Consider the following 72,089-nt stretch of genomic DNA (forward strand, 5'->3'; position numbering starts at 1 on the left):
GAGGTGGGGCTTCATGGGATCACGGGTTTAGAGTTGCAACAGATCTTAGATGCTCTCTAGTACAATATTGTCATTTTTCAGTTGAAGAAACTGAGGCCATGGAGGAGTTAAGCAAGTGACTCTCTCAAGGTGACACCATAGTAAGTGATGGAGTTGGGATTTGAACCCACATCCTCTGATTCCAAATACAGTGTTCTTTCTGCTATACTACACTGCCTTATCCTCTGTTTCTGACTGTCAACATTCTCCCATTTAGTTTAAGGGCTGTCTGATAAAACAGGTCATTTTGGGTTGAAAAGATTTCCCTATACAAATGAGGTGCAAGAGGAAGAACCAACACAGAGGAATCAGACGGAGGGGAGGACTGTTAGTTCTGGGAACCTACTCTCATTGGGAATGGGTTTAAGAGGAGAAAATACACATACATTTCAAAGAGTGGAAAAGTCTTCTAAATTAAGAAAGAAATAAAACTCTAAGGAAATAGGGAGGGGGAGAGGATAAAGGAGGGATCTTTAGAGGGGAGGGTGTAGGAATAAGTTAAAAGGGGACATAGAAGGGGGTTTAGATTTAGGGGAATGAGAGGACAAGGGAGGGATTGCTGGAGTGGGGGTAGGTTAAGTGATAGGAGGATAAGGTAGCAGGTAGAAGTGAAGTAGAGGAGTTAGGAGAGAGAGGAAAAATAAAGAGATAAGCACAAACATAAAAACAAAGGTTAGGAGTAGAATCTCTTAGGTAAAGCACGTGTACACATATATGTATATAGGTGTATATATGTATAAGTATATGTATATATCAATACCTATATATAAATATATCCAATGTTCAACTGTAGCCTTGGGGTGGAGGGTAGGGGGGAGGGAAGGGGAAAAAAAACAAAATATAAAGTGTACAGCAGAGAACAAACAAAATCCTACAAGGAAGCAAAGAAAAGATAGACAGCTTTCAATATAATGAACAATATTTAATAAATAAGCTTTCTTGAAATGAAAAGTTATCACTATATAATTTGAATCCTCTCCTATGTTCTGCAGTACACATGACATTGTTTTGTTTTTTCTCATTTTATAATTAAGTTTACAATGTTTCTTTTTTCTTTTATTATTATGTATTTAGGTTTTAGCATTTGTCTAAAATTTTTTTAAAAATTAAAAAAAAACATTTTCCTACAAAAGTTCTTTCCCTCTTCCCCTCCCTCTGCCCCTCCTTCAGTAGGTTTTCTTCATGATTCAGCTAGGTAACTTTCCATAGATGTAGACCAGGGCTTCAAGGGAGATGTCTCCCCCAAAGACCACAGCCTCCCCCTTCCATTGCTCTCATCACGCCCTTAGGACAACTACACAATGGACATACCCACGTATCATCCAGGGATTTAAAGGAACTCTGTTAATACAATGTGAATGACTGGGATACTAATTGTATAGGTAAATGAGAAGTACACAGGGTCACATTACTCAGTTAGCTTTATCAATATGGTGGCATTACTCCGGGCTACTGAGGTGATTGCTTTTAGACTACATTGAGAGGAATGCCACCCAGAATTGGGGGCATGTTAGAGAGAACCCACCAGATGAGGGCTCTGAGCACAAGAATTAGAAGAATGACCCTCAGAGGGACTCCTGGAACCCTGAAGGGTGATGAGGCAGTAGCTGAGTCTCTGAGGAACCAACCTGCTAGCTTGAGGGATAGCTGGGGAATTATGCAGAGTGTGTGCTAAAGCTTGTTGAGTGACTGACTGATTGGAACACCCATCAGCACTTTCCTTGGTTGTTCCTTCTTCTGGAGTGTACCCGAGGTAGACTGTCACCAGGTTTATGGGGGATGGTCACCATCCTCCTAGATGGCACCTCTGCCTAGGTCTGCTCCCTCCCTCCACATCTGTGCTGTGTTGCTCAAGAGAGTCACTGCTGCTGCAAAGACCAAAGAATGTAACAAAACAATAACCCACTTGTACTTATTAGGCCTCAAAGGTTTACCAAGCTCACTATACACATTTTTGTTTGACCCTCACAATATCCCAGTGAGAGAGGTGCTCTTCTGTCCATTCTACATATAATGAAACTGAGGGTCAGAGAGGTTAAATCACTTTGCCAGGATCACACACCTAAGATATCTTGGGCAGGAGATGACTTCAGGTCTTCCTGGCTGCCAGCCTTGCCGTCCATCTGCTCCATCATGACGTCTCCATTCCCAGAACAGCGGATGCTCCCATTGACCCTGCCCACGTGGACAGTTGATCTCCCCCTAGATGGCCTCATGGCAGCCACATTCTCTGCCAAATCCTGTCATAGACAGATGAGGGCAAGATCGGCTTCACTGGCCATGGAAACATTTTGTCTATATTACTAAAAACTTTTGTAAGTGCATAGTATTATTAATCAAGGCCTGATGTTACTGACTGAGCTCAAGGGGAAATGAAACAGCCAGTTATTTACAAGGTCCTCCTTTAAATTACCATAAAGCCCCCTACTCACATGAAACACAAGCCATTCTCTTTAAATTGTCACAGGGAGCAGGATTCTACCCATAATTTACTTGATATGGAGGGAACTTTTACTAGAGGAAATTCCTTCCACATATGCAGGCTAGCACCTTCTCTGTAGCTGACCGTCTGAGCGAGTTGCCTGAACAGAGGCAAAATTTGAACCCAGGGCATCCTGACTTTGAGGCCACCTCTCTTAAATGCTAAAGAGTGTTTGTTAGTTGATGTCCCCAAGCACCACAGATCCAACTCATCCAAAAGAGAACTCTGTGTTTCTCCCCCCCCCCACCCAAATGCTCCCTCTGAAGCTTCCCTCTCTCTCTAGTACCTGCTCAGTGGCCAGACCTTCTTCCTCTTCTCATTGCCCCTCTGCCATTGACACATCTCTCAGAACCTTCCTTCCCTTCACTCCCACACGTGGCCTGGGGCTCAATCCTGCACCACCTCTCTCTGGGACTCAAATGGCAGCAGTCTTGTCTCTTCTCCCCCCACCCAGCCTCCACAGTAGTTGACTCATCCTTCACCTTCTCAGACTCCAGGGGCTCCCCAATACCTCAAATGCAAACTCTTCTGTCTGACTTGATTTAAAACTCTTCCCAAATGTCCCCTTCTTACATTTCTTCCTACCCTTCCAACATATCATTCTCCTGCACACCTGCTATGGGCATAGTCGCACTGGCTCACTTGCTAGAGGAACAAAGCTCCATCTCCCTCCTCCAGGTCTTTGCGTTGACTGTGCTCCATAACTGGAATGCATTCCCTTCTTGTCTCTACCTGGAAGTCCCACCTTAGACATGATGCCTTTCATGACCCCTACCACTGTTGGTCCTCTCCCCAAATCTCCTTGGATTTATCTTCTATATATTTGGGACCAAACAACAATATTTTGTATCTGTCGTTACTTAACTATGTTTCTATAAAAATGGAAAGGAAGAGTATAGCACCTACTATGTTCCACGCACAGGGCTAAGCAAGTGTTTTTTACAAATATTTTCTCATTTGAGCTTCACAACAACCCTAAGAAGCAGGTGCTGTTATCCCCATTTAACAATTGAGAAAATGGAGGCAAACAGAGGTGAAATGACTTACCCAGAGTCACACAGCTAGTGAGTATCTGAGGCTGGATTTGAACTCAGGTCTTCCAGACTCTAGGCTCAGAGCTCTGTGCACTTTGCTGTCACTTCATGAGTGCTATTAAATTAAATCCGTGCTTCCTGCTGTGCAAGGTGCTAAGGAGACAAGGACAGAAACAGAAACAATCTGGAACCCCCCTCCCCAAGGAACTTAGATTATATTTAGCAATTCTTCAGGCTCACATTTCAGGCACTCTGTAAACAGCCTCCAAAACAGGTTTCTACCCTTAGCCATTTTTTGGCTTTCATTCATCCCCCACCTCCATGAAGGAGGACATCTCCAGTGGAGAATATCACCCTCTTCCACTCCCTCTTTCAGAATTTGTCTCTTCTTTGAAGAACAAGTCCTGGAGCTTCCTCCTCCATGCAGTCTTCCTTGCTCCCCTAAGCTGACTATATCCTCTTCCTTTTCAGACATTCTTGGAAGCTTCTACATTAAGGGTCCGGAGGTCATGGAGTATGATATTCCAGAGGGCAAAGGAGATAGGACTACAACCTAAAATCACCTACTCAACAAAACTGAGCATAATCCTTCAGGGTAACAAATGGTCATTCAATGAAATAGGGGACTTTCAAGCATTCCTGTGGAAAAGACCAGAGCTGAATAGAAAATTTGACTTTCAAATACAAGACTCAAGTGACACATGGAAGAGGTAAACATGAAAGAGAAATCATAAGAGACTTATTAAGGTTGAACTGTTTACATTCCTGCAGGGAAAGATGATATTTGTAACTCATGAGTCCTTTGTCAGTATTAGGGTAGTGGGAGGGGAAAAAATTATATGCATGTATAGACAGATAGATAGAGGGCAGAAGGCGAATTAAAGATGCAGGGGTGATATCGGAAAAATAAAATTAAGGGGTGAGAAAGGATTATACTGGGAAAAGCAGAAAGGGAGAAGTAGAATGAGGTAAAATATCTCACATGAAACAGACAAGAAAAGTCTTTTATAGTGAAGGGGAAATGGGGGAAGGTGAGAGGGAATGAGTGAATCTTATTCTCATAGGATTTGGCTTAAGGAGGGAATAACTTACACAATGGGATATGGAAATCTATCTTACCTTACAGAAAAATAAGGGGTGAGGGGGACAGGAGAGCAGGGGGTTGATACAAGGGAGGGCAGATTGGGGGAGGGGATAACCAAAAGCAAATACTTCTGAGAAGGGACATGGGGGGTTGGATAAGATGAAGGGAAATATACTTAGTTTTTCACAACAGGACTACTATGGAAGTGTTTTGCATGACTACACATCTATAACCTGTATCGAGATGCTTGCCTTTTCAATGAGGGTGAGTGGGGAGGGAGGAAGGGAGAAAATTTGTGACCCAAACTTTTAAAAACACTTGTTAACAAGAAAAAGAAAAAGACATTCCTGGAGCCCCTCCTCTACCTGTCCCTCCCTATGCATGCATCCCCATTCCCACAGGAGAGAGGAAGATCAGGACAGGTCTTGTCTTGCATCTGTATCCACAGAACAGCAAAAGTTTGTGTGTTCTAGGTGCTTCATAAATGTCTGTTGTTTGATCTTCACAGATCTGAAATCACTGGCCTTGCCAAGAGTGAAGGCAAATCTGAGACCCTCTGATAAGAGGGTCTGACCGCCATTTTAAACACATGGAGTCAATGCTGAGATAATTGAACCTTCCTCTGAGCAGCCCTGAACTGACATTTGTAATTTACCATTACATGCCCCTGAGGTCATAGGGAAGAAATGCTGAGTTAAGTGTCCAGAGAGTGTGATCATAGGTCAGTCACATCCTCAGTAAGTCTCAGTTTTCTCATTTGTAAAATGGAGATGACAACTGTCTCTCCAGCAAGTCTGACATATGGAGGATCAGTTCCACAGAGCAGGGGTTGCACTTATCTTGGACAAGACTTAGAGTTGGTCTGTCCCAGGAGTACCCAGTTTAGCTTGGAATGATGCTGCTAGGGGGTAGAGGAAGAAGAGAGGGATTCTCCACAAGTTCTAGAGCATTCTATCTCTCTCTCCTGGCCTCAATTATGTCTGAAAAGAATTTTCATCCTCTGTGAAAAAAGGAAAAGGGGGCCAATTCAACTTGAAAAAAATATTAAATATTCTCCAGGTATCAAGGAGCATGGCATGGCTCACAGAAAGCATGAGATTCACATGCGGCTGACTGACATTTAATAGCTGTGCACTCAATGCAGCTTCGGAGGCCAAGATACAACCATGCAAGGATACTCTCAAGGTCTCCCTGAAGAACTTTGGAATTCATTGCATGATCTAGGAGACACTGGCACAGGACTGCCCAGCGTGGCATGCCCTCATCAGAGAAGGTGCTGTGCTCTATGAGCAAAGCAGAACCCAAGCACCTCAAAAGAAACAAGATGTGCAGATTTAGAGAATCCAACCCAAGTGTTCACATGGATATTTGTGCCTGACCTGTGTTAGAGCATTCCACGCTTGTATTTATCTAATCAGCCACAGCTAGATGCATTATAACTTGACTCTAACATAGTGATGTCATTTCTGTCCTCTTTGAGAATGGACAACAATCATAGGCAAGTCACTTAGCCTCTCTAAGCCTCAGTTTTCTCCTCTGTAAAATGGGTATACTACCCATCATAGGTACATGACAGGGTTACTGTGAAGGTCAGATGAGATCATATACGAAGTGCTTTAACATATAAATGTCATTATCATTATTATTACCCTTTGCTGAGGACTGCCATTTTAGAAAGAGACAACTGCCTTACCAAAGGGACCAAGTTTTAGTTCTTCCTTCTGTAGAAGTTTGTTTCTCCTCCTAAGGATCCTATCCTCACTGATAGCCCTGTTGTTCATGCCTTGGGAGTGATAGTAAGTCAGATTCCCAGGAATTCTAGATAAGTCAAGGTCCATCTCAGCATTGTTGGTAAATTCATTGCAGTCCCTTGTATGGACTGGATAAAACATGTCAGAGCCACGTTTCCATCTGGAAAATGAGACATTATTTTCAGTGGCCCTGGAAAGTCGATGCCTGATTACATATTGATTTACAATATCAAAGATGATAAAAGTTGGAGCCTTTTAGGCTTCCCTCCTTCCAAGAAGGAAAATGTCAGGTGGGCCCAGAGGTTCTGGAATTCCTCTAAAAAAAATCTAGACTGGAATTGCAACACACCCATGCTTGGCCCAAGAACTCCAAGGGATTCTGTGCCTGCCAAAGGGAAGAAGGAGTTGGAGACTGGGCCTCCATCCATAGATCCTTTGGCTGAGGGCTAGAGTCATTATCAAACCAAAGCAATTAAAACAATTAAATCATTTTGGGGGTGTAGACATTGCCTTATTTTGCAACAGCAAATAATATTTCCAAATCACTCCAAAATCTTTCCTGAGTATTTTGCTTTTCATTGTTATGTACATGTGTCCTATTTGCCAGTAGGTGGCCCCAGTGCTACACCTGGAGTCAGGAAGCTCTGAGTTTAAATCTGACCTTGGACACTTAGCAGCTGTGTGACCCTGGCAAAATCACTTAACCTCCATTTGCCTCAGGTCCTTCAACTTTAAAATTGGCATCATAAGAGCACTTTCTTTACAGGGTTGTTGTAAAGATCAAAAGAGATACTATTTGTAAATCACTTAGCACAGTGTTTGACACAGAGTAGGTACTTGATAAATGCTTGTTCCTTCCCACTCACCATTTTGTCCAGACCTGTAATTTCAGTCTTACAGCAAGCTCTCAGTATGGAAACTCCCTTCCGCTATACCGATCAGTCACTTGCCTATGTCTTACAGCCTTAGAGAACAATGAGAGAACTGCCGCTGTGAGATGTTAGGTGCCTGATGACCACACAGCACCCCTGTGGCAAACGTGGTCTTCCTGACTCCTGGGTCAGTTACAAGGAGGTCAAAGACAGAAAGACCATGGGATCATAGACCTGGCTCTGAAAGAGCCTTTGAAATTGTCTAGTCCAACTCCATTATTCTATATGCATCTGAGGCATACCAAATTTAATGATGAAAAGGATGAGGGGAAAAGCTTTTGTGTAAAGAGATTCATATTATCAAAAGATGTAAGATATTTCTAGCTACACGTAAACATTTTGATACCCAGTACTAGTAGAAAAAAGAACTGTGTTTTAATAAACACTGCTAAAATATGGGTATGAAGAAACCCAGCTTTCAGGTGAGATTTGGACAGTTGTGCAAAGAAGGTGATTGGAAGACCTTGATCTCTTTGTCAATAAGGTGGAATGATGGATAGCCTTGTATGAGCTGATGCAGAGTGAAGTGAGCAGGACCAGGAGGACAGTTTATACAATATCAACAATAGTGTAAAGACAACAGCTTTGAAAGACTTAAAAATTTTAATGAACACAGTTCCCAACCAGGCTTCCAGGAGACTCATGATGAAACATGCTACTTGCTTCCTGACAAAGAGGTGGTTAGCAGATGTGTGTAGACATATATACATATATGTATATGAAATTATATATGTACATATAGAAAAGCAAGGTGTTCCAAAAAGACTAAGATATTTTGGACCCCATATCTATATCTATAAATCATCTATCTCTCAGTCTGTATATAACTGTATCTATATAGCTATGCATAATGTGTATATATGTATATGTGCATAGGTATATATATATACACAAATATATTTATCTGTATGTATCACAAAATGCATCTCCCTATTTTATGGCTCAACCAATGTTTATTCTCAGAGAGTCATTGAATAGAGTTGCTTCTAATGTAACAACTTCCAAGGAATTTTAAATAATCTTGATATATGAATGGGACAAAACTTATTGTAAAATAACCTGCAAGGCAGTGTCAAATGCTTTTCTTTTTCTTACTCAATATACAACAAGCACAGTGAAATCTTATATTTTCTGCTTCTTTCTGTCAATTATAAAATAGTAAAAATGTGGTCCATTGTTGAATATCACTTGCAAAAGAATTCCAGCCCTCCTAATACTGTCATCAAAAATGCCCCAATTCATAGATAGATAACATTCCAACATATTCAGTAGAGAGGGCCATTTTTAGAAGCAATAAGGTCCAAGATTTTTTCTGTTCCTAACCCTAAACCTCACTCTGATACTTTATACACTGGTCCTTCAGCACCAGTGTTTTTTCCTCTGTCCCTACACTAGCTGCTCTTCCTGCCTTTGCTTTCTTAAATGTCATTTTTACTTCCTCTAAAAGCATCTCAGAGACTCGTATGTGAGGGTCCAATTATGGTATATCCACTCTCCCTGATGGAGAAAATAGTTCATTGTAATTTTTTTTTACAATTCTTTTCTATTTTTCTGCTTTTTCTACTCCTCTTTCCATTTTCATTCCTGAATGCCTTTGGAATGATTAGTTGACTATTTTGTCAAACTTTTTAAAGACCAGTTTTACCTTCCAATACCCTTTTCTGCTCTATGAGACTAGGTTGCTCATAATCATCTATCATCTTTCTTGGTGAAATTTCACAGAAATATTTATATCATAACCCAGTATTGCCTTTAGCAGCCATCCCTCCCTGTTCAGCATGTAAGTAAAAAGTTTGCTGACTCTTTTAATCTCCTTGTAGCAGCTTATTTACATTAGTTAGCTTTTGGATGAAATTATTGTAGTCAACTTCGATGTCATTTCTGTTTTCCATTTCCAATTTTTATTTTTAGTAGTTTGTTTAAATAATTTGGGGTTAAATCTTAATCAAATGCCATATCTTTTCACATATTACTCTTTTTTCTTGTTGTTTATTGTAAATTATGATGCTCTCTGTCTGATTCGATCCACACAACAACCCTGAAAGATAGGTGTATTGTTCTCCCCATTTTACAGTTGAGGAAATTGAGGCAGACAGAAGTTAAGTGATTTGTCACATAGCTAGCAAGTGACTGAGGCTTGATTTGAACTCAGGTCTTCCTGATTTCAGGCCCAGTGTTTCATACATTGCACCATCTACCTGCTGCTAAGGCTGGAAACATAAGTTGAAGCTAGATTGTGAAAGTCTTTAAATGCTAAATAGAGGAGTTTGTATTTAACCCTAGAAGCAATGTGGAATGACTGGGCTTTATGCAGGACAGTGCACAAAGAGTTGGAAAAAGAATGAGATTATCACTGGCAAAACTGGACAAATCCCTCTCATCAGGTGCTAATTCCTCCATGATTCCTTTCCTGAAGCCTCCAAGGAGTTAGCATTCTTGACCTTTTGAGACTACTTTGCATCATTTTACATTTGCTTCTCTGTCCAATGGAGGGGACTGGCCAGTGAGAACCCAATCCTTAGAACATTCCAATGTATGTCTGACACCAATGAAAATGGATGACTGGTGAGCCCCCTGCTGCATGGTGTACTGTTTGGGGGCCTTTTCCTCCCAATTTCAAGCACACATGTATGTCCTATGGCAGCTTCCCATCAGTTTTTAACTGGTTGCTGATCTGGCATTGAGTGTGTGATACAAAAGGCATAATCAGGCAAAATAACACTCTTCTTTGGTGACTTTCAAGGGGAAGAGAAAGAACAAATGTCAGGAATTTTCAGGTGTGGAAAGATGCAGTAGCAGAGGCATCATAAGACTACCGCTTCTCTTTACAACTGGGCTGCCATGTGGCCATAAACACATGGCACCATTGTTTCTGTCTCTGTTTTATTTATTCATTCTTGATCTTAGATGACAATATGGGAGACAGAGTGGACCAGGTCATGACCTGGTGAATGTCAAAAGGTAGAAAGAACCATCATAGCTCCAATAGGAGCTCTGCTAGGAATTCCTAGCAGAATTGAGATGACCTCCAATATTCCCTCCAATGATAACCCAGTCCTTATAACATGCCAAACTATGCCTAACACCAGTGAAAATAGATGGCTGGTGAGCCCACCACTGGATGGTGCAGATTGGTCCCTGATCCCTTGAGCTGGTGAAGGTTGGAACTGAATAGCCAAAATTCATTTCCTTTTCTCAATGGAAATGAAAATGTTCCCTGAGATAGTAAATGATCCTGTCTCCATTCAACTTATAAGACCAAGGGTACTGTCATTTTCATTCTGCCAGTGACTTAAATGACCAGATCAAAATGCAATAGCAATAAACACATAGGATTCTCTTTGACCTTGTGCTGAGCTGTTTTGAGATGAATGTAAGATCCTATGACCTCACCTTAATTTTCTAGCCCAGTATTGTTTCATGGCTCCCGAGCATGACTGAAGGCTAGTTCAGCCAGAAGTCCATGATTACGTTCAGCCCCTTTCAGAGCACCTCTTTGGGCAGACCATCTCACCACATGGTGTTGCAAACATGTAATCTTAGCCAAAGTTCCTTGCCTTTGTGTATCTTCCTGTTTACATTCTAGCCCTCGGGAATGACCCTACAATTTAAAAATAAGGGAGGGGTATGTTCCTAGGATCCTAGTGAATTTAAGGCTAGAAGTAATTTAGAGAGCATCTAACTCAACCACTTCATTTTACAGATGATGAAATACTTGCCAAGTCTAACCAGTGTATGAGCCACCATGGTCAGAACCAGACCACAAAGCAAGGCAGTGAGCACTCGTATCCACCACCCCCAAGAGGGAATAGAGGAAAGGGTGCAGCCAGAAGAGGCCAAATGGTCCCTGAGGAGCTGCTAGAGGATGAAAATTCCTTTGGGTCTAGATGTTGGAGTCTCCCTAAATTTCCCATTTTGATCCACAGAGTTCTTTGTAACCCAGACCTTTAGGCTTGAATAGAGTCTGACATATCATAATGGAATGGTGATGATGGTGATGATGATGATAATGATAAGAGGGCTTGGGATTGGACCTGTGATTTCTCTAAGAAGGAGAACTCCTGGATGATGGATGGAACTCCTGGATGGTGGATGGAACTCCACCAATTCAAGTCAGCACTTTCTTCATGGACCAAGGTCACCCAATCAGAATGTGTCCAGAGCTTGATACTAAGTCCCAGTTCCCCTCTGATGACCCACAGACCTTCTTCTCTGGTGTTCCAAAAGTGCCAGTCCCTACTTTGAAAATGCTGCTATGTTCAACGTGTGAAACAGACATTTTGTTTAAATTTTTACATTTAATGAAGCATTACATTCATTACAATACTGGTACATAGACTACAAGCAACCAAATATACACATCACTGTTGAACCTTTTCAACATGTCAGCCAGAACAGAGAACACAAAATACATTAATTCACACGATAAAGTCCAAGGCAGCACATGCATTTAGCACACCATTACAATGGCGGAGTGAGCAGATGGTCACTTTCAAGTGTCCCACATTGCTTGGCAGCTGTTACCTTGAACTGTGACACCCAAATGATGGATTAAGCAATGATATGCAGCATATTTACATCCTTCCCATCCAGTCCCCTAAGAGGAAGCAGAAATGATGTGGCAGACAAAGTCATCAACAGATTTTACCAAGAGCAATTCTGTCCTTACCAAAAGCAGGCCCTCCCTTGGGGTTCTAACCTAGGGAAGTCACACTTGAAAATACAGGCACCAGGCAAGACTGCTTACTACATTGCACAGAGAGGTAACATAAGCTTTAGGCATGTTCCATTTGCCATATTTACACTGACTATGAGAAGATGTAACTTTCTACCTACAATCAAGCTCATTTTTCAGGTTTTCTTCCACCCAAAAGTGGATAGTGGGGTCAACATGGTCTGCACTTGCCATCAGATTCGAGATTGAATATGTGGGGGGCTCAGGTTAGTCATGGAAATCTGCACAAGGTCTTTGTCCTCAACAAGTGCAAGATCCAACACTGAAAATGCCTCACAGCTGAGAAATTGCATGGACAATTTATGGGCCCCCAAAGCTCAGATTTCTAAGTCACTCCCTTAGCACAATTGGGATCAAATCCTTATCATCTGGTCTTCTTAGCCACAACCACCTAGATATCACCAGCTTCCACAGGGAGAAAGGAACCATCAGCAGCTCTGATGCCCACTCAGGTGATGCTTCTAAAGGAACTCAACATGACTCCACTAGATAATGTTGGGAAGGGGGAAAAATCTAGCCTGGGACTCATGGGACTCTTCTGAAGCTTTGCTTTGCTACTTAACACAGTCAGTCATTGAACCTCTCTAGCCCTGAGTTCCTCATCTGTAAAATGAGGGGGTTAAACTTGACAGGCTCTGAGGTCCCACATTTCCCTATGCTTTCAATGAAGTTAATTATTATTCAATTACATTGGTGAGCCCTGCATGGACAGGGCTGAAATTCTGAAGGGTGGCCATTAATGGGGCCGCTCCTTCAATTTTAGTTTCCCTGGATAAGACTGATGTCTCCAACATCATTCAGGTGAAAAGGTCCTCTTTGGTGATTCCCCTAGTGAAAGCCCACCAACTCTCATCTCCTGACTTGACCATTTCCAGGAACTGTGATGTCCTCCATGTGAATAGTCCATCCACTGATACAGATCACATTTAGGTGGTGGCCTTGGAGGGCTGCAACCAACCAGCTCTGGTGGTCTAGAGGCTTTGCCAAAGAAATCTAAATTGATGAGGGTTCAGAATAAAGGCTACCTCCTACAAGATATGCAAATTTCCCAATGCACCCCATTGTTCGTGCTACTCATAATGACTTTGTAGACGTTTTGGGTTCAGTCAGCTGTATACATGTTGTGCCCATGCCCATCCCCACCCCCACCACCTTGAAAGCAGGGACTGTTCTTGTTTTGTGTCTATCCTCAGTGCCCAGCACAGTATCTGGCACATAGTAGGTCCTCAATAAAGTTCTACAGAATGGATTTGAATTGGATACAACTTTGGTGCCTACTTCTTAGATTGATAATCTCCATAAGCCCCATCCAGGGCTTTATACATTGACCATTAAGAAATGTATAGACTGGCTACACACACACAAAGGTCATGAATCCTGAGTGTACCTCAGAATAGGAAATTAATGAGCTGGGCCAGAAGTGCCTTGGACTGCCTGGAGGTCTCCAAACCAAGGATCTCTGGCCACTTGCCAGCTAAGCTCTACTGGGGATTCTTTTCAGGTTTGGGTCAGACAAGATGGCCCCTTCCCACTTCCCATTCTATGGTTCTGTGATGTGGCCTAGGATGCCTCTAAAATCACTGAGAGATCAGACCAGAAACATACAGCAATATCAACCCACTGAGTGGGCCTCATGGGCCTCATGACAGAGCTGGGTACCAGCCAGTCAGAAACCAGAGCCATGTGGATTCCCCAGGCCACCTTTCACATTTACTTCGGTGTGGTCCTAGGTAAGTCAATAGGCTCCCTTGACCTCAGTTCCCTTATCTGTATAATGATGACATCTGAGCCCCCCTCCAGTTCAGCTCTAGATAGGGTGTCTAAGTGCTCATTTGGGGACTCCTTGGTCAACCTTGGAGAATGCACCTAGTCATCAATACAGTTGGCCACAAAGTTGACCTCAGTCTATGGCCCTCATGTCATTTTATCACACACTTTGCCTTGAGGCTGTGTCTACATAAAGCAAAGCAGAGATTTGCAATTATCCAGTTAATTCAATGACTATATACAACAACATCAGCTATGACAGCCCCAGCCCTCAAACCTGTAGGCTGTAATTATCGAGTTAACAGGATAATGGCCTCAGCCCCATCTCATCTTTACTGTGCCTCTACGGGTTCATTGCCCCACAGGGGTGGGTGGCTGTGAGCTTGTTTTCTCAGTAGTGGGACTCTCTGAAATGGCTGCAACCTTCAAGGAATTCTTAATGGAGCTGAGCTCCCAGGCATGCAAGCTGATGATGGTGCGCACTCCACAGCACCGCTGGGCAACCTTGTAGAGGTTCTTGAGGACAGCTCTCCTCAGCAAGATGTACACCCAGGGATCCAAAATCTGATTCCACGTGGCCATGCGGAGAGCAAAGAGGACCCTCTCACAGGTTTCCAGTGATTCTCCTCCATTGATTCCAGTGCTGGCCATGGTCACCTAGGAGAGAAGAGAACTTGGACGTGAGGGTGGGAGGAAAAGTGAGGTCTGGGCTGCAGATTTTGTGAACCCAGTGGAATGTTGGGCTTCTCAAGACACCTGGACATACAGAGGCAAGTCAGCAAGTATTCATTAAGTGCCTACTGTGTACCAGCTCTAGGCTAAGTGCTGGGGATACAGAGAGAAGCAGAAGACAGTCCCTGCCCTCAAGGAGCTCACACACAGGCAAAACAACATACAAACAATTCAGTACAACAAAAGATGAAATTGGAGGTGATCTCTGAGGGAAGGCATCAGCATTAAAGGAGATCAGGAACAACTTGTAGAGGATGGAATTTGAGCAGCTTGTAGCCCATTGTCCCTGGATGGGAGGTAAGTGAGAGGTAGGCACTCTGCTCTTGGAGACAGAAGGAATCTGGGTTCAGGACCTGACTCTGACTCTCACTTGTTGTGTGACCCTAGTAAAAATCCTCAGCCTCTCAAAATCTGTTTCCTCATCTTGAAGACAGGAAAAAATATCTCACTAATTACCTCTCAGGGTTGTTATGAGAAAATACTTTATAAGCCATCAAGTTCTCCATGTGCATGTATGTGTGTATATGTTTGCACACAGAGGTTCGTGTATCTGTATTTACACACTATATATATAATTATCTATGTATGCATGTGTGTGTATGACCTATGATTTCCTTGGCCCAGGGAGCCTAGTGAAGAACTTCCTCTCTCAAGGAAAATCTGCAATTTATAGTCTTGGAGACTTTGGGTGGGTTGGTGGGTGGGTGGGGGACTCTGAGGTTAAAGTGACTTTTCTATATCATACAGACATATGTGTCAAAGGGGGGACTTGAACCCAGGTCTTCCTGACCTGGGAACTGGCTTTCCATCTGCTCTCTCTGAGGTGCTGTACACATACATGTGTTATGGTTGGGGTCCAGGAATGAGTTTGTCCATGTAGGGAAATCTGCAGATAGAAACTCTCGCTGTTGATGTAAAACAGTGAGTCACCAGAAATCCTGAGCCTTAGAGCAGTCATTCTCAAACTTGCTGGTCTCAGGACCCTTTACACTCTTAAAAAATATTGAGGACCTCCCAAAGAGCTTTTGTTTATGTGGGTTATATCTATCCATGTTTGTTGTATTAGAGATTAAAATGTCTTAGTATAATTATGAAACTAGTTTTGACCTTGTGACTTACCCAGGGTCACACAGTCAAGCAATCAACAAGCTTTAATAAGCACCTATTATACACTAGGCACTGTGCTACGTACTGGGGACACATCAAAGAATGAAATAATCTCTACTCTCAAGAAATTTATATGTGTGTATAAAATGTAGAAGTGCACATGTGTACATATACATATATGTATATATACATGTATGTGTATACATGCATGTGTGTGTGTTTATATATCAGAGGCAGAATCTGAACCTAGGTCCCCTGATTCTACAGTTCGTTCTTTAAATGTCCTAAGTACAAGAGAGAGATAATTTACAAAAACATGAAGCAGCGTAACCAGGTATATTTTCAAAGCATGAACTGTGGGATGCCAGACCTCAGGACCAGTCACTTACTTCACTGAGACTTCAGAGCAGAACAAGTCCAATAGAGCACCTCCTGGCAAAGAGAATTTGGGTTTTTCACCGGGAGGATGGAAACCCAAAGCAGTAGAAGGATTCACACACAGCTAGCAACAGAATTCAAAGCAGAAACTGATGGGTGTGTGGTCTAGTCTTGTGTTCTGGCACCATCTTTTTGACAAATAAGTGTTTCTTAACTGAAATGATGCCAACCTATTCCTGACACTTTCCCTCTCATTCTCTCTCACCCTTCACCTTTAATCTGAGACTGAGATTCTAAGGAAGGAATGCAATGCATTTCTATGACTTTGGCCCAAACATGATTATTTTTTCAGCATTTGTTGGACTTTACCCAGCACACTAGACTTGTAAGATGCTGCCATTAGTAAGCAAAGAAAAGATCTGGTCCCAATGGCCATTTCATGTCCACTGTCATGAACAAAGAGATTGACCTTCAGAAACAGTGCCTGGGTGACCTTAGCATCAATGTGAAAGAAGGGACAAAAGTCTAATCAGTGAGAAATGGGTGAAGCTCAGATTTGGGAAAAGAAGCAGATGCACAGGAGGTAAACTAAGCATCTTCAGAAATAGATCGATGCAGAAAAGGGAAACCTTTCTCAGGTTCCTTCTAAAAATACACAATTTAAAGAACAAACAGCAGAAATGAAGGGAGAAACAGACCACCCAAACACCAGGCCAAGCCCACCCAGCACACAAACAGAACCTAGCCTAGAAGAAACAAGAGTAGAATGTTGCTTAACTTCACTAATGGCACATTTAGATGGTGATACTTTTGATATGAAGACAGAGAAATAAGATGTTCATTTTATTCGTTATGGATATTTCTAATGGAAAGCAGTATGATGTCCAGGTAGACCTGGGTTCATTTAACCTCTCTGATCCTCAGTTTCCCCATCTCTGAAATAAGAGTAATCATAATACCTACCTCCCAAGCTTGTTGTGAGGATCAAATGAGACTGGACAAATGGATAGATGGATGGAGAAAAACAGAAAAAAGAAAGACACAGTTATAGGGTTAGAAGCAAGATTAGAAGCAGATTATGCAGATATAGCCTAAATATAGATATAGATACACGTGCTCTTTATATACCTTAAGGAAGCACCATTTAAATCACAGAGAGCCAGAACTGAAGAGCAGCCATCTAGTCAGAGCCATACATGAAGGGATACCCACCATAATGTACCTGACAAGTGGTCATCAGCCCATTCCACCTAGGACAACCATAATCATTAGGAAATGTTTCCTAACATTGAGCTTAAACTGGAGCCTCTTTGCGGCTACCCCAATCCACAGACATTGCTCCTTGTTCTGCTGTTGGGGGCTAAACAGAATAAGCCCAATCCCTTCTCCACAGAGAGGGCCTTCAAACACTTGGGACTCAAAACACACCATTACTAAGGAGTCAGCAGGATTCAGTGAGAAGAAAACCGACTAGAGTCAGAGGCCTCAGATTCAGAGAGTCCTTCTGCCACCTGCTGCCTGTGTGACCTTGGATAAGTCATTCAATGTAAGTGGGTTGAAGAGACAGCCTCTGAGTCCTGCCAGCTCTAAAATGGGAATGATAATGGCCTCCACATTCCAGAGTTGTGGTCAGTACCCAATGAGATGTTAGATGTCTAGCCCTGGGAAACCTGGGAATGCTATGTAAATGTTTATCACTCAACAAACATTCACTGAGTACTTTCCATATATGTACATGGACCTAATCACTAAGGATACCAATACAGGAAAAAAGAGCCCACGCTCTATTGGGAGACTCCACATGCAAACAGCCAGATTCATAAATGATACATAGACAGTATAAATGGGAAGTAGCCACACCCATCACTTTGGTGAATGTGACAGAGAAGGAAAATGTTAAATGCCAGTGGGGATGTGGGAAAACTGAGACACTAATACACTGTTGGTGGAGTCGTGAACTGATCCAGGCATTCTGGAGAGCAATTTGGAACTATTCTCAAAGGGCTATAAAGCTGTGCATACCCTTTGATCCTGCAATACCACTGCTAGGTCTGTATCCTAAAGAGATCAAAAAAAAGAGAAAAGAACCTACTTGTACAAAAATATTTAGAGTAGCTCTTTTTGTAGGGGCAAAGAATTAGAAATTGAGGGGATGGTCATCAGTTGGGGAATGGCTGAACAAGTTGTGGTATAGGATTGTAATGGATACTATTGTGCTATAAGAAATGACAAACAGGATGATTTCAGAAAAACCTAGAAAGACTTACATGAACTGATGCAAAGTGAAGTGTGCAGAACCAGGAGAACAGTGTACACACTAACAGCAATACTATATGATGAAGAACTATAAATGACTTCATTATTCATAGCAATACAATGATTCAAGACAATCCCAAAGGACTCATGATGAAAAGTGCCATCTGCTTCCAGAGAAAAAATTGATGTCAGCTGAATACAGACTAAAGCATACTATTTTTCTTTCTTTCTTCCTTTCTTTCTTTCTCTTTTGAGTATTCTTGCACAAAATGTTTTGCATGATTGCACATATATAACCTATATCTTCCCTCAGTTTCTCAGAAACTTCCCTCAGTTTCCCAGAGAGGGTAGGAACCCCAAAGCTCTAGCCATGAAGGGTCCTTGATCCTCTGTGCCCCAAGCATACTCCAGAAACAAAAGCATGTCTTTGAGACCCCAGCATTCTTCCGATGGTGCCCTAAGGCCATCAGACCTGGAATACCCCAATCCCAATGAACCATCCAAAGGGTGATAGAGAGAGTGTACCGAGGCTGTAATGTGTTCTCACCCACAAGCCTTTGTTCTAAGCCCACTTTGTGCCAGACATCAGTGTGGGCATTATGTTATCAGATTGCTCAGAACATCTCGCCTTTACCTTGTAAGTTAAAGTTGGTAAAGGGCTTTCTTTACATACATCATTTCCACGAACCCTCTAAGGTCAATAGCCCTGTGTTGTCATCACTCTCATTTTACAGATGAGGAAACCGAGGCTTAGAAAATTTAAGTTATGACCCTGTATCCAGGGCCACAAGGATACATTTCTGTAATGAGTCAGTGCACTGGGGTAGAAAGAACACTGAATGTGAAATCAAAGGATCTGAGTTCAAATTCTAACTCTCCCATTTATTAATTGTGTGACTTTAAGCAAGTCACTTAACCTCACTTGGCTTCAATTTCCTGATCTGAAGGATACCACTGTCCTCTAGAGTCATTCAAACACATCCTCTCTCTTAGGCCCACTTGAAGGGTAGGGTTAGGGTTAAGAGGCGCACTGGCTAGAGCACTGGAGTCAAGAAGACCTGGGTTCAAATCCTGTCTCAGACACTTACTAGCTGTGTGACCTTGGGCAAGTCCATTAACTTCCTTGGGCCTCAGTTTCTTCATCTTTAAAATAGCCTCTAAGATCCCTCCCAGCTCTAAATTTTTGATCCCATGTCCTCTTCTTTACCCCATGCTCCCTCAGCTGTTCCTCACAGGACATGGTTTCAAATCCCCTCATCATCTTGGTCACCTTCCTCTGAACAAGTTCCAGAGCATGTGTCTTCCTAAAGTGTAGCACCCACTGGTGGCTGATGGGGGAGGGGCCATATACACACATGCATATAAACATACATATACACATATGCATGTGCTCATATACACGTGTTATGTATGTGCACATATACCTTCCTAAAGTATGGCATCCAAAGTCCACTCCACTGGTAGTATGACGGGGGAGAGGGATTATACATACATGCATTTATATGTGTATATGTATGTTCATGTGCCTGTGCACACATGTGTGAATAAAATTCTGGAAGTAGCCTGAAAAACCCCTCACCTCACTAAGGGTATTCATGTCTCTATAGCCCTTCAAGGTCTGCCAAGTACAACAACCTGCTTAGTAAGAAGGATGAGAATTATTATTTATTATCATTATCATTTATCATTTTTATAATGATTCCCATTTTACAGGTAAGGAAACTGAGGCCCTGAGAAAGTGACTTACACAGGGTCCCATAGTCAGTGAGTGCCTGTAGTGGTATTTGAACCCAGGTCTATCCTGACTTCAGGGTCCAGCAGCATACTTTTCACTCTGCAAAGACAACCCAATCCCAGAATCACAGGATCAAACACAGACGTCCCATAAAAACTCTCCTAAACAAGGGCCACCTTCACATCGGTCTCTGGCTTCATGCAATGCCCTTTAAGTCACCACCCTGCGGGTCCTATACCAACTATGGAGCATTCTCACTGCCAAACTCTGTCATTGAGAGCAGATGGGACATGTCCTCAGGTTCACCTCATATTACAATCTTTGGGCTTCATCCTTCCTTTCCATTTCCCCACCACCACTCAAGTTCATGTTCTTATCCCTTAATCTGTAGCAGAGATGTAGCTAGGGTGAGGTAACTAGAGCTTTGTCCAAGGGTGCCAACATACAGAGCTCTGGCAGCACTGGAAGTCCTTCTACATAAATGAGTTAACATTTAGTTATGAGGGAAGAGTTAAAATAGGTAGCCAAAAGCACATTCACTTCCTCTCTCCTTCATGGAAACATCCCAGGGGAATTCCCCCCAACAGTCACTGTCACCCAACATTCAGTGGTCTCTCCAACAGCAGCCTCCCCCAGAAATCTCAACACATCCTGGGTAATAAATCCCATATTTTATGATGCTTTCCTTGTTACACCTATAAAGGTGAGAAAAGAGAACCTAATATCTCTCATTAGGGACAGGCTACCCTAAGGTCATCCAGTAGCAGTTAAAAGCCCTTTCCAACCTCTCCCTATCCTTGCCATCTTCTGACATGTTATTTCCCCCATGTACTCTATGATCCCATGATGCCAGCCTCCTGGCTGATCCACCTCCTAACTCCAGGACTTTTCACTGGCTGTCCCTCAAGACTGGAAGGTTTCCCCCTTACCTCCCACCTCCTGGCTTTCTGGGTTCAAATCCCTGCTTCTGTTGGAGACCTTTCCAAGTGCTCCCCTCCCCTGAGGGCCTTCCCTTGGTGATATCTTCTCATACACACACACACACACACACACACACACACACACACACACACACACTGTATGTAGCTAGTTGCTGGCCTGCTGTCTATCCCACTAGAGGACAAGAGGGTCATCACCAGTCTTCCTCAACTATATCATGCCACTGGACCCGAATGTCTCTGGAGGAGAGAATGAGGCTGGTGACTTTGCACAAGGGCCCTTCATGGTCAGAGCTTTAGGGTTCCTGCCCTCTCTGGGAAACTGAGGGAAATTTCTAAGAAATTGAGGGAAGGTATAGGTTATATGTGTTCAATCATGCAAAACATTTTGTGCTAGAAAACTCAAAAGAGAAAGAAAGAAAGGAAAAAAGAAAGAGAAAAATAGTATGCTTCAGTCTGTATTCAGCCAATATGAGTTTTTTCTCTGAAAGTAAATGGCATTTTTCATCATGAGTCCTTTAAGATTGTCTTGAATCACTATATTGTTATGAATAACTAAGTCATTCATAGTTCTTCATCATACAATATTGCTGTTACTGTGTACATTGTTCGGGTTCTGCTCATGTACTTTACACAGCTCTCCCTCACTTAAATCCAATTCATTTGCAAGTCATGGCATCACCTCCCTGATGTCATGGTCCTCTTCTAGAACAAAGGACAAACAACAACATTAGAGGATAATCTCATTGAGGGCATAAATCACATTTTTACTGTTCTTGGTACCCCCCCTCCTCAGGAGGAGGTAGGAAGAAGAGGAGGAAATAAGTACTTATTAAGTACCTACTATGTGCCAGGCCTCAGGCTAAGCACTTGGCAAATATTGTCTTATTTAAGTCTCACAATAACCCTGTGAGGCAGGTGCTGTTACTATCCCTATTGTACAGTAGAGGAAACTGAGACAGAAGTTAAATGACTTGCCCAGGGTCACACTTCTAGGAAGTGTCTGAGACTGGATTTGAACTGAACTCTTCCTGACTCCAGGCCAAGAGCTCTGTGCACTGTGGCATTCTCAGCTACCTCTTGGCACAGGAGTTGGCATACAGTAGGCACTTAATAAATGCTTGCTAACCATAGGCCTTGGAATATTATATTTCAAAGAGCAAAAGAGCTGAGATTGCATCCAAGAATAACTTACCCAGCAAAGTTGATTATAATCCTGAATGGAAAAAAAATGGACATTTGATGAAGTGAAGGACTTTCCAATCTTTGTAACCAAAAAAAAAAAAGCAGAAAATGGAATATAAAAGATCCAGAAGAAATATAAGGAAAACATTAGAGACTAGCTATGAGGAACTCATTAAAATCAGACTGTTTACTCATTATGTATATGAAAATGTTCTCAGTGTTCTTAAATTCTTAAAACTGTCATCATTACTAAGGTAGTTTGAAAGAAAAGTTGAGGCTGAGTTGTGTATGATGAGGTGATTCACCCTCTTGGAAGGGTGGCTGAGGTGGGGGTGGTAGGGTTGGGGGAGAAGATAAGGTAACAGGGATAGGGTAAAAAGAGAGGCTGAGAAAGAAAATAATGAAAATAAGATGGAGGGAAATTCACAATGGAAGGGGGAGACTCAGAGTCTACTCGACTCAGAAGGAAGACACACATCCTAGCACCTTCCCTGTGCCAGGGAAACTCCTCATGTCATTTTTCATCCAAATACCAGCTCCACAAAGCCCTGTGGCTGCACAGGAGACATTGTACTCTCAAATGTCTTAAAACAACACCAGAGAAATCATTTCACTTACAATAGCATTATTTTGCCCAGAAATAAGCAAAAAGAAATAAACACCTTTGAGAAACAAAGGGGAAGAGACTTCACATTCAGGTCAATGACTTGATGAACAAATTCAGGACTAGGAGGGACTTCTCTTCTAAGACAAAACTTGGGTAGGGATCCCAGGGCTTGGTGGACTGAATTTAGTGGGTGCTGAGAGCACTTGAAGTGACAGGATCATAGATTTGAGCCAGAAAGGACCTAAGAGGACATCTAGTTCTACTCCCTCATTTTATAGATGAGGAAACTGAGACCCAGAAGATTAAGTGACTTGTCCAAGGTAAGAAATAACAGAGACAGTGTTTGACTCAGGTTGTCTGACCCCAAACCAGTTTTCTTTCAACCACAAGATGTTAGTCCTTCTGCAGATGTATGCAGTGGAGAGTAAGCCCTAAGTAGCAGGAATAATTCATTAGAACAGGAAGCTAGTGATGGGGGCATCTCTTCTCTGGCCCTACCCTGCCCAATCCCTGACTCACTTTTCAGCTCTTACACTTCTTGACCTCTCTGGAGCATCTGACACTATCAACCCCTTTCTTCTCTTACATCATTTCCTGTGGATTTTGAGGCCACAGTTCTCTTTGGTGTCTCCTACCTCTCTGACCCTTCTTCTCAGTCTCCCTTGCTGTATCAGCATCCACATCATGCTACTGCATGCTACCCCCAAGGTTCTGTCCTTGACCCTCTGCTATCTCTATGCTCTCATCTGACGATATCAGTTCTCATGGTTTAATTTTATATGCTGGGCAGCTGATTCCCATATCAATACACCTAACTCTAGTTCCCTGATCTCTAGTTCTTCTAGACCCAGCTTTCTATTTGGAGTCCCAGAATTGATAGAGGTGTGCCAAACAGAGCTCATTATCCCTTCTCTCAAAACCAGCCCTTTTCCAAGCTTCTCCATTTCCACCAAGAGTACCTCCATGCTTCCAGTCACCTGCTTCACAGGCTCAGCATCATTCTCAGCTCCTCACTCTCACTCACCTCAAATGTTGCTGCTTTTACCTGACAACATCACACATGTGTGCTCCCTTCTCTCCACCCACACAGCTTCACCTTGGTTCAGGTCCCCGGGCTATCACAATACACTGCTAATTGTTGTCCCTGGCTCCATTCTTATCCATCCTTCAGACATTTGCCAAAATGACTTTCCTGAAGCACAGGTCTGACCATGTCACTCAACAGAGTCCAGAGGCCCTCTCTGCTGTCTCCAGATTCAAATCTAAAATCTTTCCCTGGCATTTAAACCCCTTTGTGACTCAGCCTCAATCTATCTTTCCAACCTTATTATTCACCTTCATGCACTCTACAGAGTGTACTCTACAATGAATATCAGAGGTAAATTGCGACTTGACCTAAGGAAATGCTTCCTAACATTTCAAACAGTTCAGAGGTGCGATAATCTGCTGCAAGAGGGCATGGGTTCTCATCAATGGAGGTTTTGGATCACATACACACACACATGTCTACAAATGCAGATATAGATGTGTGTGCATAGATGTATATATAATACATATACATATACATACATATACATATATAATACATATACATACATCCATACACACATATTTGGGTGTATATATATATATATATAATATATATATACACATATGTGTGTGTGTTTATAGATAGATGATAGATAGATAGATAGATAGATAGATATTCACATACACATGCACACAATACCAGTAGAATGTAAGCCCTTTGAGGCTGTTTAGTTTTTGTCATTCTATCCCCAGCACCTAGGACAGGGCCTTGCCCATGGAGATGCTTGATAAACACCTCTTCAATACTAAAATACATTGGTCAGTGCAATTGTTCTTGTTTTGCTTGGGAACATGGCCCAATTCCTAAGAGCAGAGAACAGTCGGGTGGCCTGGAATCCCTGAGACTGTGTTGCCTGACACAGCTCCTACCAGGACCTAGGTGCCCTCCAAAGAGCCACACCACAGTAACTGGGCAGTGAGAAGTCTTGCCAGGGAAGCAAGAGCAATCTCCATAGGAGGATTTCCTCAATAGCACTAGGGCCCCACCCAATCTAGTCACAATGTTGGCCATCTCTCCTGTGTCTGGGAGCTGGACCACAGCCCTGGCTGGCAAGGCAGCCTGACCATGAGAATGGGCTTCTTTGAAGACCAGATCATCCACATGGGGGCAATTAAAAGAGAGGCAGATGAGTACTTGGAGTCCCTGCAGAAGCTCCATAAAATACACAATGTCACCCCTGATTGTTGTTTCTTTTCATAAAATGAGCTAAAGAGTCAAAATTGGCAGATCTTTATGGGACTTGTGACATTGAAATAAAACACCCCTAAATGAGCACCTCTTCTTTTTTGAACAAACATCCATTAAAGCAATGAGATGATGGAGTCCCTATGTTGAGCCCTAAGGAGAAAAGCTCACCCTGATCACTATGATGACAGATTACAGTCTGTTCATTCTAGAGTTGGTTCCTGACTCCACGAAGATTCCCCTATGGGACACTTAGGTTTCACTCCTAATAGGGATTAGGACATTAGTCCTAATAGTAGATGATAGGTATTCATTGGGATCTGCCACAGAATGCATTGTTCCAAAACAACAGTTGGCAGCCAGCAGGGATGTGGGGTAGGAGGAAGGGGAAAAGGTACAGAATGAAAGAAGAGATCTGGTGGTTTTAGCAGAGTCAAGTTCAATGCAACTTAACAGTACCACAGCAGTCAGACAAATGACCTGGATCTTAGACTGCGTGGAGAGGTATCACCTCCATGACTAAGAAGAGCAAAGAGGGTTCTCTGCTCTGGTCAGCCCACATTCAGAGTATGGGCTTCAATACTGAGCATCACAGTTGAGGAAAGCCATTAATAAGCTAAAAAAGTGCACAGAGGAAACACAACAAGAAGGCTAAAAGGGCTCATGTCCATGCCCTTTGGGGTCCATTGGCAGACCCAGATATGTTTAGTCTGAAGAAGAGAAGACACAAAGGTGGGGGGAGGTCTATCAGATCAAAACAGGGGTTGGATTTGTCCTATTTTACCACAGAGGGCAGAGCCAGAAACAGTGGGTGGAAGATGCACATTGAGACTCACCCAAGGAAACACTTCCCAGTCTGCCACAAGAGGGAGTGGGTTCCCAGCAATGGAGGCCATATGGCCTCTTCTGTGGCATGCTGCAAACAAGAATCACTTTTAAAGTGCGGGTTTGGATGAGATGTCCCAGGCTGTCCTTTCCAACTTGACCTTGCCACCTTAGGCAAGTCATTCACTATCTTTGAGCCTCAACTTTTTCATCTGCAAAATGGGGATAATGGTGGCTTGGGATAATAATAACTTTACAGGGTTATTAAGAGGAATTGATTATGTAAATCTCAAAGGACTCTAGAAATGTAGATATTATATAAATAGGACTTGTCATCACTATATAATATACAGTGCATATTATACCTACAGTGTATAATACACATTGTATAATAGAGTGGTGTATATTATAGTCTTTCAGAAAGTAATCACACGGTATAAGGAGTGACTTTTGTGATAGGTCAACTGATGAATATTCAAAGACTTATTTCATTTTAACTAGCATTTATCAAACACCTAAGGATTATCTTTATGTTGCCCTAACCTCTCTCCTGACCTCCAGTCTCACATTACCAACTGCCTATTAGACATTTCGAACTGGATGTCCCGTGGATATCTAAAGTTCAATACAGCCAACACAGAATTCATCTTCTCTCCTCCTACCAACTTTTCAATTCCTGTTGAGAGGACCACCAGGCTCACAACCTAAGTGTCATCCTCAACTATTAACTTGCACTCATACCACAGGTCCAAACTGCTGCCAAATTCTGTCTTGCAACACTGAACTATGGTGGTAGGCTGTGGGAGTGGAGAGAAGGACAGAAGGAAATGCATGTGAAAGATGCTGAGGAGGAAGAAATGGCAAGATTTGATAATTGACTGGAAATGTGTTGTAAGTGAGAGAGAGGAATGAAAGATAACACTAAAGTTTGCTAGCCTGATTTTTGTGATATTGAATCTGCAATTGTCAAAGGTCAAACTGACTCCCTAACTCTTGCTGCCCATTCCCTAATCCCCATCTACCTCAATCCTCCTTCCACCATGTCCAAACTCCATATCTGCCTACTCCTTCCAGTAAATCCTGCTCTAGAAACCTCACATGTCCAGTCATTTTATACCCCTGCTCTCCATGCTTCTCCATCTTCTGGTTCTCAGCGAGGTTCCGCCCCCCCCCCTTGGATGACACTGCTTTTTGGCTATCCTTTCCAGGACTGGCTGTATCTTCTCTCATTTTAGAGGATTTTCCTTCTCTCATTTAGAACAACTAGTCTGAGACTTGTTCAACTGTCTCAACTCCCATGGCCAGATACTCCACTTTGCCCTTGCTGTCACCTATAAGTGTTTTGCTTTCATAATAAGGAACTCTGAAATTTCTTGATCTGATCATAGTCTCCTCTCCTTTCATCTTTCTTTATGCCTTCCTCCTAGCCTGCCCCCTATTCCTCATCTCAGCATGATGTCAAGCTCTCCACTTTTCAGTTACTTTTCCAGATTATCACTTACTCTAGAGGCTACATTCTCCTTTCTTCAAAGTCTCAAGCCCCTAGTGAACAAATTCAACTCTACAAGCCTCTACCTTCCAGGTTTTTGTTCCCTTGATTGTATCTTGCCAAAAACCCAAACCTTAATGGAGATTTATTCTCCATCTGCTTCCTCTGCTCCAACTCATGTGCTACTGAGCTAAACTAGAAGAAGTCATACAATCAGACTGGCAAGAACATTACAAATTTGCATTATCTAATCGCAACCAGGGTAACTAGGTGGCACCATGGATAGAGTGTCAGGCCTGCAGTCCAGAGAATTTGAGTTCAAATTTGGTTTCAGACACTTACTAACTGTGTGACCCTAGGCAAGTCACTTCATCCTACTTGCCTCAGTTTAACCATCTATGAAATGAGCTGGAGAAGGAAATGGCAAACCACTCCTGTGTCTTTGCCAAGAAAACCCCAAATGGGGTCGAGGAGAGTCAGGAATGGCTGAAAAATGACTGAACATCATCATCATCATCATCATCATCATCATCTATCTCAACTAGGCCCTCACTTCAGCAAGACAATCTTTCCACTCTTCAAAAATTGCTTCTCTATTCCACTCACCATAATGGCGATTCTGAACCTCTTTTCTCCTCAAGTTTCTCATGAAATTCACCCTCTTGGCTGAGGTCTTTGCCATGTACTTTATGGAGGAAATCAAAGCCATTTTCTGAGAGCTCCCCTGGTTCTTATCCTCTTATATTATATTCCCTCCTCTCACAACTCCTTGACTTCATCCTTCATTGTTTCCTCCCTTCCTCTGCTGCTTTATGAAAATGTAGCAAAAGTCACCTCCCATACTTGATCCTATCCCCTCCTACCTTCTCCAAAGGATTTGACCTTTATTATCCTCTACTCAATCTTTTCCTATCTACTAGGTCCTTTCTAATTGCCTACAATCACACTCATGTCTCCTGCATTTCTACAAATGTTTCCTTAGTCTCTAGCCCCACCCATTACCTATCATATGAATTTCTACTCCCTTCCTCAGCCAAATGCCTTCTAAAAAGCCATATATGCTCAGTGCCTCAGATTCCTTATCTCTCATTCTCTTCTTGTGGCTCAACTGAAATTCTCCAAAATTACCCATGATGCCCTACATGCCAATCCAGATGGTCTTTTATCAATTTCTGTTCTTTTTTTTAAAAAAATCCTTTGTTTGAATCCTTCCCTAACACTAATTAGGGCTGGTAATGACCTTTTCCCCATTAGCATTCCCCTCCCCCATCCAGGCACCTCCCTAACACACCCATCATGTATAATTCTGTACTTCAGCTTTGTAAACTACATGACAGCAGAGATCCCCTTTGAACTAAACTCTGAGCTTAGCTCAGGGTGTCGTCCATAACAGACACTGAAGCTTCTTTGAGTTAGATGAAGGCCTTCCTTCCATACTCTATCATTTCATCCAAATGAATCACTTACCAAGGGCTCTTTCCTAAAGCATCCGTCAAAGGGTTTTGAAGGTTAATTTTTTTCCAGACAGACCTAAGAGGTTAGAACTAGCTGTTTTCCACTAGTTTCTTTTTTAATATTTTATTTTTTTAAGATGATGGGTTTGAGTCAGAAAGAGATGAACTTTTACTTTTTTTTCCTTTGTCATGGAAGATCTACTCCTCTAAGTAACTTATTTTCCTGTCAGGAGCTCAAGTCCTGATAAATGAAAATATTTCTGAAATTAAAATATTTAACTAACCCAAAAGTCAAACTGCAAAGCTGAAGTTGCAAAGCAAGAATTTTTTGTTACCTTTAGAGCAGAAGTCTTACTCTACTAAGGAGTAGTAATATCATCTCAACCTCCCCCCTGCCATTGGCAAAGATGACCCCAAAGGACAGATGCCAGAGGGGCTGTGGGAAAATAGGCAGATGAAGGAACTGGCATGGATTAAATGAAAAGAAAAATAAAGATAAGGAATCTGTCACTCAGGAAAGCTAAGTGACTTATCTAAGGCTACAGAGGGCTCAGACCCCAGCTCTGTCATTCAATACTATGTGGCATTGGGCCAGAAATACAGTGGAAGGAGCCTGGCTCTGAAATGAGAGGATTGGGTTGAAATTCGGCCTCTAAGATTTATTATCTAGGTGACATTTGACAGTCATCTATCAGTTTTCTTGGGTATAAAATGAGGATGTTGGAGGAGGGGGCTTCTGAGATGCCTACCAGATGCTCCCAGAGCAATGATCTCTTGGTTCTAAGGGATTTCATCCCTCTGGGCTTCAATTTCCAAAACTAGATAATGAGGGGATTATGTGTGATGACCTCTGAGCTCCTTCCCAGCTATAAGCCTAGGCATACCCTATGCATGTTATTAGGTAAATGCTATAGGTATTAATGAATCCTATTTGACCAGCGAGGACATTGAGACTCAGAAAGGATAGAATTTACCCATACTCATGTATCTAATAAGTGTTTGAACCCTGCCTGACTCCAGAGCCCCACTCTGCTCTCACCTTTGAGTCCATGCTGCTATTGAGGCTCTTGCTACATTATGCCCCAAGATCCTCCAGGCCTTTGCATCTGCCCACCATGAACTCAATGCCAATCCGGCTTTCATTTATATGTTGTCTCTCCGAGTTAAAAGGTGTACATGGAATGCCTTGATGTTCTGTTTGTATTACCAGTGCCTAGAATGTAGTAAATGCTCAATAAATGTTTTTAGCTCTTCCAATCTGGGATTCTATCCTGTCTCAATATAACCCTTTCATGACCCAAACCATTGAGCAAAAGACAGTTGCTACTTGCAAACCGTAAGGGTTTGATTGCAAAAGCCACGCACTTTTGCAAGCTATTTGGGATAGCTGTGTTATCTGTTGATAGCTGAATTTACATTTAAGAGGAAACCATTGCTCTGTCGTTAATAGTGATGGTTTTTTGTGGTAGGCTTTGTGCATGCTTCCCTTGAGTTTTAATCTAGGAAAGACAAATGACTGATAAAAGATACATAAAACCTTTCACACAAACAGCTGTTCCCCATTTTTTTGGCCCACGCAAAACCAACAAGAGGAGCTGACTTGGGAGTCAAGAAAACCCAGATTCAAGTCACATCTCTGGCACTGCCTGGCTTTGTGACCCTGAGCAAGTCACTTACGCCCTTTGCGCCCCTGTCAGCTTTCAGGGGCTCCTAGAAGGAGGCTGCTTTTACTGGAATGTGAGGAATGGGAAGGTAGACAATGTGTGAAGAGCCTGTAAATTCCAAATCGAGGCACATACACGTGATCCTGGATGTGACAGGGAAGCATTTGAGTTTAGTGAGTGCAGGGTCTTTAGGAAAAGGCAAGGATGGAATGGAGGGGGGACAGAATTGAAATGGGAAGACCCAAGTGAGAGGTGATAGGTGCCAGCATCCGAGTGGTAGCTGTGTGACAGGAGCAGAGAGGACATATCAAAGAGATGCTTGAAAGGCAGAAAGGACAAGCTCTGGCCCCAGCCTGACAATCACTGAACTCACATGAGCTGATGAAGTCACTAAGTGAGAAAGGAGAAGGGTCTGACAAAGGTAACTGAGAAGGGGCAGCCAGGTGGGTAAGAAGAAAACCTGGAGAAAGAAGTGCCTCCAAAACCTAAAGAGGGAGTGAGCGTCCAGAAGGAGAAGGTGTGAGCAGGAGGTAAGTCAAGAGCTGGGATTTGAACCCAGCTCCTTCCTAAGACTCTGACAGGTTCAGATGTAGATCTATACTAGTGAAGGGAGTTCCTCCCCAGGAGCTCCCACACTGAGGAAATGCCAGACCTGGCAAGAAGAAAAGGCAGCACACCAATGAAGACATCAGCTTGCTTTCACTCACTGATTTTTCAAAGGGTTGGGGTTAGCAGCAAAGAGACACAATCCTCGGTTTGTTTTGGACATATGGAGCATGATGACCAGTGGAACGTCCCATTCAAGATGTCCAAAAATAGAGAAAATGTATATTTTGTTAACACAAAGTTAATAAATACAAATGGATACATGGAGTCAAATTCAAGGTAGTTCCGGGAGAGAAGGTGCTAGCAGCCGGAGCAGCATCAGGGAAGGCTTGAGACACAAGACAGTACCCCAGCTGGACCTCAGAGGAAGAGAAGGTGTCAGGGTGGGGGAGGGATTGTAGGCATGGCGGTCAGCCTACACTCAAAGCACTGGAATGGGAGAGGGATTGTCATGTGTGAGAACTTGGGAGAAGGCCAGTTGGGCTGCAGTGAGGGATGGAGGGATGGAGAATGATGCCAGAAATTGAGATCATAGACAGGTTGTATAAGCTTTCAAAGACAAAAGAGTTTATAGGGAAGCAGAGGAAAATTGTTTTGGCAGCTGATGGCAGATGGACTTTGGACTTTCTCTATCATTCCACATTTTCCTCTCTTTTACATCTCTTTATCCTGCTCCCTGTCCTTCCTATGACATCCAACCCCTATATCCCTCACATCTTCCTCGGATCATCACACCTGCATTGGCTCTACTCTTCTTCCTTCCCCATCTCATCCTTTGGATAAGCCAGTCCCATTCTCCCCTCAAGGCCCCTGCCTTCTTATACTTGCCAAGCCCCAACCATAGGTGAGGGTTGCCCTCACTTATTCAGGTGCTGCTGGCCAGAGTCAGAAAAATTCATAAAACCATGCTGACCATTGAAATGTATGTTATGTAATCTCAACTAGGCCAGCACTGCAACAAGGCAATTCTTTGACGGCCATCTAATTGATTCAGCAACCCTATCAGGACCTCAACTGTTCTCAACCTTTTCATCCCTTAAGGAGCCTCCCATGACCCCCATACCCCTCACCCTCATGGCTGAGAATGGTGCCTCCAACTTCACTTAGAGTCATGGGATCGTATGGCCATAACTGGAAATGACCTCAGAAGTCGATGAGTCCAATTCACTTCGCTTGGCAGATCAGAAAACTGGGGCCCAGGCAGATGCTCACTCATGTGGCTCATTGGTCACTCGCAGTCATGTGAGCAGTGTCCGAGTTGAGACTTGACTGAGCCCCAGTCATCTGTCTCCAGAGTCAGGGCCCTTCCAACACTATTCATGTCCTTCCTTGTGACATTTCTTTGGTCGCTTTCCTGAATAATTGTTTAACTCGTATAATTTTTTTAAACTAATTTTTAAATTATTTATCTGCCGAATGAAGTTCTTCGAGGCCACAGGGTAGTGTCTTGGACATGACCTCATCACTCACTCCCCTCTTTCTTCATCTGATGCATTGTCTGGTTTCAACACGTCAAGCGTCCCTAGTGGTCCCCTAACCCTGCTTTCCTGCCTCTTTCTGGGGGTTATATTCCTCCCCATTAGGCTGTAAGTTTCTGGAGGTCAGGGATTATCTTTCTTTTTATTAATTGTATCCCCAGGGCTTAGCACAGTGCCTGGCACATAGTAGGCACTTAATAAATAGCTTATAGCCTTCTTCTTTCTAAAACTTCCTTAATATTCCCTAGCAAAATTTACACAGACATAAGTCACTTTCTCACAAATATACATGGAACGCATTTTGAGACTCCTCACTAACTAAAATTAGAAGGGGTGGGCCTTAGCTAGGCTTTGAACAGAGCCACCATTCTAGACTGCTCTTCACATTCTTGAGGTCTAATAAAAATGCCCAATGTTTTCAACCAGCACTTTTCTCTTAATTTTTATGCCCATGTGTATTTTAGGGGAAATGCACTCCACATGGCCTTGATTCATTTACACTTAAATTATTGAAATGCTGTTTTGTAACAGCTGTCTCAATGTCTAAGGCAGTTTTAGGCCTTTTTATATCTTTCTCCTTAAAAACAGGAAGAGGTCTAGTGCCAGGATTAAATGATATTAAGACACTGAGTGATTCCATTTTGGGTTATCAATCCAAGCCTGTGAATTCTGTGTGTGCTCTTGGAGGCATCTCCTCCTTAATCAAGGCATGATTTCTGGTCCAATTTCACCCCAAAGATTTATAGTGGGCCCTTATAGACCCTTCCAACTCCAGGTCTATGTTCCTATGATCCTAAAAGTATAGAACATAGTATTAAATCCAGGTGATTGCCATACATTCCACAAAGAGTCATAGGAGTTCAATGGGGCCAGCATTCTCAGATTCATCACATTTAGCATTAACATTAGGGTAGTCAGTGACTTCACCTTCTTGGGGCTCAGTTCCCTCATCGGTACAATGAGGGGGTTGGACTAGACAGATTTTGAGGTCCCTTCCAGAAACTCTAACCCTAAGAACACTTACTAACACACAACAGTCTGTCTGGGCCTTCGTGGCTGAGTCCTAGGATATTGCCCAATGCCTAGAGGTCTGCTGATTAGCTCAGGGTCACACAGATATAGATTTCTGAGGTAGGATTTGAATCCAGGACTTCCTGACTCCAATTCTAGCCCTTTGGCCATGACTGTATGTGCTCTCATCTGCCAAATGGGAATTATCATATTTATGTCAGTTGCTTCTCTGGGTTGTTACTTGTACAACCTCTAAAGGCTAGCATGGTACGGTGGTATAAGCCTGATCTTGGGTTCTATCCCCAGCTCCGCTATTGATGACCTCAATAACTATGGGCACATGATCTCACTCCAGGAGTCTCAGTTTTCACATTGGTCAAATGAGGATCTTAGAGAGGGACCTGAATAGGCCTAAAAATCCATCCTAACTCTGACCCCTGTACTAATTATAACCCAGAAGACCCACGGCATCATTTTTGGAGTTCAAACTCTGTGATGAAAAGACTAGACCAAAATGTACCTGATCTTTCATTCAAGCCACACATGCAAATGCAGCCATAAGAATTCAATGGTTCATCTGGCCCAAACCCAAAATGACAGGATCCAATTTTGCATGACCTTCAAACACTAACAATGGGATGAGCAAGTCTCTTGTCAAGGAGCAACAAGGAGTCTGCGAGTACACAGAATGATCCATATTGAAGCTCAATTTTGTCTTGTCCAAGGTATAGCAGATGAAAACGAAAGAGCCCCTGGCTTCAGAGAGTTCGCCCCTACAATGTACCTTACCCTATGTCAAGAAGACCTTAAGGGTCTCTGTAAAAACCCAAATATCTGACAATCAGCATGAGCTTTGGTCAAACCAAAGTTAGTTTTGTTCATACCAGAATCTCAAGGGCAGGTGCTTGGGTCAGAAGAGATGAAGTTTACACCCCTCTGCCAGCCACACCACCAGAAACAGTACTTACCAATGGGTTTCAATGCTATTTATGATATGATAGGTTCTGAGACTTAATGTAATTATGGTCTTACATTCTCACCCTCAAGATCACCCCCAAATAGTCACCCATAGGAGATGGAATATTGAGGTCAAGAATCTTTGAGGAGAAGGGTTGTTGGAGGGTGGGGAGTGGCTTTTGGCTTTTGCTCCAGACCTAGATGTCATCTAGGTGGAGAACTCCCTGGTACAGAAACTCCCTGCATTGATTGTCAGGATGGAATAGGAGAGGTTAAAACAGAATAATAATAGAGCGCATTTCTATAGTATCTTAAAGTTTGCAAAATGCTTTGCAAATATGATTTCATTTGATCCTCCCAACACTGGGAGGAAGGTGCTATTATTATCCCCATTTTACAGATGAAGAAACTGAGACAGACAGAGGTTAAGTGATTTGCCCAAGGTGACACAGCTAGTAACTGTCTGTGGGCTGGTTTTGAACTCAGGTCTTCTGACTACAGGTTGAGCCTGATAAGAGACTATCCACAAGGCCACTGGCTGTTATATGCTGATACAGGATTTGAACTCAGTTCTTCTAGACTCTAAGGACCACTCTCTTTCCACCATGCATTGTCAATGTTCATAGATTTTAATTTGAAGGACCAGCCAAAATTTCCAGCAATGCCATCCATCTGCAGCTCTGAGGCTCCATCTACATGAGGCTCAACATTGTTCAAAAATGCCAAATGTCATAATGATGAATTCTTGTAATAAAGTAGCCAGACTGCACCAACTGGAAATTGTGAGCCTGGGCTCACCCACTGCAACAGGCCAGAGCCCTGATCCTTTAATAAAACCAGGGCTAGTAGCGCATGAATTCACAATAAGACATCCATCTCCACACATCTGTCCTTGGCAAGAAAGAGAAACCAACATTTTACGTCCAGGGAAAATGCCACACCCACTATAAAGAATGGGAACCATAGAGAGCGAGCCAGTGTCCAAGCTGAGGAGACCTGGGCCACGTCCCACCATGAAGCTACCCTGGCTATGTGATCCTGAGTAAGTCCTTTCCCTTTTCTGAGCTCCAGATTATGCTCTGAGACCAGAATGAGCACCAACATGCATTGAGAGAGACCATTTTCTCACCCAGGGAATTATGTACATTAATGAAATCACAAGTCAGGCCCTGATCTGACAGGAATCTACAGGCCTTTCCTGTTTCCTGTAATTCAAGAGTCTGTGAACTGGTGGTTTGTTTGTTTGTTTGTTTGTTTGATAACTGTTTCAACAGAATTGATTTCCTTTATAACCCTATTTGTTTTAGTGGACATATTTAAGAAGTATTATCCTTAGGAGGTGGGGAGGGGGAAGGGTGAGGCTCCACCATGATGCACCAAATGGCCAAGAGCCCCTGCTTTGTCCAGTTGCGAGTGACTCCTTCCACTTTAGACATTCCCCATTTTGTGAGGGTGTTTGGGGCATTTCTTGTTCCCCCTGTAGCAGGCAAGCTCCTTGAGAACACAACCTATTATTTTTGAGTGTTCTTGCAGGGCCTAGCATAGTGCCTGGCACATAGTAGAAGTTTAATAAATACTTGTCAGATTGAATGGAGCTGTATCCTATCCCTTCTGACTTGAGAAAGAAAACAAGGTGCCAGCTCTGGCCTCACTCACCATTATGCACATAAGACTTTGGTTCACGAGCTGGTAAGACCTTGTCTCATCCTTTGACATTTATTTCTAGGATTCCAGTGACACTTAGCCTGTCTGAGCTTGTGCACTGAGTGCTGCCATTAGCCAAAGTCATCAAGTCCACCCTATGCTGTGCATGCAGGCCAGATATGATAGATACACGGAAAGCATGCACAGAATGTTTGGTTTGAATCTCCAGTAAATGTCTTGTTGATATTTTTTTCTCTTATCATAGAAACATCATAAGAATGATTTTAAGATTTGTTTATACAGAGAAAAGCAAATCTGTAATTGTTGTTCAAACAACAGACTCTTGTTACCGAAGTAAATCCTTGAGTAATGAAGACCAGTTTGTCTCATAGGCTCCAATGAAGTGATCTGACTGAGTGAAGGTAGCCAAAGGAGGCACGTGGAAAACTGCTAAATTCAGTTAAGGTAAGGCACAAGAAGCAAGTATTTATTTAAGAATTGAATAAGCATTTATTAAACACTTCCTTTGGGGCAGGCATACAAAGACCAAAGAAAGAATACGCTCTGTGCCCCAAGATGCACACATTCTGAAGGAGGTAGCCTGAGTTAGTGGATGTGGCACCAGCTTTGAGGTCAAGGACAGGGTTAGAGCTTAGACCTGTGATGTCATTGATCCCCAGTGAGAAAAGTCCCTCTCCCGACACTGGTGGGCATCTTCTCTGAAACACAGAGTTCTAGAGAGCTGTCTAGAATGTGAAGAGCTTAAGTAATTTGTCCAGGCTCACACAGGTCTTTCCAGATCATGGATCTGTTTTCTAGCCACTATACTCCACTGCCTCAGCCATTTGATTTCAAATCCCCTCAGAGACAACCTAGCTACATGACTCTGGCTAAGTCATGGTTAATGTCACAAGACAACTCTACAAGATGATTAATTAAAAATGAGTGGCAATTTAATGAGTTGCTGGTACCTCAGATTAATTAAAAATGAGGGCTGTACCAACAGAAGGAACTTCTGCCCTGCCTGAAAAAAGAGAGGGCTGAAAAAATGTCATATTCTCTTTTGAAAGCAGTATTATGAATTAGCTACATTTCTAAATTTCATTATTTCACCAAATGCTGTTTCTATAAAAAAAAATTTAACTATGTTCACTTAAAAATTCTACCAAGTGCTGTGGTCATTTTTATCTTGGACATAAATCAGTGACACAAGCTAAATTTTATGAAATCGAGAGTAGCACCTACTCACAGGAGCTGACAAAAAAGCAGGTGGACTTTTCAGAAATGAAGCCAGCACTTTTTGGAGTGGTAAAAAACTAGAAACAAAGTAGCTGCCCACTGAGGGGAGAATCAGGATTAGATACATTGTGGCAGAGCACCAGAACACGATATAATGTTACTGCCCTCTAAGAAACGAGGAATATGAAGAACGGAGGAAAGTTTGGGATAACTTACCACACACTGATGAAAAGAAACAAAAGAAACAGAACCTGGAACACAAGACACAATGACTATAACAACAGAACTAGAAAGGACTGAGCGATTGACCAAAGCACAGAGCTTCACCCTGGGGATTGAGAATGGTCCAGCCCGGCTACCTCTCTCCCGTGGCTGGAGGTCACAGCCAGACTCTGGAGAAGTGTCTGGGAGGCAAAGCCAGACTCTGGGCACCTTGGAGGTGACTTTGACTGAGTGAGCTGCTTTTTCCGTCTTCTCATTTTTGTACATTGTCACCAGGGGTGACTCTCTGGGCAGTGAGAGAAATAGAACATGGGTTATATTTGGAAATAACGGTGATGGAAAAAGAAGAGAACTCAGTGAGTATGTTTTAAGTGATAACTAAGCTAAATAATAAGCTTAGTTACAAGTCATACTTATATATTTAGTTATAAGTCAAAGTATCTACTTCTACCTCTGGTCTTTTCTTGTCAATTCACATTTACATGATCATCAGGTTTCAAAGTATGTATCTGATAGGTAGATATATGGAGAGATAGATTGATAGATAGATATAAAGATAGATGATAGAAAGTCAGACAGATAGATAGATAGATAGATAGACAGACAGATAGATAATAGGTAGGTAGAATCAGAGTTAGGGTTATAAATAGATGATAGGTTGGTGACCAACAGATATAGATGACAAATAAATTAAACAGATAGATAGACAGAAAGACAGATGGATGTGAGCTCCTTGAATACACATATTTCACTTTTGTGTGAGAGTTCCTAGCACTTTAAATGGCACTGAGTAGGTGCTTTGTAAATGCTTAGTGATTGGTTGATTGGTAAAATGCAGTCTTCTAAATCGTGTGGGTGGGCAGCAGCACACACAAAAAGAGAATCCATTAATTGACATTTAGCAAATCCTTAAGGAAAACAGTACATCGTGCCAATGTGTAAGAACCCATCCCTATGGACTCCAGGTGCAGAATGAGGCATATGTTTTCCAAAACACTGAAAATAAAGGAATAGGAATCAGAATAGGAAATCAGGTAATAAAACTATCTCTTTTTGCAGAGGTTATGATGATATACTCAGAAAATCCCAGGCTCAACTAAAAGTTATTTGAAACAATTATTAATTTTAGGAAAGTAGCAGGATATAAAGTAAATCCACATAAATCATCAGCATTCCTATATATCACAAATAAAATGCTTCAGGAAGAGATAGTAAAACATACTCCATTTAAAATAACTCTAGAAAGTATAAAATAACCTGGGAGTACACCTGCAAAAGCAAGAAACTATATGAACAAAATTATTTAAAAAAAACTTTTCATACAAATAAAATCAGATTTAAATATTTGGAGAAATGTTAAATGTTCATGGGTAGGCAGGGCCAATATAATGAAAATGGCAGTTTTACCTAAACAAATTTATGTATTCAATGCCATCCCAATTAAATTACCAAAAAAAATTTACTTAATTAGAAAAAAAATAAAATTCATTAGGAAAAACAAAAAGTCAAAAATATCAAAAGAACTCATGGGGAAAAAAGTAAAGGAAAGAGGTTAAGCAGTACCAGATTATAAACTATATTATAAGGCTATGATTATCAAAACTATCTGGTACTGGCTAAGAAGTAGATAGATCAATGAAACAGAGTAGACATACAATTTACAGCAGCAAATGACTACAGTAACTTTGTGTTTGACAGGTGTAAATACTTAAGTTTTGGAAATAAGAATTCATTGTTTGGTTAAAAAAAATTGTTGGGAAAGCTAGAAAGCAGTCTGGCAGAAATTGAACATAGACCAATATCTTACCCCATTTACCAAGATAAAGTCAAAATGAACACATGCCCTAGAGATAAAGAGAGATGTTTAAAAAAAAATAAGAATGTGGAACATACTGCTTATCAAACTTATGGATAGGTGAATAATTTATGAATAAATAAGGGATTGTTTGCTTGTAAGCAAGCAAAGTGAGGTACAAAATGGATAATTTCAATTACATTAAATTTTAAAAGGTTATGTACAAATAAAACAAATGTAGCCAAGATCAGAAGGAAAGTAGAAAATTGGGTGGAAATTTTGTAGGCAGTTTCTTAGATAACGGTCTCATCAAATATATAAAGAACTTTGTCAAATCTATAATAACATGAGTCATTCCCCAAATGACAAATGGTCAAAGGATATGAACAGGAAGTTTCCAATGAAGAAATCAAAATAATTTATAGTCATATAAAAATGCTCTAAATCATTATTAATTTGAGAAATGTAAATTAAAACAACTTTGAGATATCATTTTACACCGATCAGATTGGTTAAAATAAATGAAGGGGAAAGCAACAAACGTTGGAGGGGATATGGAAAAATTGGTACAAAAATTCACTGTTAGTGGAACTGTGAACTGATCCAATCATTTTGGAGAACAATATGGAATTATTACACTCAAAGAGTTATTAAACTGTCTATACCCTTTGACCCAGCAATACCACTACTAGGTCTGTTTCCAAAGATGATTAGGGAAAAAGGAAAAGAACATATATATTCTAAAATGTTTATAGCAGCTCATTTGTGGTGGCAAAGAACTGGAAATTATAGGGATGCCCATCAATTGGAGAATGGCTGAACAAGTTGTGGTACGTGATTGTGATGTAATACTGCTGTGCTGTAAGAAATGATGAGCTCAATGAGTATAGAAAAACATAGGTAGATTTGCATGAAATAATAAAGAGTGAAGTGAGCAGAACCAAGAAAACATTATACACAATAATAACAATGATCTTTTAAAGAACAACTTTGAACAACTAAGTCATTTTGAATATTATAAATACTCAAATCAACTACAGAGGACTTATGAAAGATGCTATCCACCTCCAGAAAAAGAACTGATAACTCGAAGTGTATATAGAATGATTTTCTGTATGTATGTATATTTGTGTTCAATGGTAGCCATGGGGAGGTGGGGAGAAAGTTACATAATGACTTTAATATATATTTAAAAGGAATAGCAAGTCGTACATAGTAGATTTGTAGTTTCATGGGCAATCATCATTTTCCTCTATTCTACTATATTAAGTTCAGAGTAAAATAATTTTTAAAGGAAAGAATACCGTGCTTAGAGTCAGAAAATCCAGGCTCAAATCTTAGCTCTACCCCGTGTGAACTGGAACAAATTACTTCACCACTTTGGGCCCCATTTTCCCCCTTTGTAAAACAAAGGTCTCAAACTAGATGACTTCTATAGTTTCTCTCACCTCTAACCCCATGACCCTATGATTTGCATAATAACCAAAGGAAATCCAGTAGGCTATTATAGACGTCTTCTATATTTGCTAATAAAAATTTCATTGTATATGTTGAGGAGTAAATAAAAAAATAACAATAAGGGAATTGGTTTTCCTTGACCATACATATGTGTTACAAGGACTTTTTGTTCTTTTTTTATGGCAGAGGGTGTGGGGAGAAGAAAGAAGCCAGGGAGAGGTTGGCAAAAAGATGAAAGGAAGGAAGGAAGGGAGGGACAAGAAGTCGGAGTGAAAGCAGTGACTTGCTTGAGCTCTCCCCCAAACCCCTCCAAATACCTATGAAAAAATTGCTCTAAACAAATTCTAAAGCAGCAGAACCCGCAAAAAGACAGAGCGAAACAAATTTCCAGCCCAAAACAACCTGGATGGTTGATCAGAAAGGTATATCTCGCCCAGCTGGGAGAGGAGCACAGTTCAGTGTGGGCACGCAGGCTGCAGCGAACCTGGAGCAGGCCTCAGAGGACTGAATCACAGGCAGCTGTGGCAGTTTCCAGACTTCTCAACCCATGAACGCCAAAGATAACTCAGAAGGTCAGTGGGAAAAGTCTGTTTCTGGGGTGAGAAAGAAGCTAGGTCTTAGCCCCAGTTCCCGAGCATGGCCCAGGGCACTGGTTGCCCTCTGAGCTTCCAGCCCACAGACTGAGGGGGAATTGAGTGGCTGATCAGAGGGGGATTGCAAGGATCTCTTTGCCAGTGCTGAACCAGGAATCTCTTGCTTTGCTCATGCTTGGATCTACATCACAGTTCTGAGGGGCGGTCCAGGGACAAGGAGGAGCGTCGAGGTGGAGCTTGTAGTGGTGGTGGAGGAGAAATCCTCCTCACAGTTCCAAGACAGAAAAGAGGGCTTGTGGTCGCTCAGAGGCCAGAGCACAGGCCAGGAAAGGAGTAAACACCTTGCCCCTTATCAAACCACCTTGGAAGAACTGAAAATTCACAGGTCCCTAGAAGTATCTCTGAAAACAGCTGTACAAACCCCCTGAAGCTTGGGACAGTACATTCTCCACATTGGAAGCAGACCTCTACCTTAATAAAGAGTTTGTAACTCAAGTAATTGACTGGGATCATGAGCAAACCTTGCAAGAAGTGTCAGACCATAGAATCTTTTTTTGGTAACAAAGAAGATCAAAACATACCACCAGAAGAGGACAACAAAGTCAAAGCTCCTACATCCAAAGCCTCCGAGAAAAATAGGAATTAGTCTCAGACCTTGTAAGAGCTCAAAAAAGGATATTGAGAAGCAAGTAAGAGAAGCAGAGGAAAAACTAGGAAGAGAAATGAGAGTGATGTAAGAAAATCATGAAAAATACGTCAACAGCTTGCTAAAGGAGACCCAAAAAAATACTGAAGAAAATAACACCTTAAAAAATAGCCTAACCCAAATGGCAAAAAGAAGTCCAAAAAGCCAATGAGAAGAATGCCTTAAAAAGCAAAATTGGTCAAATGGAAAAGGAAGTCCAAAAGATTACTGAAGAAAATACTTCTTTAAAAATTAGAATAGAGCAATTGGAAGCTAGTGACTTTATCAGAAATCAAGACGCTGTAAAACAAATCCAGAAAAAAAGAAAGGAAGGAAGGGAAAAAGGAAAAAAAGGAAGAAAGAGTCCTATTTTTAATGTAGAAGAGAGAACAGAAGAAAAGCCAGAAGGAACCATGGATAAGCAGGAGAGCTTTGAAGGTTATATGAAACATATTATATGTTTCAAAAAGAAAACAAGCTGCACATCAGAGAGATTCACAGAATTTGTATTGTTCTACTCTATCTGTGGCAACACACATCTTATGTGTTGTTTATGAAGTTCCCAATAAAACATGTTTTTGAATAAACAAAGACAAGGACACAGCTCTGCCCTGCTGGGAAGAAGGTTCTCCATCACATTAAACTTTGAGGCACTTGAAGCAGAGGAGAAAACACAAGATGACCAAAAGTTCATTTTTTGGCTAAAAGACCCTACCAGCAGTGCCCCTCCCCATGAGTCCTTGGAAGGAAAACATCTGCCTTTGCTCCAGAGTGTTTTCATGTTCTGATTCTAAAAAGCTTTGAAAACGCAAACCCAGTAGAAGAACTGGGGTCTCCTTCACCAACTGCTTTGCACCACCACCCCCTTTCCCTACAAGATGTTCCCCCCAAAAATGTGGAAAGAGTTCTCCACAGGAAACTTTATTTTGGGAACTCATATGGCTGTTGGTGGATTTTTGTTTTGATTTTGCATTCTCAAGCTTTGGTCTGACTAAGAGCAGGGCAGAAGGACCTGATGACCTTAACCTTGACCAAAACTCCAAGCAAATGCAGGCAAAAATTGGGCAAAAATTGACAGGAAGTCAGATCTCATCCAGAGAAGCCACCAGGAGGATGAGCAGCTCCATCAACAGTGAGTCAGCACCTGCTCTGGCCTGGCCTGGAGTCAGCCTGTACATTCACCAGAAAAAAAGGTTCAGAATAAGGCTGCTTCACTGGAGCTGTCAGTAAGTAATTCATCAACAAATGGAAGTGAGACCATTGACAGTGAAAGGAATGCTTCGTCGAAACAGGACAATGTTATGGAACTATTCGTATGGTCATAGACGGTCCGCAAACACAATGAATTCCAATATTTCCATTTTCAAATTAAAAGCAAACAAAACTCTCAGAAAGGAAAGGAGAACGGGACACTGGAATGAGCAGGGGGTGACTTCAACGAAGCTGTTCAGTTCTGTTCATTTCTAGAATCACACAGAAGTGACAATCTTCTCATTCCTCTAGTGGAGGGTACAAAAAAAGAAATGATTCTGAACAGACAAAGTAGAAAATTAAGGCAATTATCCAGCTAATTCAAAACAAATAGAAAACAGAGACTGGGCTTGAAGCCTCAATTATCCAAATGGGCTCATATAATGAACAAAGACAATTTGTTGTGTTGATGTTTTCTACAATTCATTTTTAAGCTGTTGACAATATTGACATAGTTCTCTCCCTTCCACATTTCCTTTTCTGAGTCCTACATTAATTTCATTTGTGATTTAACTTATTCATTGTGAAAACCTCCTTTTTTTCTGAAAATGTCATTGCCTCAGGGAAAAATCTATTCAGATCCTAGATGTAGCATTGGAAGGGACCTCAGAAGCCAGGCAGCCCAGCTGCCCCATCTTACAGATACAAAGATTGAGACCTAGGGAGCTCAGTGGAGGCAGGTTTAAATTCAGAGGAGGCTTTGCTGGCCTCCCCCTCTAGGCTTCTGAAGGATAAGAGACTTGCCCAGGGTTCTGCTGGGAGTGAGTGGCTCTGACTCCAAACCCAGCCCTCTTTCAACTGCACCATGAAGAGAACTCTGACATCCCTAAAAATCATTCCATGATGAGAAGGAAAAGTTGATCTTTATTAAGTCAATAGCAACTCAGGTGTATTCCAAAAGATTCTTCCTGTCCTCCATCCAAAAAGCAGATGCTAGACCCCAGACTAATACATGCCCTATGCATAGCAATCCAGGAAGCCTGGCAAAGGAAATGGCAGGAAACCACTCCAGTATCTCTGCCAAGAAACCCCCCCCAAAATGGGGTCATGGAGAGTCAAACATGACAGAAACAACTGAACAATAACATTCTAGCTCACTCTCCACTCATTTAATCAACAAGCATTTATTGAGTACCTACTATGTGCCTGCACTGTGTTTAGCACTTTTACAGAGATGACTTCAACTTATCCTCACAAAAATGCTGTAAGGTAGGTGCTACAATTATCTCCATTTTACAGTTGAGAAAACTGCAGGAGGGGTGGTGTAGTGACTTGTCCAGAGTCATTCAACTAGTGAGTGTCAGGAAGGACTTGAACCCTGGTCTTCCTCACCCTAAGGCTGGCCCCCCCAGCCACTACCTTCCACACTGCCTCTCAGCTAATGTTCCTGTAACTAAGATTGGCAAAGTGTTTTGCATACGTCATCTCCTTTAATTAAGGATTTTCATAGTAAAAATAGCCAACATTTACATATCACTTTAAGGTTTGGAAAGTATTGTATGCATATATACATATATATAATGAGGTACAGAGAGGTTAAGAGGACTTACCTAGAGTCAGACAGCTAGCAAGTGTCCAGGGCAGGATGCAAACTCATTTCTTCCCAACTCTAAATTTAATAGTCTAGCCATGACTATGGTAGCCTAAATCTGAGCCTGATCCCTTGAGAAAGCAGGCTTCTAAAAGACCACATAATATGGGAGCTACTTTCTGGGTAGTATAAGGCATTCCCATAGCTTCAGGGAAACAGGAGGCCCTCTCTGTCCTGATATGGACCTCCACTTATCACATTCAACCTCAGCTGTCACCCTTCAGATATTAAAAGCTACGCCAATACTACTGTATACGGCAAAGGAAAACAGAAAAATGCTCAGATGGCAAGAGTTCCTGAGCTGGGGTCCACAAACCCCCACCAGGCTGATTTCTAGGTGTCCATGAACTTGGATGGGAAGAATTCACATCTTCCTTTTGACTCTGGTTGGGTTCCTCTGAAATTGGATGTACTTATTCCAAATTGCTATTTTTCCTAAAAAGGCTGCAGTAATAGGCTGCTTCAGACCACCAAGAGACCCAAGGACTAGGCTGACAAGCCCCTCTTCTACTGGAATTTGGTGGATAACAAAGGGCAGAAGATCCCCTTATTCCCCAGTGCCCTTTATCCCTGTGAGTCCAAGACTGCTTTACTGTAGCCACTAATTTCCAGACTGATCCTGGACAGATGCCTATCATAAAGCAGAAAAGGTGATGGATTATGAGTCCAAATCCTGACTCTCACTTCCTGATGGCAAGACCTACTTCACCTTAATGGGCCTCAGTTTCCTCATCTGCAAAATGATGGGTGTTAGACTCTGTGACCTTTAATGTGTCTTCCAACTCCAATTCTAGGATCCCAGGCCTCAGTTTCCATGTCAATAACATGACAGAGGTGGACTGCCGAACACTGAAGGTCCCTTCCAGCTCTAAATCTATGACCCTATGGCCACACCTTCCCTGGTAACCTGGCTTCTGCCTTGATTTGTTGTATAAATCAGGCACAAGCTGTTTATTCTCCTGCCTAATCCTAAGACTTGATTTAATTCCCTATTTCTCTTGGCAAGTATAGGCCCTATCATTCTATGCTTAGAATCAGATAATTAGGAGGTGGTTCCTACACACTTGGACTTGTTCATGCAACTTTCAGTGAAGTCTCTCAACCCTCAATTTGTTCCAGTACTCAAAGCATTTATTCAGCTTGTCTGAGCCAGGCATTGTGCTAGGTGGGACAATAATTTTTAAAAGGAATAATAAAAAAACCAACCTAAACATTGATCTTATATGTGTCAGAAATTCAGCTACATCCAGGGTACGTCAAAACCTCATATTGAAGCCTCAGTACAACCAGGGTGATGTTCAGGTTAGAACTGTAGCACATTCAAGGGATAAATGAAAATAACCATGACTGTCCTATGTGGTTTGGCTTCCCAAATCTGCGTAGGCAGCTGAAATAACAAACTTCAAGCAATTAACAGGAATAATGAATGGACCAAACTGCATTTCCCATCACAGCTAGCAAATATGGAAAAGCAAACCAACACAGCCTCCAATATGGACAAACGGACACAAACATTAGGTCTTACCAGAAATGGGCTCCAGCAAACGCAAGAGACGCACATGATGGCCAAGAGTTGAATGATCATTTCAAAATGATGAGATCTGCCTTGTCGGTGCTGCTGATTTTTGAACTTGACTCTCAGAAGCGTGATTCCTGTGATGGCATTGCACAAGAATGAAATGGCCAGGGCTAACAGCCCCAGAAAAGAAAAGAGCAAGATATAAAATTGGTCTTCCCAGTCTTGGATATGCTCGGTTCTGTAGAAACACCAGGTCCGGGATGCTTGGATCTCATAGGCTCGGAGCCCCAGGATGGGGAGCACGGCAATGAAGATGGCAAAGAGGCACACACCTGCCAGCATCATTTTCACATGCTTGGATGTCATCTTCGTGGAGTGGAATATGGGTTTGGTGACTCCGATGCACCTCTCTACGGCCATCACACTACCCAGGAAAAGGGGGCACAGACCAAAGAACACCATGCATATTCCAAAAATGCTACATAGGACATTAGACTGATCAAAGCGGATCCAGTCCTTGTTGGAGGCATAGACAAACACAGCTATGGCTCCGTTGATGAGGTGGCCAAAAAGGTCAGTGATCACCAGGCTGCTGGCAAAGAGCAGGAAAGATGCCTTGGACTTCTGCCTAAATCGCTGGTATGCCTTCATGAGAATGGCAATGGCCAGGCTGTTGGACAGAATTCCTACTGTCATAAAGATAATGGAGAAGAAGACTGAGAGCCTGTTTTCAGTTTGGCAGGTGGTGTTGGTAAGGACTCCTGCAGCAGGAGAAGGGGACTGCTTGGATGTGTTCATAGACATGGTGACAGCAAAGATACACTGAACTCTCAAGACATCATCTCTGTCTCAAGCTGGGGCTGTCTTACTGTCAGAAGGCATCTGTAGCATGAAGGAAAAGAAAAGAAAAGAAAAGAAAGAATCCCACCCAGGTTAGGAAAAGCACATCAGACATTGCTCATCTGACATTTGAAGCAGAGGCTTCCAGGGTAGTTTGGTTATGGTGATGAGTCCTCCAGCCAATCACAGGGAAGGTTGCATAATGTTCCCAAAGCACATATGCATTCACTTCTACATTTCCTTTGCAAGAGAAGGACTTTGCCAAAAATGAGAGGCTCTGTGTGGTTAAACTTCAAGCCACACCAGCAAATTGCGTCTCTCTTAATGCTTTCCTGCTGAACCAACATTGGCAGATATGGCACTCTGCTATTCAGCTGACCCCAGGTGGAAAAGGGGAATTAGCCAAAGGAGCCACAAATAAAATGTGGAGTTGGATGACCTGGGTTCAAATTCTGGCTCTTTTTGTTCGTATGACCTTGAGCAAGACACTTAGCTTCTCCAGGCTTCAGTTTCCTCACCTATGAACTGAGGGCATCCTTCTAAAGGTCCTGCTCAAGAGTAGTTCGTTCTTTGTCTCTTTATCCCCAACACCTAACACAATACCCTCGAGATAATAGATGCTAATAAGTGCTGATTGATTGATTGATTGATTTTAAGAAAATTTTCCTTCATTTGGGAGGTGGCACCAAGCAGGAAAAGTGAAACTTTAAAAGGAATTACTGAATACACAGGACAGAAGCAACCCTAACCTTTATGGGACCATAGACCTCGAGCTAGAAGGGACCTTAAAAGTCATCTGGTTCGAGCTCTTCGTTCTACAGATGAGGAAACTGAGGCTCCAAGAAGAGAAGGGACTTTCTCAAGGTTATACACGTAGTAGGCAACAGAGCAAAGATTTAAACCCAGGTTTTCTGATTTCAACTTACGGTGGGCAGCTTGAGTTAACCCCTCCCTATTCAGCCAGTCTGGTTATGGAGAAACTGACCCAGCCAGTTGAATTAACTTCACCTTCAAGTGAACTGACCTGGAACCCTTGGGCAAGGAACACATATGGACAGCTTTATGTATTGAATGGGAGAGTTCTGACACCTCACAGAACCTCCCAGAAGGCTGATGGGGGAGGAGAAGGGTCATTACATAGTTTTTACAGAAAACCTGTGCTAGTTTGTTCTTCAGCCTAGTAAAGTAATTGTTGTCCTGACCCTGAAAGCACCTGGTGGTCCCTGACACCAGATGTGAAGCCCCTCTGGGACACAAGTCCATCATTAGTTAGTTTTTCTATAGCCTTATGGTTTACCAATTCTACTCACTGAAGGAGAAGGCTACTGAGAAATCATCTAATTGGAAGGTTAGTAATCTGGGGGCCGTAGATATCCAAGGGGTCTATGGATAGATTTCAGGATGTCTGTGAACTTGGATGGGAAAAATATATATACTTTTCTTATTATCACTAACTTCTAAGTGAAAGTGGACATTTCCTACAATTAAGAATCTTTTTTTTAGTTTTCATTTTGAGAAGGCCCATAGGCTTCACCAAACTACCCAAGGACTCCACCACACACACACACACACACACACACACACACTACATAAGTCTCAGCGCAATTGAGTGGCTTGCCAGAGGCCACGATCTTATGGGTTCGTGGCAAAAAGGGCCATCTAGGCCGATAAGGAAATAAAGGAGGTTCCGAAAAGTTAAGGCATCAAAGTAGCAAACGAAAGAGCCAGGATTTAACCTTAAATTCCCTGAGACCACCTCTCAGGCTCATTTCTGTGCACCAACCTCTCCTTCTAACTGGAATGGAAAAGGCACTTTCTGTGCCCAAGGAATTTGTTGGTTTCTTCTTAAATATAGGCGGCGATTTGTTTTAATTTGCTGAGTTTTTTGTTTTTGTATTTTTCCTCTGAAGAAGATGACGAATGCTAAGTGACCACGTGCCAAGTACCTTCTCTAAAATCTGCACAGTCAAGAGACTTCGCGGCCTCCTTCTCAATTGTCACAAAGACTCCGGACCCGCCTGCGTGGTCCTCTCGCCACCGGTTTAGCCCTGCTTCTGACAGCTCTTAGGAGTTTCGTGGAAACCTGTCTAAAATCTAAGGCAGATCACACCAATCGCACATACGCACGCATTCCATTTGAGGGGCTACTCTTTGCCCCTCCAGCAATGCAGAAAGCAGCGGGGCTGAGGGGAAAGGGAAGGGAAAGGAAGGAAAGGAAAGGTTAATAATGGCTATGGTACCACACCTGCCGGAGACTCTGAGCCCTTGGTTCTGTCTGGGAGACGGTATACACCAAATCGAGGCTGACTTCTGAGACTGAGGGCTTCTGTGAGTCTGTGGTCATAGCGAGCCCCTCAACTCATTTCACCTCCTTAGAATGGCTAGGAAAGGACTGGATTACATCTCGCAACGTCCCACCAGGGCCACCGCGCCCGGGCGGCATGTATTCGGTTGGCCTTTCCAGGAGAGTCAGGCTAGCTGCTGGGAATTCCAGAGGCAACCCTCCCGGGAGTGGGAACCACGCGGCCCCGACCGCCCAGGGCCTCCCTCTGCACTCAGCTGGGCTCTTACTCACACTTGGTTCACTGTCCCCGTTACTTCCCACCCCTACCCCCAGGCCACTTCTTGCAACATCGCCCTCTCCCCCCCCCCCCACCTCCCCCGTCTGCTTTCCAGCTGCTTGGGATTGCTCAAGCATCCCAAAAGTGAGAATGGATGGATGGATTCCTAACTAGCCACCGGAATGGGATAGAGGGGCTCCAGGGCTGGACGACGAGTGCAGCAGTGCAAGGTGGACCTGACTGACAGAAATCCAGAACAGCTGGGGTACTGGGGAGGGGGTGGGGAAAGCAGAGCAGGTTCTTTCTTTCCTCCCTCGAGGGAGCCGGACCCACCCCCAACCGACATATCTCCTCTCCTCTTTCCTTCTGCTTTTCCTTCTCCTTCCGTCTGGAATTTGACCCAAACCTGTTGGCCAAACGGACCGCGCTTCTCCGAGAGAAAGAACTCTGTCAGCAGAGATCCCGGTGGCGCGACCCTCTATTAATTACCTGGGTGCGCCCCGCAACCCGCGGGGGCGCAGGCACATGGCACCAGTCCGGGCCACATAGCGGCTCCGGGGCTCCAGGCTCCAGGCTTCAGGCTCCAGGGTCCAGGTTCCACGTTCTTGGCTTGGGCTGGCTCCTCGGGAGCGGTGGGTCTGTCTTCTCCGATCGCACTGAAGCAGAAGCCGCGGCTGGTCCTTCTAACCTCGCCTCCTCTCTCTACTTCTCGCAGCCTGCCAACCCCAAGCTGTGCAGGCGATTAAAATCTGCCTAGACTCGCCCTCAGATCCCTCCTTCTTTTTTCCCTCTTTTTCCTCCTCCTCCTTCTCCTCCTCCTCCTCCCCCCCCCCCCCCAGCGCGGCTCTTGCTCCAGGATATAGGTGGTTCCGCCACCCGCTATCTCCCCAAGTCCCCTGCTCCTCTCCGCCCCGTTTTCCTTGACAGTGGGACAAGATGAGGACGAGAGGACGCGGCTACAAAGCCACCCGCAGCAGTTCACCAGTGGAACTGGCTGGGGACAGGCGAGTGCAAGGAAAACTACACGGGCGTCTCCAGGCGTTAGCGAAAGCGCAGGAAGGTTGCAGAGCCGGAGTTTGGCGAGCAGCAGAAAGAAACCCTTAGGCTGCGGATGTCATCCTCGCTGAAGCTCAGCTGGAGTAGGAAAGGCAGCTCTGGAACTATTCCAATGCTCCTTCCCTTGCTCGGGCAAGGACGTGAATTGTCAGAGTGGAAGTCACTGGGCCATCCACTTACCCCAGGCTCAAGAATGTCGCCACTGGTCCCTTCTGAAGAGAATGGAGACAGGGCTTAAAGGCCCGTCGCAGGACCAGGCAACAGTACAAACTGGCCTCGGCTTCTGCAGCTAGAGCATAAAGGCTCAGGCGAACGTTTGCCAAAATAAGGGCTTTCCTTATACCTGGGCAAAGGCGCTCAGTAAAAGTGAAATGCATCGTTCGTTGGTTCCTAACCAATGTGGGGAGGCGGCGGGGAGGAAGCAGCGACGGGAGTGAATAGCATCGTAGTTTTTAGAAACGCCATTCGGGTTGAAGATCGCTTCTAATCCGCACAGGGGAACCGCATATTAAGCTTAAACTACACTAAGTCTTTTGAGACTGTATGTGTGAAAGCCAGGTAATTACAGGTACGGATTCTATTGTATAGGACTCAAAAAGGGGAGTGTTCCTGTTGGGACATCGTGAAAAGTACCGACCCTTGAGATCCCCACGATATTCTTTAAAAAAAATTTTTTTGTTAAATTTTTGTATCTGCAGGGCTAGCATAGTGCCTTGTACAAGGTGGGATCTGGTGTTGAATTGAATTTGTTGAAAGCATGTTGGTGCATTGGTTTGAATGCCTGCAAGTAGATTAGCTGTTCAGGAAAATTATTTGCAACTATGTAAGAAAAGTTACTAAATTGTTCATACTCTTTGACCCTTGGATGCCTCTACTGGATTATAGATACCACCTCCATCCCACACCCCAAGCAGATGTTTGAGAGCAAATAGCAATCTAACTATGCCAAAAAAAAATGTGTTATTTGTGATAAAAAGCTGGAAAAAAAACATTTTGTGCACAAATATCACAGAACCATAAACTGAGAACTTGAGGAGACTTAGGGGTCATCTAATCCAATCCTTCATTTTGCAAATGAGGAAACTGAGAACTATGGCTGTAAAGTGACCCCCCCAAAAGTCAAACTCAGGTAGTAAGCATCACAGGTGGCATTTGAATAGGATGGAGGAATGGTGGAATTCAAATCCTACCTCTGACATTTGCTACAGTTCACAACTTTGGGTTGGGAGAATGCATGAATGCACTGTGATCTATTAAGGAGTGAGAAACATGAAGAATTTGAAGAAATCTGAACCGATCTTTATAAAGTGACCATGAGAAGAAAAAAACAGAAGCTTAAACAGTTGCTAGACATGACTGCAACAATGTAATGAATGAATTGATCGAAAAGCTTTATTACTGCTCCTAGTATGTGCCAGGGATGCAAAGAATCGATTGTAAGCTCAAGGAACTTACAATCTATCAGGGGAGGCAACATGCACGTGTGGAAATGGAAACGTTCCATACAGAGTAGATAAGGACCCCAGGAAGAGACAACAGAATTGAGATAATGGACAGGGTTGGCACCTCACTGCCAAAATTATAGCCTACAACACGGGAGGGGAGTCTGTAGCCTCAAGGCTACATGAGACCCTCCAGGTCCTCAAGTGCAGTCTTTTGACTGAATCCAAACTTTACAGAACAAATCTCCTTTATAAAACAATTTGTTCTGTAAAATTTGGACTCAGTCAAAAGGCCAAGGACCTAGAGGGCCACATGTGGCCTCGAGTCTGCAGATTCCCTACCTCTGGCCTACACCCTTCCTTTCTGTGAGCTACTGGTCAACTTCAAGAGTGAAAAGTGAGGCATGGTCTTGGTTGCACTGATGCTATCTAGCAGTTTAGCAGAACTGTTTGGGGGGATGCATTTCATGTAAGGGAGTTGTTTGGATGTTTGTTAGGAAATATAATTTGTGCAAAGCAAAAGAGAGCCATAAAAAAAGAGGGAGGGGGGATGCTCAGATAAATTGTTTGGGATTCTTGATGATTTGCTTCAGGAAGAAGTGAAAAGGCATCTCAACATTTCATTTTCAGTTTGGACCTAGCTAGTTTCCCCCAAGCACTTCCAAGAGCCCTCTTCCCCAAGGAACTAAAAACCGTGAATCGTGGCTCCAATGGCCCAATCCAATCCAGTGAGAACTGATTAGGCATCTGTTGTTTCAAGTATTGTCATTCAATTTAATTCAATTAATATGTATTAAACATCTGCTACTGTGTCAGGCACAGACAACACACACACAGAGTCCCTACCCTCAAGAAGCTAACATTCTACCTTTGACCTCTTTCAATATTGGCCTGGCTGCTGTTGCTGCTGTTGCTAATGGTAAAATATTGCCAAGGGAACAGCTACGTATATCCTGGTTCCTGTAGAATCATCTAACTCCTGCCCCATTCCTGAAACTCTTCACCAATTGACTACACAATGAGAGGAAAAAAGTACAGCCCTTCCCTCTCTGAGTTTCAGTGAAATATTGTCATCCCTCCATCCCCACATGAAGGAGGGATGCCAGATGGAGATAAATCTCATCTCAGTTCAAAGATGAAAAGGGGCCTAGAAATTCCTAGAAATTACAATGAGTCATAAAATGCCAATGTGAGAAATTCAATTTTTCATTAACTTTTAAAAGGATGACTAGTCTGCTCAGCTCTGAAGGAGGGACTGAGGTGAAATTTTAGATGACATAAAACATAAAGGGAATCCTGTGTGACCCAGTCAGAGTCAAGGAATGGAATATTCTGGTTAAGTGAATATTCTGGTTAGTAGCCATCATTTTTTTCTGTCCAGATTTGGGATTTTATCCATATGGGGAACTTCTTCTTTCATTGAGAGGGGATCCCTCTACCAATGTAGATAGGCAACTGTTTGTAATATAGCAATCAATCAATAAGCATTGATTAAACACCATTCACATCAGCCAGGCACTGTTCTGGATTTGGAGACCACAAATAAAAATGTATAGTCAGCTGTCCCAATTTTACTATTGGTCAGACATGAAGAAAGGACTACAGTGACCTTCCCCCTACCTAGAGAGACTGACTGAGGTTGGGAGGGTGATGCTGTGTATACCTGGGTTCAAATCCCAGTTTGGTCCTTTACCTAGTGTGGGACCTTGAGCAAGATGATAGAGCACCTCTGTTTTTTCATCTGCAATATGGGGGAACTATACTAACTGGCTCGTGAGAGCTCTTCCAGTTCTGGATCTATGATTCTATGTTCCTAAAAGAACTAGAACCTCAAGAATCTTCCAGATAAATGATGTCCCTCTAGCTTATTGCATCCTCTAATGTATTGATCAGTCCACAAGCATTTGTTAAGTGTTTACTATGTACCAGGCACTATGCTAAGTACTAGGGAAACAAAGAAAAAAAATAGGATTAGACTTAGCCCCCAAAATATCTCCTGCCCTTAAGGAGTGAATGTGGGAAAACAACATATATATATAAATAAGTATACGCAAAATAAATAGAAAGTGGCTGAAAAGTAAGTGCTTGAAGATGTGTGTGCAGATATATACATAGTATATTTCTAACATTCAATGAAGATAAGTGAGAGGAACTTGATCTTTCACCTGAAAAATGTAAACAACTGCCTAGGTGCTACTTCCCCCAGTAGATAAATAGTCAAAGGATATGGACAGGCATTTCTCAAAGGAAAAGTAATCCATGTGACCCACAGAACAAGGGGGAGAAAATGTTCCATCAGTAATAATTAAAGAAATGCACATTGAAGCAACTCCGAGGCTCCACCTTACACGGATCAGATTAAGAAAGATGACTAAAAAGAAAATGACAATTGTTGGAGAGGCTGGGAGAAAACAGGCTCCTTTGTGAAGCCATAGTGCTCATTAGATTCAGAATTTTTAAAAATGAATGTTTTTTTTTAAAGAAAAGCAATGAAGCACAATTTAATTACACTTTTCTTCCTAAAATATTGTCATTAATAATATTTAGTGAGACCAAAAAGATTTCTGTGCCATTAAATACAATTTGTAGAAATCCAGAATAAACACATGCTCTACTACAATCCAATGTATAGACACTGTCAGCCAATCAAATATTATTATTATTCATTCATTTATTCTAATATGTTCATCCCTCATTTTTCTTAAAAAAAAATCATGGAGAGTGTGGCAATGCTTTGACTTTATTGTTAGGAAAATGATTCTTTGGGACATCTCCTGGTATATAGGAAAGGAGATGAGTGCCAATCACAGCCAGTAGTAATATCACGCACCAGGCAGAACACAGTGTCTCTTGGAACTGGGAGTCCTTGAGGAGTGGTAAGTTGGGGTGGTAGGTTTTTTTTTTCTCCGAATGAAATTAAGAAGATTGCTCTTCCCCATATTTTTATATAAAGGGTCTTTTTTTTTTTTTTGGTTGGGCAATGGTGTTAAGTAACTTGCCCAGGGTCACACAGTTAGTAAGTGTCACGTGTCTGAGGTTGAATTTGAACTCAGGTCCTCCTAACTCCAGAGCTGGTGCTCTATCGACTGCACCACCTAACTGCCCCTGTAAGGCATTTTGTTAGTATAAGTGGAAAGAAATGAAAAAAAGAGAGATGTTTGGACTATAGCATATATTTTGCTCAAACTGAAATATATTAATATGCCAATAAAAATGATGATAAGGGTTGTGATTAACCTTTGATTTCAGCAGATGGGCCTCATCTTACTCTATGGTCTAGAGGATCAAGAATACGTTACTTGAATGTGTTTTCAGGTGACAATATACAAGCTGATACCTTCCTGGGGGACAAGTCCTTAGAGTAAGAAAATGCAGATTCAAATCCTGAATCTGCTGTTCATAAGCTGTGTGACTCAAATACAAGCTCTTTTCTAGGAATTGAGACGTGTTTAAAAAATATTAACAATATGAAAAATAGACATTTACATTGTGCTTTAAGAGATGCAAAGTCTTTCAAACAATGTCCTTATCTGAGTAAATTGCCACAAGCCTATCAGGTAGGTCCTTTTGTTGTCCAGGCATTTTCAGACACGTCTGACTCTTCATGAACCTCATCTGATTTTTGTTTTGTTTTGGGGCTTTTCTTGGCAAAAGTACTGGAGTGGTTTGCCGTTTCCTTCTCCAGCTCATTTTATAGTTGAGGAAACTGAGGCAGGCAGGGTTGAGTGACTTGCCCAGGATCACACAGCTAGGAAGTGTCTGAGGTTGGATTTAGCTCAAGGCTTCCTGGGTCCAGGCCTGAAACTCTACCCACTGTACTGCCTAGCAGCTCTTAGAGTGGGTTCTACAGCCATGATTATGCCCATTTTATAGAAGACTTGCTAAGGCCCTCCAGGCTATCAAGGGTTAAAGTAGAATTCAGACCCAAGTCCAAAGACTCAGTCCTGTGGTCCAACCTCCTACATATGGAGTAAATGTCCTGGACACCACTGTTTGTCCCATTAGATATTCAGAACAACCTCTTCCTGTGTTCCAAGCAGGATTTGAACCAGGTGGTCTGACTCTAGAGTGAGGTCTCTCTCTAATGTCCAAACCAAAAATTTTAACCCTAATTTGATGACCAGGGATAAGACACTAAACAACCCTAGGCATGCCTCCCTTTTCCCCAGCCTTTCGCAACTCTGTGCATTGACTTCCCCCATTGGAACAGAAACTCCTGGAGGCCAGAAGCCATTTTGTTTCTTTGTCCCTAGCATAATTAATAATGGCTTATTTACTTTAATTTATTCATTTCCAATTGGATCCAAGATGGAGCAGAATTGATTGGCTTAAACCAAAGATTCCCAGAGTGATTCTAGAATGGCTCTGGAGCAGGTCTGTCCCTGAGGATGGGGCATGGGGACAACTAGCATCGTGTGTTCAAAAGTAAGTCTATGAGATGGGCTCAGTAGGAACTATCTGAATGCAACAGGAAAAGAAACTCACCTGTCCAAAAAGGAAAAGAAAGGTTCAGTGGAGCTCATACACATACATGCAGACATATACAGATTCAGCTTTACACACACACACACATTCAGACTCACACTCACCTATACATGTTTACACATAGAATCACACACTCAGACTCACACACACACATACATGCAGACACACACATATTCAGATTTACACACACACACATTCAGACTCACACTTACCCATACATGCACACACACACATTCAGCTTCACATACATTCAGACTCACACTAGCCCATACATGCTCATATACACACACATAGAGTCACACACACACATCTGTGGGTGATTTGACAGTTTACACAATTTCAAAGTGATGGACAACACCATATTGCGTTAACCTTCCTGTAATTTCAAAATGCAAGGTGATAGACTTTGAAATGTGTCAATACGCCAGGAGCATATGGATCGTGACTACACTGGGCCAACATATCTGGCCAATCATCTCTCTAAGATCTCATGCCTCTCTCCCCCATGAGAGACAGAAACCTTCTCTGGAGCTGTTTCTGTACCCAAGTTGGTAAAGCAGCCTGTGACCTCAGCACCAGAAAATCCAGGTGTCCATCCCTCTATCAGCAGGAGCCCTGGAAGGGAAGCCCCACATGTTGGAAGTGCAAGTTTGAGACTTAGGTGGCAAATGCACTGTGTGTGTCTGCTCATCACCAGACAGCCAGGAGCAGGAGACAAAGGTGACCGAGCTCATCAGCTAGAATCATGCACCCCCTCCCCAACCCTAAATTGAACAAAAACTGAGGAAATGCCCAAACTTGCCAGTGGTTTGAAATGAAAATCAAGTAAGTGAATACAGTGCAACAGTAAGTGGAGACACAATTGTGTTGTTGCCCATGAATAAGGCACAAGACTGAACAAAGCACAGGAGGTGGAGTCAGATGAACTTCCTTTGAACTCTGCCTTGAACACTCTGCAAGTAATGAATCGAGTGCTGGACGCACAGCTAGGAAGAACTGTGTTCAAATCCTGCTTCAGGAATTCACTAGCTGTGTGCCCTGGGACTAGATGATTCTGAAGCAGCCCCAAATCCAGAATCTTTCAAAGAGATGATAAAATGTCACTTTTGTCTTGACTAGTTCAACTCAATTTCGTAACTATTAAGTACCTTTTATGTGAAAAGAACCATGCCAGAGACTGGATAAAAAGGCCATTTCTGACCTCAAGGAGTTTATAATCCACAAGGGAAGGTGGTGTAATATGTTTTCCAGTAAAGTAAATTAACATGCCCACCCCTTTCTGAGTAGGGTTCCTTTGTATTAGAGACATCAAGGGAACATTTCATGCAAAAATGGGCATGATAAAAGACACAAATGGTAAGGACTTAGCAGAAGCAAAAGAGATTAAGGAGAGGTGACAAGAATGCACAAAGATCTTAACATCACTGATAACCCTGAAAGTGTAGTTCCTGATCTAGAGCCAGATATTCTGGAGAATGAGGTCAATGAGGAAGCGGTGCTAACAATACAGCTGAGTGGAAGTGATGTAATTTCAGCTGAGGTATTAAAACCCTAAAAGATGATGCTTTTAAAGTTCTGTACACAACATGCCAGGAAATTTAGAAAATTCAACAGTGACCACTGGATTGAAAAAGATCACTTTATGTCCCAATCCTAAAGCAGGAAAAAGCCAAAGAATGCACAAGCTACTGAACAATTGTGCTCATTTCACACATCAGCAATGTAATGCTTAAGATTCTGAAGCTAGACTTCAGCAAAGTGTGAACCAAGCATTACTAGAAGAACAGGCTGGTTTTTGAAGAGGCAGAAGAACTAGAGACCAAATTGCCAACATCCCTGAATTACAGAGAAAACAAGGGAGTTTCAGAAAAATATTTACTTCAGCTTCATTGACTAAACTAAAGCCTTTGACTTTACACATAGAATTCAGACTCACACTTATGGATCACAACGAAATGTGGCAAGTCTCAAAGGGATGAAAGTACCAAATCATCTTACTTGTCCCCTAAAGAACTTGTATGTAGGCCAAAAAGCAACACTTACAACCAAACATGAAAGAATTGATTGGTTTAAGATTGGAAAAGGGGCATGACAAGGCTGTATATTGTCACCTTATTTATTTAACTTTTATGCAAAGTATCATACAAAATGCCAGGTTGAATGAATCAAAAAGCTGGAATTAAGATTGCTGGGAGGGGCAGCTAGGTGGATAGAGCACCGGCCCTGAAGTCTAGAGGACCTGAGACCAAACACTTGACACTTACTAGCTGTGTGATCCTGGGCAAGTCACTTAACCCCAATTGCCTAAAAAGAAAAAAAAATGCTGGGAGAAATATCAACAATCTCAGATATGTAGACGATACCACTCTAATGGCAGAAAGTGAAGAGGAATTAAGAAGCCTCTTGAGAGTGAAAGAGGAGAGTGTAAAAGCTGGCTTGAAGCTTACCATCAAAAAATCTGAGATCTTGGCAACTGGACCCATCATTTCCTGGCAAATAAATGGAGAAGAAATGGAAGCAGTGTCAGATTTTATATTCTTACACTCAAAGATCATGGTAGACAGTGACTGCAGTCATGAAATTATAAGATGCTTGCTCCTTGAAAGGAAAGCTGTGACAACTCTGGATAGAATACTAAAAAGCAGAGATATTACCTTGTCTACAAGGGTCTATATAGTCAAAGCTATGATTTTTCCAGTAGCAATGTATGGTTGTAAGAGTTGGACTATAAGGAAAGCTGAGCACTGCAGAAACCCTTTTGAATTGTTGTGCTGGATAACTTCTCAGAGTCCCTTGGACAGCAAGGAGAGCAAATCAGTCAATACTTAAAGATACTAATTCAGGCTATTCATTGGAAAGTCAAATACTGAAGCTGAAACTTCAATACTTTGGGCACAAAATGAGAAGATAGGACCCGTTGGAAAAGACTTTGATGTTGGAAAGATTGAAGGCAAAAGGAAAAGGTGATGGCAGAGGATGAGATGGATAGATAGTGTCATGGAAACAATGAACATGAATTTGGATTGACTTTGAGAGATAGAGAAGATAGAAGGGCCTGGTGTGCTGTGGTCCATGGGTCATGACAAATCAGACTAACCAGGGTGTAAGTAGCTTTTGAGTCTTGGTTTTCTATTCTTTAAAATGGGAGCATGAAGAGTTTCCTGGGACCAGAGAAGGCAGTTGTAAGGAAAGCCCTTTGCAAGTGGGAAAGGCTAGATAAATGTTGACCCTTTACAGACCCAGGGTCTTCCTTCCATCATCTATATCAAGGATGATGATCTGGACCAGATGATGACATTTATCTGGAGCTCTGGCTAGTCTCCGTACAAGGCTACCCCTCTTGTATGAATACTGGTGGTGGGGCAAGGAGCTTTGAGGGGACAAAATTGGAGCCCAGTTCCCTAGACTGCAGATCCAGAGCCCCTGCCATCTTTTAGGGGCCTACAGATGGAAAGGCAGAGATGTGCAAAAGAAGAGCTGACAATGTTTTGTACATAAAACAAAAACACACATGAATACCATCACTGTGCAGCATTCACTTTCTACAGATTCATGGAGAAATCATTCCACCCCAGACTGATCCTCGGTTTCATCCTCTGCTTGGAACCAGAGATACCTTGGGGATAACAGCCAGTGTGTCACTTAGGCAACAAGAATTTATTAAGCCCTTACTGTGTACTAGGCACTTTGCTAAGCACTGGGGGCATACAAAGACAGAAACAGCCCCTGTCCTCAAGGAGTTCACATTCTAATTGGGGAGAAGATGACAAGTAACTGCTTCCATGAAAGATATAAATAGAGTAGAAGGGAGGCAGCCTTAGAGGGAAGGGAACAGTTGGATGTGGGAGAAGGGGGTAATGGAAGGACAGGAAAGGCCTCCAGCAGAAGGTGAGATTGGAGGCCTAGACACAGCCAGGAAAACTTAGGGAGAAAGAGAGGGAGGCAGAGCCTTCCAGGCTCCACTCAGATGCTGCCTGCTCCTTGAAGCCTTTGCTGAATCTCCCTCCTTGCTCTGCGCTCACCCACCATACTGTTCCTCATCTTGAACTTTTTGACAGTGTAAGGCCTGGCCCACCATAGGCATTTCACAAGTAAGTGCTTGTTAATCAGTTGATTGTTGACTTTGAAGGTGATTTTGCATGAAGCAAAGGCCTGATCTTCAGAAAGCTGGCTTCTTGGTCCCTCACGTTCTGCCATTTTCACTTAGTATCTTCATTGCGTTAGAGGAGTCCCCTACTCCAATCACAGCACAGCTCTGAACAAAAGCCTTGAGGGCAATGATTAATGGCCCAAGTAGGCCTCATTATGGGAAGACAGACTCTCCAGGCAGTTCTCAGAATCACTCAGCCCATTCCATGGTTGCTGGCATGGACCAAGTGGAGGCACTTTGGAAACTCTCCCTGTGTCCTTTTGTAAAGCTCATCTCAGTAAGCATGCCCAGGCTCTCGGTGCTTCTGGATGGTGCCCACTTAGTGCTAGGAAGAAGGCTCCCTGGTGGCCCATTGGATAGTGGCCCAGTAGCTTGGATGATGACTTGCACTTCTTGCACTTTTGTAAGAAGTAGGGAATAAAGGTCTCAGTTCCTGGGAGTTCAGCATCATTTGCCAGGCCTATTTCTTTGGGGATGGGAGGGGGAGAAAACACCACTGATAATAATAAAAGAATCAGAAATGCTTCACTTTGTTCACAGAGAGCCCAGTAATGTTCAGGATCAGAATAGAAGGGAACATAGAATTATCTTTGCCAACTAAAGAATCATAACTCACAGGACATCTAGTCCCTGGAGCCCAGGAGATTAAGGTACTTGCCCAAGATGACACAGGTTGTACATTTCAGTAGCAGGATTTTAATCCAGATCCTCTAACCCCAGAGGTCATATCCATTCCATTGTGTCTTTCTTTTTTCTGTCCTCCCTCAATTCTTCACTCACAAGAAAAAAGGGAGCCTGCAAAATTAGGTGTGCCCTCACTATTCCATGGTAGAGAAGAGATCTCTGCTCAGTGGACCTCATGCAGATCTTGCAAAAGGTCTACCCCCATTGATAGAGTCAGGGTTCGACCCTCCTCTTCTTTGACTCCACATCCATAAGTATTTTATAAGAGGGTCTGTTTGTTTGATTTTCCCTCAATCTTCTTTCAATCCAGGAATTTAGATATGGAGCAAAAGAACATCAGCTCTGAGGTCAGAGGAACTGGGTTCTAATCTTGCCTCAGGTACTTACTACCTATAAGCTTCTTAAACTCTCTGGTCATCATTGTGAAATGAGGAAGTTGGCCGGTTTAAACTCAGTTCTATCTGTATGACCTCAAGCAAGTCACTCAGTCTAGAAGAACTTCAATTTCCTCATCTGTAAAATGGAACTGATAATACCTCTAATATCTACTACACGTAGTTATTGAGAAGCTCAAATGACATAATGTATCTCAAGAAGTTTGCAGACTTTAAGATCACACTTTAAAGTTTGGTGAGAGAGCAGGCAGAACAAATTAAAGGACAATATGGAAGGATGACTGCAAATGCAATTAAAATGGAAAGAGATTTGCAAAAAAATATTTTAAGAAACTATTTTCTCCATGAAGAAAGTGGAGTCACCACACTCAGACCCTAACAAAACAATCTCAGACTTGTTTTTGTAGAAAGCAGAAATTAAGAGAATGGGGGGGGGGGGACAGAAACAGGCAAAAGAGCCAGTGCTAGAGAGGATCCAATTAGCAGGGTGGCAGGGGCCATATTTACAATGTAAAAAGGGGGGAAGATACCAAAGTTGCAGGAAAATCTCAGACATTGTGAATACCACAAAAGGGCAACTAAGAGAACCTTGGTGACAACCAACCTATATGCCTACTCCGCCATCTCTACAGGATCTTCTGAGAACCATCTATAAATGAACAGAGGCTGTCTTGGAAGAGGATATTAATAAAGAACAAGAAGTCATTTGCTAAGCTCTACTCTATAACATGCCATCTCACTCTCCTATATTGAGGTTGAAGACGTCTGTATTTCCAGTTTCTAGGAGTATACCTGAGGGGTTGAGGGTATCTTTGTCTAATGCCACCAGCTTAAGGTCCCATTCAGAATGGGTTCCCCCCACTGTTAACCACCAGTGATTAGCACCCTAGCTACATTTAGCCAATTAACATCAATTTACTTATTCAAAGGGACATTTGTTCAAAACTAGAGCAAGAACAGATGTCCAAACATGTCAAGGGCCCATTTTTCACTATATCACCTCAGTCCCTAGGGGCCGTGGGCTTAGACTTAATGCCATTTCTATAGAATTTTGGCCCAACCAAGTCCATGTCTAGTTGCCGCACAAATGTGGCATCTCTCAGCTACTGCTGCTCTGGGTCCCAAAGGTTGCTCCTCACTTGGTGGGTCCTCAAAGCTGTCCATAAAACCTGACATGGACTTGACTCCCAGACCTTTCAAAACTCACAAGGTGATGGCCTCCCATCCCATTCACATAAAACAAAGAACAAAAGCCTGATGCCTGAATTCACAGACCACATGGAAGCACTCAATGAGAAGGGCCCAAGCCTCATGGCCCTTCTCATGTAGCCTTGTCTCTGTATTCACTGGAAGAAGTCACAGGAGGTGGGGTGAGATGCTGGTGGGTTAAAGCTCAGAAGAGGCATCTTTCAATAAGCAGATGGTACAGAATGTCTGTCTGGGTGAGCTCCCATATCACTCTAAGTCACTTCCCCTCCTTGCCTTCATGAATCTCCAGGATGCAGGCCTTCCAGCCTCTTCCATAGGAAGAGCTGCATGCTCACAGAGTGAGCTCAGAGGTCATTTCCCCATTCAGGTTCCATTTCACAAATAACTGATAGACAGGGGGAATGTCAGATGCTACTCTGTGTGTTTAGTGTTCTCTTACATTTTTTTTAAAGGCACGTCATTGGGTAGAATAAAATTCTATCACCCAGGCTCATCCAGAGTCCTGAGAAGTATTGTAAATAGCCCTATCCCATGGCCTTCTGATAATTAACATTAGGCAAGGCCTAGTGCAGAGGGATATATATACTGGCCAGACCCAATGATGGAGGATTTCCACCCAAGGCTCATGTTACTGAAGATCTCTAGTTAATCTAAGGAGGCTGGCCGCCCCATCCACACCACAAAGACCAAGTGGGTAAAGAATGTCTGTTGCCCAGACTTTGACATGCCTTGGGATGGACAGCCTAAAGAACTTGTCCAATTGCATTGTCTGTCTGTCTGATATGCACAAGCCAGATAGGCATCAAGCTGGGCACAGAGTTGAACAAGAAGACAGAGGTGTGATGGCTTTCAGCAAATGTAAAGCCCCTTTACTGATCTCGAGTTGCCCGTGAAAGCCAAGTTTAATATTGACATTTTGTTGTTGGTCTATGGCAACAAGCCCTGGACTCCACTGCCCTGAAGAACAGAAGATGAGCATCTCCCAGAGGGCCATGCAGAAAGGGACGGTGGGTCTGAGCCAGCCTCGGACTGGCTCAGAGACTTAGCCAAGGGCCAAGGGCACGTAGTGAAGAAATGGCCAAGCTGGGAATCCAAATCAGGTTTTGTTGGGGGGTTTTTTCTGGTTCTATGCCCAGAACTCTTTCCATTACTTTAAACATCTGATATTAGAAGCAACACTATAAATCTTCTCCAGATTTCCCTTTGATAAAAATGGACACATTTGGCCACAAATGGTTATAATAATTATAATAATCATAATGCTATGAAAATCATGATGATATGCAGGTCTTTATTTGGTTTGTTTTCTCCAAGAAACCCAAAGAGATTCAACATTCACTTTCCCCTTCTTGTGCATGGTGACCACTGGGCACTGCCAGGATCTCTTGCCTTGCCAAGGAGGGCCTTGCAGGCAAACTCCCATCACTGGCAATCTCACCTCTTAATTCCTGGATCTGTTTTTCCATTTCTGCTGGACAAATTCTTGGTTATGTCTCCCCAGACACCCTTTTGTGGGAGCTAACCAAAGTCAGGGTTTCACTTTCCATTGCTGTCTTCTCAAATGCAATAAAAAGATCAAGGAAGGCTGACCAAAGACCAGAATCTCATAAAAGCTCTCTCAAGGCTGGTACAGATAGGAGGGAGGCAATGGGCCTTGCTTCTCAGTTCTTTTTTTTATTGTTCTCACAGCCTAAATAATCTGTCTCCACATGATTAAAGCTTTCTTTGCACACTTCCATAGTTCAGAAAAAGAAAGGAGAATTGAATTAAATGTCTGGTTAGTCACTTGCTTTTGGCTGGTCAGGGTGGTCCAAAGAGTAGAGCCAGTCTCATGAATAGACAGTCAAGGGGTCTGACCCACTGTTGGTGGAAGTTACTGGGCAGAACAAATTAAAAATATATGAAGATATATCTCATGAGATTTCTAAATACAATTTCCACCAATAACACTCCATTTTCCGGTCTCCATCCCACCCAAATAAAGTGTTATTGTAAAAATTATGTTTTAGAAGTTCATGAACTATCTCGATTCATATAAATAAAATTTTTTTCTATCCAGCAAGTGTTTAATTCTGAAAGCAAAGATTGACCAGTCAGACAGTGAGAGCAATGGATAACTGATGGACAGTTTCTGAACTTCATTGTTAGCTAGGCAATATCCAAAGAAAGAGAAGATTCCCACCCCTACATTGAGCAGACCTCCTCTGGCTGATTCCTGGGAGAATTTGGACAAGAATTGAACATAACGGTCAGACATGGATGGGTTGCAATCTGCACCAGTGGAGAGAGTCAATCAACAAGCATTTGTTTATCACCTACTATGTGCCAGGCAATGTGCTAAGTGCTGGGGATACAAAGAAAAGTAAAAACACAGTCCCTGCCTTCAAAGAGCTCCCAATCTAGTAGAGGAGACAACATGCAAATGACTATGTATAAACAAGATGTAGACAGAGTGAATTAGAGATAATATCAGAGAGAAGATACTAGCTTGAGGAAGACCAGGAAAGTTCAACATGGCTAAGAGCATGGTTCCTCTGAAATATCAAAGGGATATCGAGTTTTCTAAATGTTACTCTTAGATTCAAAATTGTTTAATTTGTCTTTGTTGTTTACTCATACTTTGAAACTCAGTTTTTAGTTTTCCAGATCTGTTTTAAGTTAATTATTATTTAATTGATTTTTTTGTTGGGGTCTTGAAAGCTAGCTCATATTTTTTTAAAGAAAAAAAGACATTTATCAAATTAGAAAAGTAAGCCAACTTCCCCTGAGGTTGGCAGGTTGTGACACATGAAGAACCCCATTCAGGTTTGCCACCAAATCCCTTTAAACCTTGTACAAATAACTCAGCTTCTCAGGTCCTCCATTTCCTTATCTGTAAGTGAAGGATTTGGACCAACTAATCTTTCAGATCTTTTTCTGTGGCTTAGTCATACTAGATCTCAAACTGTGTTATAAAGCAATAATCACCAAAACAGTCTGGTATTGGCTAAGGAATATAGTGGTGGATCACTGGAATAGATTATTAGGTGAACAAGGCACAGTAGTAAATGACCCTAGTAATCCAGTGTTTGACAAACCAAAAGGTCCAAGATTTGGGGACAAAAACTCACTATCCGACAAAAATTAGTGGGAAAACTGGAAAGCAGTTTGGCAGAAATGAGGCATAAAAGAATATCTCACACCATATATTGATTTAAGGTCAAAATGGGTACATGATTAGACATGAAGGGTAATATCATAAGCAAATTAGGGGAGTATGAAATATTTTAGCTGTCAGATTTACAGATAAGGGAAGAATTTATGACCAAAAAAGAGACAGAGAGCATTACAGCTTATAAAATGGACAATTTTGATTATATCAAATTAAAAAGGCTTTGCACAAACAAAATCAATGTAGCCAAAATTAGAAGGAGAGCAGGATACTGAGGGGCAGGATACAGAATCGTACAGCAAGTTTCTCTGACAAAGACTTCATTTCTCAAACATAAAGAGAACTAAATCAAATTTGTAGGGACACAAGCCATTCTCCAATTGATAAATATCAAAGGATATGAACAAGTAGTTTTCAGAAGAAGAAATAAAAGCTATAATCATATGAAAAATGCTCTAAATTATTGTTGATTAGAAAAATGCAAATTAAAACTACTCTGAGGTCCCACCTCACACCTAGCAGATTCACTAATAGGACAGAAAAGGAAAATGGTAAATGTTGGAAGTGATGTGAGAAAATTGGAACTCTAATGCACTGTTGGTGAAATTGTGAACTGATCCAACCATTCTGGAGAGCAATTTCATTCACTATGACTCAGCAATACCACCACTAGGTCTGTATTTCAAAGAAAAAAGAAAAGGACCTATATGTACAAAAATATTTATAGTTCTTTTTGTGGTGACTAAGAGTTGGAAGTCAACAGGATGCCCATCAATTGGGGAATGGTTGAACAAGTTGTGGTATATGTTTTTTGTTTTGGTTTTTTTAGGCAATTGGGGTTAAGTGACTTGCCCAGGGTCACACAGCTAGTAAGGGTCAAGTGTTTGGTCTGAGGCCGGATTTGAACTCAGGTCCTCCTGACTTCAGGGCCAGTGCTCTATCCACTGCTCCACCTAGCTGCCCCAAGATAATCCCAAAGGACTCATGATGAAAAAAGCTATCCACCACCGGAGAAATAATTGTTGGTGTATAAATGCAGATTGAAACATACTTTTTTTTTCACTTTCTTTTTTTTGTATTTTTTGTCTGTGTTTTCTTTTGCAACATGGGTAATATTAGATGCATAACTACACATGTATAATCTATATCAAATTGCTTGCCTTCTCAAGGAGGGGGGTACAAAGGGAGGGAGAGAATTTGGAAGTCAAATTTTAAAAAAAGAATGTTAAAATTTTTTGTCTACCTATAATTGAGAAAAAAATAAGATAAAAATTAAATGAAAAAGTCTTCTGCTGAAATCTAATGGTTATCCTAAAAAATATTTTTTTAAATTTAGTGCTTGTTGTCCTTTAAAAGATTCATGATTCTAAGAAGAGTTGTTTATTTTTATCACTTTTATCTCTTCTCTGACCCTTGCTAGTTGTGAGGCTCTTTCCTCATTTGTAAAATGACTGTGATAATAATGCCTGTAGAACATACTCACAGGGTTGCAGTGAGAGTTAAACGACTTTTGATGCACTTTGCAAACCTTGAAGTGTTTTATCAATGCTAATTAAAATAATAACAATTATCATTCTCATTACTATTGATGATAATACTTCAGAAATAATTCCTCTTAATTTTTGACCTCTAAAAGCTTGATTGAGATTAAACATGAATTATGATAATTTCCCCAAATAATTTATTTTGATTTGGGTTCAAACCTATGATTTTGTTGGAACTGGAAACTCCCCATAAGGAAACTCCCTCTTCCAAAGCAGATCAGCTATTGTTCTACAAAGTAGAGAGTCTCCTGGGCCCCTGGGGGGGGGGTGTATTCCATAGTTTGCTCAGGGTCCCACAGGCAGAATGTGTGAAGGGTGGGACTTGAACCCAGAACTTTCTAACTGAGACCAATTCTCCCTCCATTCTCCAATTTTCCTCTCATAAGCCTTAAAATAGACCTATAAAATCCAGCTAAGGGATAGAACAGCATTTGAGGGTCAATTCTCCATGCAGCACCTGTGGACTCAGGTGTGTGATTCTTATCCATGGTGATCAGAAGTATGTTATTGAATTTCTGCATGTCATATGACAATGGGACCAGTGGGGACTGAGATACTTGATGTGCAGATGCCAGAAGACTCTATGGTGTTCTCAGGGAAACCTATTGAAATTACCTTGGGCTTTAAAGTGAAAGCCTTGGGCTTTGGCTTCAGTTTTTCCATTTCAGGTGACAACGTATATACTTCAATTGCTTGTAACAAACCCTAGAGAGAGAAATTAAATGAGAATTAATCCTTCTGCAGAAGAAATGCAATCAGGCTTCCACTACTCCAGGATCTACCTCATAATGAAGTCACTCCTTTTCCTGGTCTGGGTCTCGCCCCCTCCAGGCCTTTGCATCCTGGGGGTATCTTATCTATGTCTTTTTGTACAAGGGAGGACACTCTCAAAGTGCTCAAGGCCTTCTTGGGGCTCTGGGTACTAAGGCAATATGCTCATCTGACCTGCTCACTGACTTTTCTGGTCTTTGCCTTGATGTGACCTTTTTTATCTCTCTTCAGCACAAACCATATGTGACACATGAAAAGTCTGAGAGACATAATTTCTGGGTAATTAATCATTTTATTAATTATGGCTAGTGAATAATTAACAAAGAGGATGGTCATTTGGCTTTCTCTTATAAATCAAAGACTCCTCATAGAGGCCTCTTGACACTTACATACCCTTGGAAGAGTGGGTATTTGTGACAGGCAGAAATCAACTCTGAGTGGTTAACAATTAATAAGAGAATGAATATTATAATGAGAGGTAGACCTATTCTAATGAGGAACTGAGTAAGTGACTCTTATCCTGTCACTCATGGACAAAGAGAGACTCATCTCAAGCCAGACTACTCAGGCCCAGGTGCAATCTACACAAAAGGATGCATCCTCTACCCAGTTAATGAAAAAAGAATGATGATGGGGTAAGAATTCTTCTTGTAAGGTCTTCTAGTTGGGTGGGGCAAGAAGCATGTATCCAGAGGATTTGGGCTTGGCTGAATAACCTACAGGGGTTTATTTCTGGATGAGGAAATAGAAAAAGGAAAATCTTAATCTCAATTAATAATTCATTATTAATATGAGATAACTAATTATTTCTTTCACAGAGTAGCTAATTCACTGCTGCCATGAATCTTTTCATTCTTCCTTTGATCACCTGCAGTTTTGACTCTTCCAAGGTGAACATGCTCCACCTGGAAAAGATCAATGTCCTACAACAATGAGCAACATAGGCTTATTGAAGATTCTCTGCAGTCCGTCTCTCCAAAGCAGCTCAATCTCTTTCTCTCAATTCTGGTCCCAGGTCATTGTTTATCCTTAGCCTATAGAGATACTTATACTGATAGATTAACCAATGAACTGATTAACCCATTGAACTGCACGTCATTATCTAGGGGATATGCATGTGTATGTAGACAAATATGTGTGTGTGTGTGTGTGTGTGTGTGTGTGTATCTGCTCAAAGAATGAAAAACTGCCCATGAAATAGCAGTGGTGTTTGACAAGTCCTGGTGTTTCAAATGCAAATAATCTATTTTCATAAACTGAACGCTAGCTCAACAATGTGTCACAAAATCATCCTTCAATTCTTTGATGACTTTGAGATCTCACTGGCTCAGGCATTTCTCCTAGTGGTCCTCCACACATCCCTGACTTCTGATCCTCTGCAGCTCTCATTCATGGGCTCTCATAACCTCCACAGAAAGCTAACAAATCACAGAAGAGATCTTTCTCTACCTCTTTTAACATTTGGGGTACTAGTGCAGCTCTTGGCACATAGTGCCAATGCCTAATGACAAAATGACCTCTTGGCCTTGTTCCTCCAATCCTATATCTTCTAGGGGATATAGTCAATGCTGCTTTTGTGTAATCATCATTGACAATGTGCTGTAACTTACATGGGCTCACCATATGTCTCTCTATTGGCATTCATATTTTTTATAATTCTGATTATTTAGAGATTGTGGCATTCTATAATTCACAGAGTCACCAGAAGATTAATGTTATAAAGATGGATTTATGTTTAGGAGACATACTTGGGATATTGTAAGCACTCTGTCATTTCTCTAAAACCAATCCTATTTCCTCTCTTCCTCCTATTCACATCTGGGCCCAGCTCATCATTCAGCTACAGCATCCTCAGAGAAGAAGATATAGAGTAGGATGATAACAGCCTGGACCTGACCTATTCAAATACATTGTTAATATCAAAAAATAGAAAATGGAATGTGGAAAAGTTATCAATGTGGATAACGACCTTTTCCTAAGGAAGTTTAACCTATAAAAGGCAGTCACCTAAAGAAGGAACACAAAGGAGCCAACAAATATCGGCCATCCTGGCCAGGTGGAGATATGGTAGCCAAGTACAACACCAGTTTAGAATATGAAGCTATTGACTAAACCTTAAAGAGGAGAATGGTGGGAGATTTCAAGTTGTAGCACCAACTAAAACAGCAAAGAACAGTGGGAGGAAAAGCACATTTGCTGAAAGCTTGGCAAGAGAGTGAAGCCAATCCAGTTGACCCAACAGCATTTAAAGGTAAAAATGGAAGGACAACAAGGTGATAAAAAATGGAACAGATCAGTCACCTTTTCTATACCAAATCATTTTATTAATGAAAGAGTGGAACATGCAATATGATGGAGTCAAATGACATTAAAGAAGAAAAATGGGAAAAACAATTGAACCAGACCAAATTTCTCAGAGGACATCTGTGTTGGAAGCTATATGGCCATTAAGGAATAGACTCTCAAGACATTTGAAAGAAGGCAAAATGTTACACAACTGGGAAAAATATCTGAATCTGTGATTGAGAGCACATCAGGAAATGCCAAACTATAGGTCTTATTTCATAGGTAGATAGATAGATACAGTTTTTGCAAATGATCTACATATATATTAGAAGTATCCCTCATGAAAATATGAGATCAATCATTTAATAAATCAATGAGCATTTGTTAGGGAATACTAGATGCCAGGCCCTATGCTGGGCACTAGAGATACAAAGATGAGTGTCAAGAAGGTCCTGTCCTTGTGGAGATTACACTCTATCAAGGCTACAACATGCCCACATAAAAGCATATCCAAAATATAGATACAGAAAGGAAATAGATTATCTTTGTAGTCAGTTAGTACACACAGCTTAGGGGCTCTGAAAAGGCCTCATGGTTGAATTGGTGTTGGAGCTAATCTGGGAACAGGAAGTTTCACAACTTTTCATAATCAACCACAGCTTTACAGTCACAGAAATGGACTGAAACATAAGAAAACTATGAAAGGAGAGTGTAAGATTCCTCTTTGCTTCTGTTTTGTTGACTGTTATACCACACACACACACACACACACACACACACACACACACACTCACACAGATGCAAACATTTTGTTCAGGTGAGCAAAGTGCTGCTTAGAGAATGTCCTTCAAGAAGGGTTGGGTGAAAACCCACCAAATTCCATGACAGATGTGGTCGATCCTAGTATGGTGTTTGTCCCCAAGGTGGTGAAGGACTTTTGTGGAGCTGAAGTACCTTGATGTCCAGGGAGCCATCAACTCCAAAGGCACATGCTCAC

General features: G+C 42.1%; 1 protein-coding gene across 2 annotated transcripts; it reads right to left on the bottom strand.

Annotated features, from left to right (window-relative positions):
- Positions 1-11,633: 11,633 nt before the first annotated feature.
- On the bottom strand, positions 11,634-50,667 carry PTGFR (prostaglandin F receptor). 2 transcript variants are annotated; one of them, XM_027874042.1, is made up of 3 exons: positions 50,409-50,667; positions 46,525-47,400; positions 11,634-14,481 (listed from the first exon to the last, which is right to left on the bottom strand). In XM_027874042.1, the coding sequence occupies exons 2-3, from the start codon at positions 47,320-47,322 to the stop codon at positions 14,176-14,178; spliced, it is 1,104 nt and encodes a 367-aa protein (XP_027729843.1). In that variant the 5' UTR covers positions 47,323-47,400; positions 50,409-50,667; the 3' UTR covers positions 11,634-14,175. The 2 variants fall into 2 exon arrangements, with proteins under 2 accessions (XP_027729843.1, XP_027729844.1); XM_027874043.1 differs by lacking the exon at positions 50,409-50,667 and adding an exon at positions 49,604-49,838.
- Positions 50,668-72,089: the final 21,422 nt, after the last annotated feature.

Source organism: Vombatus ursinus, unplaced genomic scaffold (assembly GCF_900497805.2).
Source record: "Vombatus ursinus unplaced genomic scaffold, bare-nosed wombat genome assembly UNPS02014804.1, whole genome shotgun sequence".
NCBI lineage: Eukaryota > Metazoa > Chordata > Mammalia > Diprotodontia > Vombatidae > Vombatus > Vombatus ursinus.

Coding starts and splice junctions, on each gene's coding strand:
- PTGFR (XM_027874042.1), bottom strand. CDS start 47,322: ATGTCTATGAACACATCCAAGCAGTCCCCTTCTCCTGCTGCAGGAGTC. Junction 14,482..46,524: donor TTTGCTGGAGCCCATTTCTG/GTAAGACCTAAT, acceptor CTTCTCTCCTAG/GTGACCATGGCCAGCACTGG.